We start from the raw sequence: 71050 nt of genomic DNA, 5'->3' as shown, positions 1-71050 counted from the left end.
GGGCCCCCGTCCAGCCAGGCCAACCTGCTGCGCCTCCCCCACAGCCAGAGCCCGCTTCGCCAGGCCTCCTCTTCCTCCTCCACCTCCTCCTCCTCCTCCGCCCTCAGCGTGGGACAGCTGGTCAGCAGTGAGTAACCATGGCAACACTACACACCTACACACACACACACACACACACACACACATACACACATGCACAGACACACTCACACATAGCACAAAAAAAACACACACAAATGTATGTGTTCAAGCAGGTACATACTCACATTTTTCACAGGCGTCTACACACATGCCTGCGCATTCCCTCACACATGTGCAGCAGCAGCAGCAGCAGGCAGGCAGGCACGCACTAGGCACTCCCGCTCCCGCGCTCCCACTCTCGCTCCGCACACGCAGGGAGATTCCACGGAGGCATCCTCTCCCCCCCAGGTGTCGCGGAGGTTTTTTCCCAGACTCGCTCGAGCCTCCGAGCCCCAGTGGGGGCAGAGCGGCGCAGGACGGAGCCCCTGCCGACCCCCCTGCCGACCCCCCTGCCGACCCCCCTGCCGACCCCCCTGCCGACCCCCCTCTCATCCAGAGAGAGTCCAGGCTCACAGCGTGGAGCTCAACAACAAACAACAAAACACGCGCGAGCGCTGATCTGTAGCCAAGAGCAGCTTATCTTATGCTCAGTCCATAATTTAGAGACTACTAGAGTGTCGTTAAAATGATGATTTTTACATCATTGAAAGCAGGAAGTCCAACATTGAAATCCGTATTTCTCCCATCTCCAGGCAAACTCAGGGAATGATGCACGACCATTCAAAAACATGACTGGTTTTCTAAAGATACAAAGCTTAATGCTAATCGGTGAAGTGTCCCTTTAACACAACACAAGTGATTTGACTAATTATCTGGTTGAGTTGTACAGTACTAGTTAGCTTCAGCTGGTTTAGTGAATGGTTGGAGTAAATGTGTGGCAGGACTTTTACCTTCTGAAGCCGGACTTTTGCACCTCAAGGAATAAATAGCGTAATAAATAGTGGGGCTATGTATGTGTATCTATGTATGTACAAAAGACGGCTATGTACCGTAGTAATTTCCTGTGTGTTAGCCGCATTGTGTATAAGCTGCAGGACAGTGTTTTATGCCAGTTAAAAGAAAAAAAAACATATTAAAACCATATTAACTGCCCCCATATATTAACCTCATAGGTCACATTTTTTTTTCAAAATCAATGTATAAGCTGCGGCTAATAGTTGGAAATGACGGTAACTGTAAATCCAACAGTGCTCTCCTACAGCATAGGTCTGGCTGCCCTTGGCTCTTGTGTTATTGGTGGATGTTTAAAACTATATGTTTTCATCCCCCAGACCAAAGTTTTTAGTCCACCTGACTAGTCTGATATGTCGTGCCCTCGTCATTGCCGCCCTATTCATACACTCTTGCGGTATATGCTGTAGTGGAGAAACACTATTAGGCCTGGCCTCACTCCCTAAACATCAGACTTGTGACGGGAAATGATCGAGCCGTTCCAGCAAGCGTGTATAAATCATTCAGCGGGCCTCTGTCCGTGCACTGCCACTGCCTTTAAAAGTGTTTCAGTTAGATAAATTCTCATTTGTCTCAGGCAGTCGCCCTGAACTCATTTCAAAGGCATCAGTGATGGAGTTTTGAATTCAATAAAAAGGAGGCTGCCATTGATCAACCTGTTGTGGACAGAACCAATGGACCATTTTGCTATTGTTGTGTTTTGTTGTCGTTGTTGGTCTTGTTATTTGTGTGTGTGTGTGTATGTGTGTGTGTGTGTGTGTGTGTGTGTGTGTGTGTGTGTGTGTGTGTGTGTGTGTGTGTCTGTGTCTGTGTGTGTTTGTGTGCGTCTCTATGTGTATGTCTTTCAGCCTAACAGAGAAGCTACATCAGAAGCGTAACTGAAGCATTCCGTTTGCGTTGTGTCTGCTGCAATTAGCTTCCACTATAATCAACAGAAGTAGCTACACCACATGTGATATCGGCTCGTACTGAAAAAAAAAAAATAGACTAGTTTTCTAAAATGTTTTTTGTGCGTCGTGAATGTAGCAAGCTCAGAGCCACTCTAGTTCAAGGAATCATGGACATAATGATTGAAATAGTATACCGGTACTGTATATAATTTCTAAAGATATATTTTACAGGCAGAGAGAGAAAACATGTATACTCTTAATAGGTCTTGAGTAATTAGTCTACATACTCATTAACCTCAGTTACTGACAGCAACGACAACGAGTCAACTTTTAATATGAACTTTGGGGATCAAACAATTCCTCATTATTAATATTATGGGCCAGAGATGCTTCTGTTGTTCCTTAAAGCATGATTATGATTATGCCCCCAGAGTTTGTAGCGACAGTAGTCGATAAACTCGAGAAACAGAGATCTGTGTTTTCCTTTTACCACTAGCAGTGGTCCGTGCTCATAGGTCCTCAACTGGGTTGCACTGTCCTCTGATTCTCAGCTGCAGCGAGAAGCTCCTCTTCTCCAGACAACATTAGAGGTGATTTGGGAGAGACTCCGCGTTTGAGGATCGCCGTGGCTGATGGGGAGCGACAAGATGCCGGTTCAATAGATTTTACCTTAAATACGCCCGGAGGATTTCTTTAATAATTCATCGATAATGACCCACATGAATTATTCAAAGGCGCCTACGCCAAACTTTACCTTAGTAAGCAGGCTGCCATGCTCCCTGACATTGATGTACAGTGCAAAATCACATTTTATTAGCTGGGAGAGACTTCCGAATGGGGCTATTTAAAAGGAGTCCAGTGGGCTGGAGGCTGCGAAACAGTTTAGCGGTTGAAGCGAGGCTTTTACAAACAAGCATGGCCATTGATGTGAATCGCATTTGTGGCACAAAAATGTTTTCTGACCTTCCTCTGTTTTTTTTTTTCCTTCCGACATAAAGAGAGAGGACTCGGATGGCAAACATTCATCTGTGTCCTCTCAGGAATGTTTAATATATATTTGATGCAAGAGGCTTTCTTTAAAGCCCTCTGAGAAATTCTTTCTTCACACACCTTCTCTGCTTTTATCCCCCCCCCCCCCCCCCCCTCTGTTAGCACTCTATAGCTCCATTATGTGAGGAGCCGCAGGATGTAATTTCCAATTTGTTGTGTTTGCTCTAAGTCACAATAATGTGAAAGGAAATCACATTGATGTAGCAAATAGTTTGGACAGAGTTCAGATGAAATGATGACCCTGTTCAGCAAACAGTCCTGTTCTATGGCTGTGATCATATTAATTAGAGATGCATAATGTCTAATGACAGCAATGGCCATAGCAAGTAAACAAGATGCAAACAAAGCTTAATCAATTGCAGGTACAATGATTTGCAAATTGCTATTTGATATTTTATATCATGATTTTTTTTTAGTGCAAAACGTTTCAACTGAAATCTAGTCTCATGAATAGAAATATGGTCATTGCAATTCTTAAAGAGGAACTATGCAGGATTGGCGATTTCATCTCTGGTTTCGGTTTCGTTCGTTTTATGCTCGTTTTATGCTTGCATTTTCTCTGCAGAGCTTCCCCGACAGCTTTAGCGTGTATATTTATACATGTATAGGCTATATTTAAATATATAAATTGCAAGCGTGGTTCTTCGTCTCAGACTTCCAGATGTAAACAAAGAGTGATCGTCTCCTGCAGAAAGTTGCATAGGGTCTCTTTAAAGGAGTCCCAGTATTTTTGGAGGGCAGATGGAGAGAAGATGATTAATTTTTTTTTTTTTTCTTTCCTGTTGTCTCCAGACCCCCAGACTGCTCCCAGCGAGGTGGACGGCGTCAACCTGGAGGAGATCCGTGAATTTGCCAAAGCGTTCAAGATCCGCCGCTTGTCTCTTGGGCTGACACAAACTCAGGTGGGCCAGGCCCTCAGCGCCACAGAGGGACCTGCCTACAGTCAGTCTGCCATCTGCAGGTACGGAGGTCTAACTGCTGCCCTAACCCAGCCTGTGAAACTCAAATGACATTGGGTTTCTGGGGGGATAAAAAAACCAAAAAAAAAACAGGGATGGATGAGAGTAGTGGACAGTGATAGAATGAGAACAAATGATGGAAGCTGAGTTTGAAGAGGGCTCTGCAGTAGATTTGTGTTGTAAGAACAGGTTTGTAGGTGTATGATTGGAAGGCTGATGGTGACAAGACAATTAGCCTACAATATACAATTAGCCTTTCGAATACAAAGATGAAGTAGAAACTGCTATAGTGGCAAGCCTGTAGTGTAGGAGTTTTATAAGACTGTAGGTTACCCTAGATTGTGAAAATAACACTAGTGTGTGGAGCCGAGTGACTCAGCTAAGTAGGTTTTAAATGTCTCATCGTCACCTCGGAAGCTGCAATCAAACTAATTTCAGAAATAATTAGATGTTATCCTGCTCCCGCAGCTCGAGTTGGTCACACAAATTAAAGCCATGGTGACAAAATGAGGCGAAATGATAGACTGCTGGCCAAAGTTCACTCCCTCGTTGTACTCTCCGCAGGAAGAGAAGACAGTAGCAAGCATGACAATATGCGCTCTCTCTCTCATAAGTGCTCTTGAATGTCTCATATCCATAAACGACATCCATATTTCAACATAGATAATTAAGGTGTTTAAGAGTGATGAATAATATATTTCCGCTCAGAGACATCACATTTTGTTACGGATAGGATCGCTGCGTCGTCTCCTGCCGATCCTCTCATCGTTATTCAAGACGATTCGGTTACTTATGCAAAATACATTAGCCAGAGTATTACAAGAAGCACTTAAAGCATTTAATAATTACTTAGGTCCACTGCAGTGAGCTGGAGGGAACTTGACAGGAGTAGACTTTTAATAAAAATGTCGTGTTCCACGATGCTGTAACGACGTGCATTTAGCGGTAAACTGCCGCATAATGCACCGGGATTAGATGAAATATTCAGGTACATCATTTTGGCATGTGAAAACACACTGTTCGGTTTTTTTCCCTGTCAAGCTTTCACCTCGAACGTCCCCAGCTTTCACTCAATACATTAGACACATTTTCAGCTCCCCTCAAGCGTGCAGAATCACTCAGGTCACCATTACTAAATCAGGTGGGGAAAGGCCTCATGCTTAACAGGGACATTCAGCAGAAAACATTTTTTTTAGAAATGAAAATACTCAGTTGAAATGTGGCGAGGCTATTTATTCCATCAGATAGCATTTGCATGGGGGGAATTGGGGGGAGAGTGGGGTGTGGGATAAGGTCACAGAATCTCTCCCTGACTGAGATGCCGGTAGAAAATGATCAAAAAAATTCTAAGTGACAGACATGCCTGTAGATATACTAACTGGCTAGGTCTACCAGGCTGCAACACCCCCCCCCCCCCACCCCCCCAAAAAAAAACAAAGGCCACATAAATAAAATCAGGCCCATCTTGGACACCTACCAGAGAACCATAACAGGCCCCCTGTCCCCTCAGACAGCTGATGCTTTAATTCTAATGCCACTCTCCTGGAGAGAGTCCCAGAGAACTCTTCGTCTCCGCTGCTCTGATGACCTTCCCTGTTTATGTGATGCACGGGCGCCACACTCTAAAAATTTCATCACATCAACATCAAACCGCCGATAAAACCTGAGCCCGCACGCAGCCGCCACGAGGGGGGAGGGGGACAGGAATGCCTTATGAGGCAGGTCCCTTCAAGCTAATGTTTGAAAGTCTTCAAAATCCGTCATCAAATATTTACCGGCATGCATAATTCAAATATTTATAACATACATTAAAAGCCATTAGCTTCTAAAATAAACAGGTGATGTGCTCACACAACTCCCCCCCTCCCCTCCCCTCCCCTTGCATTTTATCTGTGCCACAAAGGAGAGCCTTCTTTCCATTTGTTCATTTGTATGACATTGAACATGACAGTTTGCCTCTGTAGTCCTTTCTCTTTTTTAACTTTAAAGGCAGACTTCACATGCTTTCCTTGGGTTAACATCAACATAGACATGAAAGTTTAGGGGAGAGAGAGGAGTGCGCCGCTGCCTCCGAACAGCAGAGCTCTGGGGGTTGTAGTCTTTGCTCAGTGAAACCGACAGTGACAGATGTCTCCATCTTGTCTGATCTCATTGCTCACTTTGTAAAAGCTTTATTGGCTCGTCTTGGCAATCACAAAGGGATGTCGTCAAAGCCATCAGACAGAGGGCTCTTAAAGCGAATGCACATGCTGCGACGCACCACTGTCTGTTGAGTCCTCCTGTTGGGTCGCCTTCTGTTTTCTGTTTGGCCGCAAAACAGTTGCACTATGCATACAGCAAAGACTGTAATTAGTTCATTGGCTACATTTCTGTGGCCAGCGGCCATCGGCAGATACAGGGGTTCAGATAAACAAAACACGAACAAAGCAGTTTGACTTACGATTTATACACTATGCATGCACACTAAAGACTGACTAAGTCGTGATATCAAGTATTTGTTTGATAACAAGTTGATACTGCAAATAATACTGTTATTGTCAGTCCAATTCAATTCCAGAAGAAAGAGGCTGAGGAGAAAAAGGGTGAAATTGTTTTATTAGATCCCGTCCTTCATCCATTCAACATGTTGAATTGGCCGTGAACTAGTCGACAGAGGTCCATCGATGTTGGCGAAGCTGTGCCACACTGATTCGAGCTACACATCGCTCATCGACTGGCCAGGCGTCATGAGACGTTGTCATACGTTATGTGACATTATCAGACGTTATGAGACGTTATCAGACGTCCGAGCGTCGGGGCTGTGTCTGTGGTCCCTATTGGAGTCGCAGGCTTAACTCAAGAGGATTGCTTACTGTTGAGAGTTGAAAGTTAATGCAGTGTGTGTTCATGTCTTCAAAGAAGGCAACACACTGATGCATGAAAGTCAGATGTTTCAAACAGTCACAAAGCTTTTTTCTATTAAGAATGTGTGTAATATATGTAAGCACGTTACAAGTGGAGTTGGAAAATTTGACATTTTTATTGTGCAGGCAAACACATACTCTCTATACAGCAATAGAGCTGTGCATATCTTATCTACAAGAAAGAATTCACGTTGACATATGGAGTGGAGTACTTGTTCTCCATGTTTGACAACTGTGGAGCTGCCTTGGCTGGTCTCATTTCTCAGCCGTTCCTGCTTAGCATGCATGAGTTGGGCGCCTGTGCCCGTGAAGTTGTCATCGCTCGTGTAATTTTGGGGGGGTGCGAGTCGTTTAGTCGCGTTTAATCCTTGTGTGAATTTACAACATTAATCCACACTAAAACACTGGCTCCCTCATTAATGATTCAGGCCTCGTGACGGGAGTCTGCCGCGTATAATTTGCACAACAAATTAAGCAGAAAGTGGCTGCTTAAGATCCCTCGTATATATATTTAATCACATCAGGCTTTTTTTTCCCCAGCCATCAAAGCGCCGAACTCCGCATCCTCGAGTAACGCGCCCCCCCCCCCCCCCCCTCATTTCTCCCCTTAACCTTCTTCATGCATTCTGTTCCCTCGTTCTACGCCGCTCTCTCTTTCCCTCCCTCCCTCTCTTTCTATTCATTTGTGACCTTAATGCAATAATGAGAATGCCTCTTTAGTTTCATTAAAGAATAGCCCGACCAAAGGAAGAATGTGCATCGAGAATTCCCTGAGTCCTCCAGGAGTCCTGAATGTGCAGTGCTGTCCACGATTTTAGGCTGCACTTAGCAAATATTTATGCATGGGCTAAAAAGAGGTTCCTCTTAAGGACTGAACACTGGAGAGGAACGAAAGAGGAGAGAGTGAGAGAGCAAGAGAGAGAGTGAGAGAGAGAGAGAATCTAAATGTATGTATTTTTCCCCCTGGGCATGTTCTAATACTCTGAGTTCTGTGAGCCAGCACGCAGAGGGGAGAGACAGAGAGTCGTTTAGTAAGTGCATTTGGTTCTCATTGAGCCATGAAACATCCTGTCTCTTTACCCACTTCTTATGGCAGTAATGCATGCCCCTGAGGAGCTCTCTCTCTCTCTCTCACTCTCACTTTCTCTCCCTCTCTCTCTCTCACTTTCTCTCTCTCTCACACACACACACACACACACACACTCTTTCTCTCTTGGTCTCTCTTATGGTTTTAAAAGTGTACAGAACATGTTTAGTGCCGTAGAGATCTGCACACTGGCCGGTAGAAACACTCTGACATGTGCAAGCAGGAGTAGCTCAAGTGAGGAAGACTGAGCCGCCCGTCTAGCAGCAGAAAGATAAATAAATAAGCATCACTCGTCAGATGCCAGAATTTGCTTTGTAGCACCCCCCCCCCCCCCCCCATTCTGCCACCCCCTTCTCTGTTTTTAACAAGCTATCAGTGTAGACTGTGTTTCGTGTCCTTTGAGTTCTTTAGAGAGTGATATAGAGAGAGAGAGAGAGAGTATGTGAAAGAGAGAGTGGGAGAGAGAAAGAGAGAGAGAGAGAGAGGATGTCGACAGAAAGACTCTGCCCCAGGTTGAAGGCCTCTCTTCTCTTCACATGCCAGGTTAGATTCCATCATAGGTGTCCAGGCCTGTGCTGGTCAGTGTGGGTCTGGCTTGCCACACTGGACGAGCAGGGAACCGGACAGGAGCAGCTCTTGTGCTCCAAGCCCATCAAGTCCTCTCCCTCCCCTCGCCAGACTCCAGCTTCTCTTCAGGCTCTCGGCACTGACTGCTTGACAGGTCCGGTGAACTCGAGATGGAGAATGAGGGAACCTCGAAGGAGTAGACTTGGAACCGATAGAGCTAGAGAGAGAATCCCACTGAAGATACTCGACCCCTATTTGTCTCTCACCTGCACGTTATACACAACACCATGCTGTCAGTAGTCAGGAGTGGACAGTCCGGTAGCTGTACCTGAGTCCTCCCAGGGTGAAAAGTTTGTCTTGTAAGTCTTAAAAGTCAGAGGTTATTTAATTGTTTTTTTACCCACTAGCTCTACCCAAAACCTGTGCAAAGTTGTTTTGGATATTTATGAAATGCTGCCTTATCACAAAGCTGGGATTGATCCGTAATGAATGATCATAATTAAATTAGCCAGAGAACATCACAAAGCATTCCCGCATGTGGCAGTTTGTGAACTGATCAACTTACTGTACATTGAAAAACAAGTACACTGTGGTTAAAAAGTCCCCCACCACAGAAATGCATTAAAAAAGAAATGTGTTCTTTTAATATAATTGTTTAATTCACATATCTAAAGACTGCCGAACTTGCTAACTGAAAATACTGACAATTAAATAGACCTGTGATTTTAACTAAGCATGTCACCATCGCCCTCAACACACTCTGCGCCCAGACTACAGTAATTCTCAAAAGTACACAAAGCGAATTAGACAACCTGTGAGCCCTCTGTCAAGCTTTCAACTGTAAGAATATTCAGACTTAGGGTTTAGAGTTAGGTGAAAATGTATTAGCATTAAACATTCACTAAGTGTTTGTGTGTGTGTGTGTCTGTGTCTGTGTGTGTGTGTATGTGTGTGCTTTCACTGAATTATTAAGGAAGCACGTGTAAATAAATGATAGTTTGATATTTCTAAGTGCATGCTGGACTGATTTGGCTGTATGCATTACAGGACAATTTCACCTCAAATGTTTCAAAACTAAAAAATGTTTACTTTTTCGTCGTAAGAACCACCGTCTAGTTTTTATTACCACAAAAAGCCAGCAGAGTTGGATTAGGCTGTACAGTATGTGATCGTGCTTTAGTCAGTAGCTGGCAAGTAAAACATTGTTTGCATGTTTGAGATGCACAGGAATGCATGTTGAGGGGGTGCTGCTTATCTACCGAGGCAGATTCACTCCACTGTGTTCAATGATCATATCATTCTTTTGACACTTCCTCACTTGCCTCATAAATTCATTAAATCATGGGACCTTTTCAGAGACTGATTTGAGATCATACAAAGGAAGAAGCAGTCTCAAGAGAGAAAGATAGAAAGAAAGAAAGAAAGAAAGAAAGAAAGAAAGAAATTGCTTAATTCAAACTTAAAGAAATACAGTTTATGGATTTTTTAAATAATATGACAAACATTTGCAATAAACATTTGTATTAAATTGCAATTGTGTTTTGTAAACAACAAGCTATGACTTTGGGGTGAAATTATTCTGTAATTTGTATATCTAGGGATGGTTGGCAAGGATGGATGTGACTTTGACATCGTAATGTCATTATAATATTTATATTAAGTATGCATATTGAATTGCTTCTACTGTGCTACCAGCAGTCAGAATTATTATTACTAGTTAGCTACTTGATTGTTTTCTTGGTCCATTATATCTTAGCTTAGGATGGGGTGCCCTTGACTGCAAACAAGGGGCAGAGAGACCAAATCACCAGCGGAACAAACAACGTCATTGTAATCAGTCAGTTGAACAACAACAACAATAAAAGCATACCAGTAGATGGGGTTGAACTAATCATTGCTTAGACAGCTATGCAAACATTTAGTCATGATCACTCCCAGCATGTGAACTGGATTGTGAATTCTCATTCGCCTTTTCTCTATTAAAAAGTGAAACTCTCTGCCCCTTTGACAGCTGGACCGGGAAGCCCCACCAGGTAACAGAGACGGGCAGGATGGCTCTGGCTGAGGCAGGGCACCGGAGTAAGATTCTTCTCTCTCAATTCTCCCCTAGACACACCATCCTGAGAGGCCACTTTTACCTACCACAGGAAGCCCAAGAGAACACTATAGCTAGCGGTTTGACAGGCAAACTGAACCCTGGCCTTTTATATCCTGCCAGGTTTGAGAAGTTGGACATCACTCCAAAAAGCGCCCAGAAGATTAAGCCCGTTCTGGAGCGCTGGATGGCCGAGGCCGAGGCCCGGCACCGCTCCGGCATGCAGAACCTGACCGAGTTTATCGGCAGCGAGCCGTCAAAAAAGCGCAAGCGGCGGACCTCGTTCACCCCTCAGGCCCTGGAGATCCTCAACAGCCACTTCGAGAAAAACACACACCCGTCCGGGCAGGAGATGACGGAGATCGCTGAGAAACTGAACTATGACCGCGAGGTGGTCCGCGTCTGGTTCTGCAACAAGCGGCAGGCGCTGAAGAACACAATAAAGCGTCTGAAGCAGCCCGAGATGGGCCCCATGGATGCGCCCATGGATCCGCTGGGAGATTCCTTGGAGGAGAACCCCTAATTGAACACACCAAAACAGGACGGGCAATTGCCATAAAAACACCAAACCTGCTCACCACAAAAGGGACAACCCACCCCACAAACAGCTGAACTCTGGGGACTAAAACAAAGGACAAATGCCCCCCTCCCCCCCTCCCTTATCCCCATCCCCCCCAGATGTTAGCCTACTTTTGGTTCCATCTGAATGGACTGTCAACAAAGATGGCAGAACAGAAGTACATATTGTCAGTGTAGCCACTACAGTTATATAAAAGGACCTTAGCGAAAAACCAAAAAAACTATCTTGTATCTGCAGCAATGTTCAGTGTTCGTGAGAGGGCAAGAGATTGATGACATTTGAGATATGAGGGAGACTTAAGTGCTGAGGTCACCTTGGAGTCATGGACGACAACAACAACAAAACTAACTACTTACCAAAGTCTGTTGCATCTGGATACAGAGATTTTTTTCTAGTGTAAATGTGTTATAAATTTTTACCTTTGTATGCCGTCAAAAAAAAATCTAAGATATATGTGTGGGGTCGGGTAAAAACATTTTATCTTTGTCTCACTTTACCACTTGGGTTTGTATGTAAATATCTATGATAATCTGTCTTCAAGTCAAAATCACAAAAAAAAACCAAGAAAAAAAAAAAAAACAATCTTAATTGTCTTTGAATTCTTTTTTAGTCTTGAAAATTAATTTCTGCTCTCCGACATTATAAGCGTGTTCTCTTATTTTTCCTCCAAAGCTCTTGTACTGTCATGCCAATTTTTGCAGGTATTTACTGTTTGGTTGTTATGTTATGTGTGATGATTTGCAGGCCTGAGGTGGTCCACACTGCACAGATAGATTGCCAATAGACATGCTGAGGGGCACTTCAACTCTCCACTTACAGTACTGCAGCTGTTTAAAACAGACATTTTATTGCCAAAGCCTGATAGCCAAAGAACACTATTTTGCTGCCCAAGAAAAAGGATGTTGAGGAGTGTTACCTTGGCCAAATCATCAGGGTGACCTTTTTCCTTTTCTTTTTTTTTCTTTCATTTTATGTGCTGCTCTTTCAAGAGCTGGTGTGGTCCTAGCTTTCATTAATACAGACAGACTTTGAGCTTCACAGCAAATCTAGTTTACTGCTCATCTTATGACAGTTTATTTAGCTTCCTGTCATTTTTCCCCGGTATACTGTCTCTCAAAGTAGAAGGGGGTGCACTTGAGATAAGAAAATGATCATCATAGTTTACAAAAAAATATTGGGCACGGCACAATTTCCAAAAGAATATTAACGTAAAAAGAGAGCAAATTCAATCAGACAGTAACTACTTGGAACATCTGATAATTGTTTGGGCAGCAACATCTACAGAATTGTAGTTGCTGTGTAATTTTTGTATTAATTTTAAGTCATAGACAGAAGATCTTAACTGTACAAAAAAACCATAGCTTAACTGTAGTATGTCATCCTATACTGCCATACCTATATTGTCAATATTGCCTTTTGACAAAAAATAACACCAAATAAATCGTGTTGGTCACTCCATCATGAGTTTTCAAGCTAATTTACAAAAGGTGTGTTGTATTATATGTCCCTGTTTTAGTTGAAACACAGTCAACTTTACTGTAAATGTATTTATTTAGTTATTTATTTGTTTATTTATTTTTGTGTTAACTTATTTTGTTTGTCATACTTCAATGTTGGTCAATGGTCAAGAACAGGGTATATGTAAGATTGTGTGCTCATTTGAAACACTACTGATTTTTTTTTGTGTGTGTGTGAAACGTGTGAAAGATCCACAAAAGGTCTATTGATCTCACTGTATAGACAGATTTTGCTGTCGTCCCATCTCTGAGTCCAGGGCAGTCTGTCCTTTTGCCCCTTATCTGGTTGCTGTTGTGCAAATCGCATGAAATAAAGAGGTGATCATCTACATTGTGGTGATTCTGCTATAGTAGTTCACATCTGAGAGGTATAATGACGAATCTGTCTGCTAAATAACTATAACCATAACCATATAACCATAAGGACAAATCTGGAACAAAGGTTATAGAGATAGTTCTACAACAGCCATAGTGCAACACATTTACCATCCACTGTATGGACCCCCTTGTAATTACAGTTTTTTTGTTGTTGTTGTTTATTATTTGTGTTATTTATTTACAATTTTGTGAAGATCACTGACTGGATTAACAAATTAGCATTTTATTTCTCACTGATTGAAGTCAATGTTCAAAAAGGGATCACATTTTCAGGAATTAGCAAAGTGGTTAGTCCCACTACCAGTGTAGCCTAACTACCTAATGTACTGACATACAGTACATCCAAAACCCTTTCTTTCACATCATTGTTTCTTAATTTCCTCAACAACCTTGCGTACAATGTCTCCTATCTCATTTCTTTCACCTGTTTTACAACCTTCATACAGAACCACAGAGTAATGCAGGATACCCACATTTGTATGGGCAGGTACAAAGGCTTAGCATAATAAGCTTGAACCAAAAAAAATAGAGTAAAAGACAAAAGGAAAAAAAAAAGACAAAGACTTTAGTTCTGCCTTTGCTCATGTTTTCAATGCTGGACCAAAGCTCAATAGTTATATGCACATTGTACAGAGAAATGGCAATTGTTGCTGACAATCTTGAATTATGAAACTGTTGAAGAAAATGTTTGAAAGGTATATCATGAAAGCATTACCTCAGCACTGTCCGAGTACATAGCCAGAATCGCTGTGGGAACACCCCTTTTTGGATGAACTAGAAAAGAAGAAAACTAAAAGCTACACTCCTGTATATGTTTGTAAGTAGTCTTCACTTGTCACTTGGGGATTTTTGTTTTCTCTGTAAAGAAAAAAAAACATCTTTGCCACAGTTTTCTTCTGAGGATGTTGTTACCAGGGTCACATGTTCAAGATGTTTAAGACATTGTTGTTCCATGTATTTATTTAGTTTATTATTGTTTAATTTTCTTTTTTGCTACTGTATGTGAATCACACTGTTTTTGTCAATTAGGATTGCCCTTTTGGGAACCACAATAGATTTGCGATCTGAAACTATTATTAAAGGAAAAATATTGAAGAAAAAAATAATCAAAAATAAAATAAAATCTGAAAAAAAAATGTTTTATTTCTTAAGAAATTCTCACAGATTCACACATGAACCAGTTAGAAAAGTGAACATTGTTACTACTCAAAACCTCGAAACCAAAGCTGATGAACCTGTAAAGGTTGCTTTAAATTTTATAGACTGAAAACTGTATGTAATCTATAGAGCAATATCTGTTTGGTCAGTTGAGCTGCACTTTGTGTATTTCTAAACAGCTTCAAGTCTGTCACGTTTATTTGTACCATAATTAATAATAAACAGTTGTTTGACATGAAAGGATTTGCTTATGGGATTTCTTACTGCTTACTCCTTATTTTTACAGTGCAAATGTGAACAGAATTGACATCTTCCTGTTAATGAATAAAAATGTATGGATCATTAACATGTAATCCTAATTGCATGTGTCATTAAGATAATGTACCTTTTTGCATGCCTAGTTGAACATACGGAGAAAGGTGATGTGTTAAGATGAGCATATGTGTGAATGTGGGTCTGAGGACATTTTTGAGGATGTGTGTGTGTGTGTGTGTGAGAGAGAGAGAGAGAGAGAGAGAGAGAGAGAGAGAGAGAGAGAGAGAGTATGTTACTGCATGCAGCCTCAACAATGTTACCATATCTTCTGAAACTAGCAAATAACCTCAGGTACAATAAAAGCTTTCTTCATTTAATATGCAATGCAGTACTTTTAAAAAATGCTTGCTTGCTTTTCCAATTTTTTTTTTACATACAAAAGTAAACAATGTTTTAAAAGGGATTTCGCAAGTACAGCCCATTACCAAATACATTACACAAACATTGTTTCCAATATGACATGGTCACAGCATTTCTTCTCTCTATTACTATGACGGCACAGCAGTACAAAAACACCTTTGAAGAAACATGATCGTCTTCTTAACACTCCGTCTCTATAAATGTGTTTTTGTCATGCCACCTCTGCACCTCAATTTCCCCCGTCACCTGCTTCATTTGTCCTTAGCAGTAATACTCTCAATTTTCCTTTTTATTCCGTCAATGTATTTCATTTCAACGCTAGCAGTAACTGTGAGTGAAAAGAAATCCTACAAAGGCCTCCGTCTGTCTGCAAGAGTCTTTTTAAACGCAGAGGTCACGCCTAAAAGCGCACTAACGTCCTTCAATCCTCGGAGGGGTCAGCGAGCGATTCAGTCTTTAAGGTCCACATGGGTCAGCTGTGAGAAATCTCAGTTTGGGTTGTTTCCTATAAATATTTCATGTCTTTTTTCCCCCCCTTCACCATAACAGATAACAATAATGAGACAAGTCAAAAAGAGAGGGAGAAGAAAGGAGGAGACAACAGGGGGAGGAGGAGAGGGAGGGTGGGCGACGCATTCTCTCGGCTGAGAAGCCTTTTGAAACTAAACTCCAAAAGTTTGAGGCTGCTTTCTTGTCCACAAAGCCTTTGAAAAACTGACTGGCTGGCGAATGAGTAGTAAATAAATAAAAAATAATCATAGAAAAAGCCCACACAACATAAATTATTAACATTAGGCTGAGAGAGCTGATGTTGAAGATGTTTGAGTCTCTTTTTTTTCTTTCATTTTTTAGGGGGCTTTTCTTATCGCTTTAGCGGAGCAGATGTATTTTTCAAGTGGTGAGGTAGTGCAAGGGGTATTTGATATTCTTTTGTTTAGTCTCTCTACTCAATTTCATCATATTTCATTCTATTAGTTCAGTAATTGTGCCAAGGCTTGCTATTCCAACTTTTATATTTTATATTTGGAAACTGCTGAATTGTTGTAAAAGTGTAACTAATAAATAAGAATCTGTCCACATAACACAACACTATAAATGTTGGGGTTAGGCTTTCTTAACTCTCTCTCTCTCTCTGTCTCTTTCTCTAATCAGTAATGCTACAAATGCATTGACAACAAATAATGTACAATAACAGCTCAAATAACAGCTCAAAAAAAAAAAAAAAAATGTGTCCGTTACAGCCCACTAGCCTCTGTTTATTTGGTCTTGGTCTGCAGGTGTGAGAGGAGGCTGGACTTATGTCCCTATTTGCTGATGTGCTGGACTGGTGCTCAGACGTCTGATCAGTCTCACCTAAAGGGGGGTGCCCCTGATGAGGGGACATTAACACTTCAGATTTCGGTCGCTCACTACAACTGACACACACAGCGCTTCCTTGGACCTGTCTGTCTCACACATAGCCTATATATTTGGGTTTAATTTCAAGTGTAAGTGTTGTGTATAATTTCACGAAACAATCCAAACATTTACAATAAATTGTAACTGAAGGACACCTAGTGTTCACCTGTGGACCTGCTGGGCCAAAATTAAGTGATCAACACATAAAAGATAACTTAAAAATACATGTATTGCTGTATCTTTCTCATCGAGGTCAGTAATATGGAGGAGGTTTGATGGACCATTGACTAAATTCCTGGATTTATAACCATATATCACCATGCAACATTTCTGCTAAAGAAGCCAACTGGCCTCTGTTTAAACACATCACATTTCATTTAAACTCCTATGAGATACACCAACAGTGGAAGACAGGAGGAAAGAGAGAGAGAGAGAGAGAGAGAACATAATAACATGTCAACAGTCCAATGGATTATGTTTCAATATCAGTCGGGACACTGTTAGTGTGTGTGTGTGTGTGTGTGTGTGTGTGTGTGTGTGTGTGTGTGTGTGTGTGTGTGTGTGTGTGTGTGTGTGTGTGTGTGTGTGTGTGTGTGTGTGAGAGAGAGTGTGTGTGAGCTGAAAGTGTGTGAGTATGTGGATGTGTTGGATGCAGATGGTTTTAAATTTGCTCTCTTTGTTTTTCTATCGGGCATGAAGCATTCTCCCGCCTTATCTCCCTGGCAATGGACGCGTGCAGGGCTGATGTTCTCACAAAATGAAATGTCGCCGCATCTCTCACCCACCATCTCTCCTACTCATGCCCCTCAAGGTTGAGATGTTTTTTCTCTCTCTCTTTCTTTCCCTCTCTCTCTCTTTCTCTCTCTCTCTCTCTCTCACACACACACACACACACACACACACTTTCTCAGATATACACAAAAATAAACATTCTCACAATACATACACAAACTGCTGTTTGCGGACCACATACGCACACACGCATGCACGCACGCACACACACACACACACACACACACCCACACTCACACACACACACACACATACACACTCACCCACCCACACACACACACAAACAAACACACACACACACACACACACACACACACAAATGCTCATACAAATGCACTTACATCAAAAGGCCTTCAGCCACTTCAAGCATCACCTGCCTTTGCAACTCTGCACACCTTCATGCCTTCAAATAGGCTATTACCAATTCTCACATAGCTCAGTGTCTGTGCATACCATCCCCAACCCATTTTCTCTCTCTCACCCTCTCTCTCTCTCTCTCTCTCTCTCACACTCTCTCTCTCACACCCCTTCCTTCCGTCTCTGTATTTGTCCCCATTATTAGCCTTCATGCCTTTGGAGGTGGAGGGAAAATAGCACTTGCTTTTGATGATATGCTGCTGTATAGTGGACTGCACAGCAGATCGGATTGTTCCCAGTCCATTTAGCTTCTTGTCCACCCAATTCTAACAGCTCCCTGTCTCTCCCTAAGATGACTCAGCGCTTCAGATGACCAGGGCAGGCCTGCCAGAACCTGTCCAAACTCAGCCACTCAGACTACTGCAGTAGTTCGTCCAAAGACATTTGATTAACCTCTGAGTAAGCCAATTTTGTCCAACCTAAAGTTAACCTCCATAAAACCCCAACACTGATCTGTTTTTGGATGAAAACTCTAAGTCTAACTAGAGCTAATTTATCAAATAGGCAGAAGTTTGCTAATTGAAAACCATGGGAAAGACCTTAACCACAAACATGGATGAGTCTGCTTAATGCTTATGCCACACATAGCTTTAGTTCATGCATGAGAACTTTGCTTGTTGATAGACTGTGCACTAATTTATGGCTCAGGGACAAAAGTTCACCTTCGGCACAATATCATAATGCTGGGAGAACCATACATACTTACTTAGGTTTGTTTATTTAACTAAATCGATGTGTGTTAAAATAACACTAAAGCACTTTTCTTCTGTCAAATGCATGAATGATGTTAACAGACAAGGAAGAGAATGTTGCATGAGATTCTGAAAGTATGATGTATTGTGTCTCATTCCATCAAACTACAGATCCGCTACCCGATCTGGTAAACTTACATGGTGCGGTTATAGCCAATAGAAGGCCGCGAAGCAAATGCAGAAGTGCCATTCACCCTGTTACGAGTTGATTAACCACTGAAATGATTTTGGAAACATTATTTTAAGGTACAAAAAATGCTATAGTGTTGCTTTAAGTAAACAAATGTAATATATGGCAGAGAGTGTATAGTTGTTATTATTATTAGAATTATTGTTTCACTTTTATGTCTTCTATGTCTTCTATGTCTACTTTTATGTCCTCTTATACGTTAATTACACAGTTTATTTATTTTTCTTTAACCCCTTACGTGTACATGTAATTGAGCTTTGGCAATAATGTTGATGAAACTTTCATGCCAATAAAGCTTTATTGAATTGAATTGAATTGAGAGAGATACGGCCAAAAAAAAGCCAAAAAAGAGACGGCCAAAAAAAGACAGCCAAGGGTTGAAGTTTACAAGACAGTAAGAGATCGAGACGCAGATGGACTGAGCAGGAAGTAGAGATGGCTCAAGTGAGATAGGGAGGGAGGCTCGGATGGGTCTTCCTGCCGTCCTATTAGTGGCCAACCGCCGCATGGACACTCATGCCTTCCTCTCTGGCCTGTGTGATGAGCACGGCAACAGAACACACATCTCAGGTGGAGAAAAGGGTTGAAGGGGAGAGTGGGGATGGAAGAGAGAGAGAGAGAGAAGAGGAGAGAAAGGAGAGGAGATGGAGAGGGCAAGATGGGGAGAGTGTGGATGGAAGAGAGAAGGAGATGGGGAAAACAGAGAGAGAGAGAGAGAAGAGGAGAGAAAGGAGAGGAGATGGAGAGGGCAAGATGGGGAGAGTGCGGATGGAAGAGAGAAGGAGATGGGGAAAACAGACAGACAGAGAGAGAGAAAGAGAGAGAGAGACAGAAGACAGGAAAGAGGAGAGAAAGGAGAAGAGACGGAGAGGCCAAGATGGGGATCACTCTGAGACTGGGAAAATGTCAATAGGCTCATAATGATACCTGATGGGTGCCCGGTACACACTTTCCACTCTTGTGCTCTCCTCTCCCTCTTCCACTCCCTCCGTTCCCTCCGTTCCCTTTCCCCTCTCAGACTAACCTGCCCGAGTTGCACTACACTTGAAAACATAATTAGAGGCAAAAAGTGGACATGAAGCTCTCTCGCTCTTTCTCCACCTCGCTCGCTCTTGTTTCTCAACCCCACTCCCACCCCAGCTCAACACACACACACACACACAGAGTATGGACACACGCAGACACACACACACACACACACACACACACACACACACACACACACGTGAATACACACACCACCCCCTTTTCACAGTAACCAAAGCTCTTTGTTTTATGTGTTTCTCCCTCAAGACCCTAACACTCCCTCCACCCTCATCCACTCTTGCTCTTCTTAAGGGGGAGGGAGAAGAAGGGAAGAGAGTGTAAGAGAGAGAGAGAGAGAGAGACAGAGAGAAAGAGAGAGATGAGTGAGAGAGCTCCTTCTGTGAGTCGCCAAGGTGCTCCCTAGTCCATTGTGCTGCAGGCTGTCAGGTTAAATTAGGGACTACAGGCTCCGTGAGTGTAAAAAAATCAATACTTGATGGAAGATTGCTCCCCGGAAAATCTGTTTTGATTCTAGGATTAATTCTTGACCAAAGGCTCCGGCGAAATGACATGCCATTAGAGCCGAAAATGAACACATTCAGCAGTGGAAATTGGATGGAAATGTGTCAGGTGATTGCCCCGGCTGCTTGTTTTGCTCTCACTGCACAAGGAAAAGGACTGAAGGAAGGAGAGGTGTGGCAGAGAGAGAGAGAAGGAGAGAGAGAGAGGGTAGTCAAGGAAGAGAGGGAGAGAGGGGAGACAGAGAGAGAAGAGCAAAAGGAGAAACAGGGCCCACGGACTTACTCCATTTCCACATGGCCTTCTGGGTATTCTCAGGGCTATTGTTGTCCGGCTACTGCAAATGCATTCCGCCTAGGTGAAATGCATTTGTCCGCCAGACCTTTCTAGGCTCTCTTGTGTTTCACCTTAAAGCGCAGCACGAAGAATGGAACATCTTAAAAACAAAAGCAAAGGGCCTTTTCTGCTCGTCTCCACGGTGAGGATGAGGGGAAAGAGGGGATGCAATATTAATGAACAGAGTAATATGTTTGTCATCACAAATAACACATTTTCATTTAAATGGACGGGGGAAAAGCAGATAGTGACCGAGGGGCTCCACTTGTCATTAAACAACAATGCGCCTTCAAGTCAAAGTTGTGCTAAAACCTTTTCATTATAGATAGGTCTTGCAAATAGACCGCTGACCTTTGAGAGTCTCAACAAATCTGGCTGAAGTGAGATGCACTGCAATGAACTGTAAGCAAATCATTGTGATAGCAGCAATACAACAGACCTAGCATGCCTGCAAGTAACATCACATCACCACAGACAGCAAATGCTATCCTTTCTTTTAAAAGACGATCATGCCAAAATACATCTGTCTTAAGACAGTTTTGTCTGGACATCTGGTATAGTCTTACGATCGTAAGACAAGTTAAATTCAACAGAACCTTAATATCGTTCCTCTAAGTAATCTCTAGGGAATCACATGCTATTTCTGAAAATTGGGGTTAAAGTTTAATGTTTGATAAAGTGATTGAAAGTAATATTAAGAACACCTAATGGCATTAGAGAAGTAAAGCAACTCTTCCTGTTTATTAAGCCGAAATTAAAAAGTGAAAATTAAAATAAATAAAAAATAAGTAAAATTACAAAGTCTAAATGTGATGCATGTTTCATAGATCTATGAAGTTCATCCAGAGACAGACAAGATCATTAGACATGGTTAGGCAAGGCGTTTTCTCTTCAGTTTTACAGAGCTAGGCCTAGGCCTACTGTATTGAATGTGTTGAATTCAGAACAAGGCTACTTAAATAATTAAATAATAATTGTCTTATTGTATAAGCTATATTTATGTTAAATCGCCTCCATTAATTTATGCCTCCATTCCTTCCTTACATTTAATGACAAAATATGAAACAAGGTGAACCTCTTAAAAATAGACCTAACAAACAATAGAGTCCACAATATATATAATCTCAAAATATAATCTCTAACCCTAGGGCAGGCATATGCATGCTACAACCAAATTTGCTGGGTCAGAGAAGAAACAGGTCAAAACACACCTATCTCCAGGTAAGGCAAAGATGTTGTCGAAGAAACTGTATGCCTATGTTTAGGCCACGTTTGATTGTAGATTAACTGTTAGGTACATGGTGACATCTGCTGGTGGTTTCAAAAATGTATTTGACGGTTTACTTGCAAACACTCCCAAACAGAAGGTGGCAGTAAGTATATTACTTCTCAAGATAAATAATGGCCTGTAACTCACGAGAAAGAAGCAAATGTCGTATTCTGATGACGCGGTCCCTCTGTGTGATGGTGTGATCAGCATGGTGAATAGCTCACCAACCTGCTACGGTCTCTTGTTGGTTGTGGCTACTACCACAGATTTCTTCTCCCTGTACTAAGCGTAACATGAACATTTCCAGTTTATTGCATGGCAGAAATTATTTTCAATAATGTCGTGGGTCAAATCGTTGGCCTCTGGAAATGAAGAGATTTTCGACGAAGATACAGACGATATTAGCCTACAGAATAAGGAATGGAAACAAAACATGGAAAAACGAGCCAAGGTAATTAGCCGTGGTTGCCATGTCAAAGAAGTAGCCAGCTGTGGTATGCTAGCTATTCGAGCGGATGATTTTCAGGTTATTCTTGTAATTGCATGGATGTAGGTACCAAACCTGGCTGTTGTTGTATAACAATGGTATTTCTGTAGGATGGCTACCGAGATGGTGTTGACGCAGGGAAAGAAGCATCTCTTCAGCTTGGTTTTAACGATGGATACAGGGAGGGAGCGATCCGAATGAAGGCCATTGGGCAACTCAAAGGAATTGTAAGGTAATGTTGAATGGCTGATTTTATGTTCTCCCTACCCTGATTGACAACCGTGGTTTACTGTGTTGAGGGCCATTCATGGCAATTCACCCAATTTACCTTAAGCTTTAAAGCCTGTGTATGTGGACTTTTTTTTTATTTTTGGTTTCAGGAACTATTTAAATAAATTCCTGCTAGCTTTTTGAAAACGTGTGTTTTTGGAGGAGAAATATATGAAGTCAATAAGGCTGTCATGAGATCAGATCAATCCTCTTACCTATTTATTTGCCATCTAACGTTACCTAGCCTGAAACTGGCCGGTGTGTTGCCCTCTGTGGCCGATTGTTTTCACCCCTCACAGTAAGATCTGAGCTCAGTGGCATCTGACTCACTGGGCACTGTGGCACTGGGCATTGGTGAACAAGTCTGTGCTAGCTAGCCATAACTCATGTCTCCCTCCCTCCCTCCTTCCCTTTTGTTCCTGACTGCACGCCCGTTGTTTGTGCCTGCCTCACCCACCCAGTGCTCTGCAGTGTTGGAGTGAGCGGCAGGCTGTAAAAAGCTCTGCCTCGGCCTCCGTATCCAGCCTGATACAGGATGTAGTGCGACACGAGGAGGCCGTCCTGGAGGCCATGAGGAGGGCGCACGAGAGGCCCGTGCCCAGTGTTGGGGAGGTTTCAGAGGCCGTGGAGGACCTTGAGATGGCCGTGGATCAGGAGCCGGCACAGGCCCAAACAGTGGGCTGTGGCAAGGGAGACTGCTGCCAGAAAGAATCACACTGCCATAAGGAGCAGTCTGCAGCATGCTCCTCCACTGCCATCGCGAGCTGGACGGAGTTGATCACGAGGTGTGCGATGGTGGCAACAGAGCTGGAACTGTCCGAGGAATTTGTTGGTCAGATACAACAGCTGAAGACATATGAGCTCTGACTCAGACTGTGCCTTTTTTTTTTTTAAGCTTTACTTTTTGAATTATATTGAATTGTTCTGTTTGTCTATTGGAGTGGTCCTTTGTCTGGCATCATTCCATTGCCTCAAACTGAAAAAAAAACCCGAACAAGCACTAAAATGGTTGAGGGGGATGTGGAATTGAAATGATATGACTGGAAGGAGTAGACTGGCCTCCTGAAAAGAAAATAACCAGCATTGTTATCTTTTGTACCTTTGTGTATGGAACATACTCAGATCTGTGGCATTTAAAGTGAGCGTGGAGCTCATTTATGTGAGTTCAATGTGACATTCTGACATCTGACAATCACAGTTTCTGTGCTGATTCACCATGAATGAGAGACTGTGTTTTGTAGAATAATGCTGAAGTAGGTCGTAAATATCGGCCTGGCTGATATATTGGTAAATAATATTAATAAAAAATAGACTAATACACATCTGTTTGAAATAAAACATTTACTTTGTGTTTGTTGTATCTGTCTCCACCATGAAAGACAGACACAGAAAGTTGTAATAGTCTCAACAACATTGCAATTCAACATAGCAAAAGCTGGACAATGAGGTAGGCCTACTCCAAGACAACTGAGCAACTGAGATATACAGTGCCTATAGAAAGTCATCATACCCTTTCGAAATAGTTACTTTTTTTTGTCTTACAGCCTGAAATCAAAACCCATTTAAAAAAAAATCTTTTCCAGTTTTACTAACAAATTTAGCTGTACAACATCAAAATAATGAAAAAAAAGTAAACAGTTCTGAAAATTAATAAAAAATGAAAAACTAGAATAACAGGGTTGGAAAAGTCATCATACCCCTGACTTAATACTTTGTAAAGCTTCCTTTTGCTTTCATTACAGCCATCAATCTGTTTGGATATGTCTCTATTATAGCTTTGCACACCTAGATAGGGGAATATTTGCCCAATTTTCCGTACAGAAATGTTACAATTTAGTCAAATTCTGTAGGGAATGGCGATGGACTGCTCTCTTCAAGTCAATCCACATATTTTTTATAGGATTTAAGTCAGGGCTCTGACTTTGCCACTCAAGGATACTCACCATCCTATCCTTAAGCCACTGCTTTGTTCTTTTGGCAGTATGTTTAGGATTATTGTCGTGTTGGAAGGCGAATTACCTCCCCATCCTCAGCTGTCTAGGAGAGGGACGCAGGTTTTCCTTAAGAATGTGGGTGTACTTGGCAGCATCCATTTTCCCTTCTATCCTGACCAATTGCCCAGTTCCCGCTGAAAAGAAACATGGCTATGGCTATGGCTATGGCTATGGCTATGGTTATTTAGCAGACGCCTTTGTCCAAAGCGACATACAAATAAATAACAATACAAATTAAATTAACAGTGAACAATTACAAACTAGGGAGAATAGTAATATTATCAGTAAAACAATAATTTTAAGCACTAACCTAATGAGAAATAAAACAGTGAAATGAGAATAGCAATCAAATAAGTCACTCAGTTAATTATATATAATAATAATAACTAAAGTATGGTATGGCTAAATTTAAGGACAATAGCAAAATAAATTTCAAATTCTATCAATAGACAAATTATAACAAAACAATACTATTATACAAACCATAACACATCACAAACTCAAAGGACTAAGTGCATATTAAATAAATATGCCTTAAGCATCCCCACAACATAATGTTGCCCCCACCATGCTTCACACTAGGTATGGTGTGTTTTGGGTGGTGTACTGTGTTGGTTTTCGCCAAACATTGCGCTTGGAGTTCAGTGCAAAAACACATCTGGAATATTCTGCTACCATGTGGAAAAAGCTTATATGGTCAGATGAGACTAAGATCGAACTTTTTGGAGACTAAGATTGAAGTTTTTGGACTGAGCTCCAGACGCTAACCAAACACAATATACACACCCAAACACACCCAAAACACACCATACCTACTTTGAAGCATGGTGGGGGCAACATTATGTTTTGGGGATGTTTCTCTTCAGCGGGGACTGGGCAATTGGTCAGGATAGAAGGGAAAATGGATGCTGCCAAGTACACCAAAATTCTTGAGGAAATCCTGCGTCCCTCTCCTAAACAGCTGAGGATGGGGAGGTCATTCGCCTTCCAACATGACAAAAATCCTAAACATACTGCCAAAAGAACAAAGCAGTGGCTTAAGGATAGGATGGTGAATATCCTTGAGTGGCAAAGTCAGAGCCCTGACTTAAATCCTATAGAAAATATGTGGATTGACTTGAAGAGAGCAGTCCATCGCCATTCCCTACAGAATTTGACTAAATTTTAACAATTCTGCACGGAAAAAGGGCAAATATTCCCCTGTCTAGGTGTGCAAAGCTATAATAGAGACATATCCAAACAGATTGATGGCTGTAATGAAAGCAAAAGGAAGCTTGACAAAGTAGGCTATTAAGTCTGGGGTATGATGACTTTTCCAACCCTGTTATTCTAGTTTTTATTTTTTTATTAATTTTCAGAACTGTTGACTTTGTTTTCATTATTTTGATGTTGTACAGCTGCATTTGTAAATAAAACTGGAAAAGATTTTTTTTTTAACATGGGTTTTGATTTCAGGCTGTAAGACAAAAAAAGTAACTATTTCAAAAGGGTATGATAACTTTCTATAGGCACTGTAGGTCTTATTAAGCAGTATCTTTACCAAAAAAATCCATGGTAACAAATTACACAATAAATCTTTCATGACCTTAGAATCCTTTGACTGTTTTCCAAGCTTCTTAAAATGGATTCGCAATCTCTTGGTTGTTGGACGAAGCAAGGAAGAATAGCATGCAGTTCTGTCAGAGAATCTCCAGAGACCGACAGTCTACCTAAAGAAGTGGTTCTCAAAGTGGGGTCTGTGACCCATAGCAAAGGGGTCTGCAGAATAATTTGCTTAAATTTATAAAATTGAGGTTTATCATTTTAAAAAGATGATGCCCTTTTCACCCATAAAACAAGCACAAAAAACCCATAGTGGACCTGGCTACAATTTCAGAGAATACAGATGGCTAACTGTTGCGGTTGGGGGTCCTAGACCTAGACATGTTTCCGTTTGTGAACCCTGCAGCAACATTGTGTCAAAGGCTCAAAGCGCAGTTCAGCCTCTAGTTGTCGGAAAGTGAAACTGCTGTGACTTGAAATCTACGAAACTTCCTGGTGGCAAACGCGGTTCGTCATATATCAAACAAGAACCAGGGGAGCTTCGGGAGCGGGTAGGAAATTAAACGAAATCCATATGACTACATTTTTTTGGTTGCATTTGTGCTTACATTGGTTAGAAACTGGATTACGATACTCTTGAATCCTTCTAACACACCCTAACTCGACTGACGCCCACTCTCTCACGAGGCGATTGTTAATCTTCACAATGTTGCAGTGGTGGTAATAACACTCGCATTGAGCTATTATTTTATGGATTTCTGATTGTTTAATTGCCAACCTTATGGAGCATCAATATTTCATATATCGTATAGCAAAAGGCATTTCTACGATTTTGATAGTAGGCTAGTAGTCTACAACAGGCTACTGTACGTAAACGTATGATTTCATTCCGCTCACGTCCGTTCAACTGCATGCCTGGTACTAGCACGCCTGGCTGGTTTACATATTATTTTGGTGTCTGCTCTTGGCCACTCACTACACTCACTGGAATGTGTATTTGAAATGCTTTAGGGTTAGAGTAGGCTATGTTTTTCACAAGAATTCTGACTGCCTGGTAGTAGTAGTAGACCAAGTCAATGTAGCCTACGTATCTAACTTGTTTCTGTCTGTTTGTGTGCACGGCGCTGGCTAGTTGCACCAGAGACACTTTGGTTGCACTTGTTCAGAGAAACAACCCTATCGTAGGCCTATAAATTGCGTAGCCTACACCTTATGCGGCCATTTAATGTAGGCTAATCCAGATAAATCTCACCACTGTCTTCTATACTATACTTGTATGACACCTCTTGTTACAATCTGGAGTAGGGTGACTAGACGTCCCCGGTTTCAGGGGACAGTCCCCGTTTTTGGTCGCCTGTCCCCAGGAAAACACCTACAGAAAAACTATGTCCCCGTTTTTTGAAGATAATACTTGTATGTATTTCAATCAGATTGATAGTCAAACTGAAATGTCCCCGTTTTTTACCCCCACATTTCTGGGATTATGTCCCCGGCCCGTTTTGGTCTCGACATCTGGTCACCTTATTCTGGAGGAACCTGGCCCTCCCTTCTGATAACAGTAGCCTAGGCAATAAATAACTTGATCATGAGCTTTCTGCGTGTTCGGCCTAATGCAAAAGTACCATTTCCTCTCGTATACACTGTTACATTATAAGCCTGTTATTGAAAGTTGGCATTAGACTCCATCCAGTCTTTCCTGAGGGACAGAATAAAGATGTTAACATGTGTGCAAATTCAGTATTCTCATCATATCCCATTTTTTTGTGTTTCCATATTTACACAGAACAGACGGTCCACATCGTGGATGCCAGTAAGGGCTTCGTCCCTTGCCTGAGGACCTGGACTGACACCTCAGCCAGGTCCCAGTAACCAACATGGGGAATGCATTTAGTTGCTGTTGTCCTGCTAATCCCTGTGAGCGGCAGGATGAGGGCCAGCGGCTGCTATGTGATACCGTCCAGAGCCCGCAGACCTCCAGTAAAAATTTGGACGGGGTTCCAGGGAGTACAGACTGTACCACTGCAGAAAGGTAAGACAATGGGCACTCCTCTGGGTTCACGTTTCTAAATTTATGTCAATTTGTAAAAAAAAAAAAAAAAAAAGTACTTCTCATACAGATAAAACTACTTCCCATGCAGATAAAACAGAAGAGTTAGATTTCACACCAGAACTTACTCAAATAATTCTGTTTATCTCACCGTAATCTTCTTTGCAGCTCTGAGACACCTTCACCTACAGATGACCGGGCGACCGACCAGTTGAAAGCAGGTAATTCACTGGAGCCCGCTCAACCTGAGGTGGTCTCAGATGATGCAAATGTGCAGGTTAGGGCAGATGCCTTGCCCACACAGGTGACGCCTGAAGCATCAGCCGATGCTACCAGTGTACCTGTGACTACAGCGTCTGCTGTGGACAGAAGTATACTACCAGACCCGGAGGAGGCAGCTACAGGAGTGGTGTCACAAGTGCTGGCAGATGCCACTACGATTGTCAAAGTGTCTGGAGAGGAGGATGTCCCAGCATCCACTGCACCACAAACCCAGGATGTATCCACTGGAAGGGTTGAAACCCAGGACGCTTTCCCTGAGAAGGTGGAGAGCCAGGCTGTGTCCATGGAGAAGATGGAGGTGCCTGTCGCCATGACCGAGAGCTCCTCTGTTTCCGTAGAGAAGCTGGAAAGTGAGGAGGACGCTTCAGCTGTGAGCAATAGTCAGGCGGATCCCACGCTGATCAAGGCTGTTTCTGCTGAGAAGCTAGAGAGCAAGTGCGCTTCCACCGTGAGCGATAGCCAGGCTGCTCTCATTGGAATCGAAAGCCAGGCTGATTCTACTCCGATCACGCCCCAGGCTGTTCCCATTGAGAAACTAGAGAGCCAGGACACTGCTGCCGTGATCGAGAACCATGCCGTTGCTCCTGTGATCGAAAGCCCAGCCGCTGCTGCCGTGATCAAGAACCATGCCGTTGCTCCTGTGATCGAAAGCCCAGCCGCTGCCACCGTCATTGACACCGTCACTGACACCAAGACTGCTGCCACAGAGGATCTAGAGAATCCTACTTCTGCTATCGTGATTGATAGCCAGCCCACTTCCACCATTACTGATAGCCAGGCTGTTTCACCTGAGGTTGTGCCTGAGGCCCCTGACTGCTCTGTTAAAGTAGATGCTCAGGATGTTTTAACCGAGATAAATGGAACTACACCGCCAAAAACCCCAGAGAAGAATGAAGTACTTGCTGAACTTGAACAGGGTGCTGTTGTGCACTTAAATGGTTCCCTTACAGAGGGTGTGTCTGTCGAGGAAATCGCTGATGTCGTTATTGTACCTGAAGAGCACCCTTCCACCATTGAGCCAGACATAAAGAAAGCAAGCCTGTTGATTGCCAGTTCCTCAGCTGAAGAAGATTTGACTGTGGCTGCCAAGGAGTTGTCTCCTTCCTCTGACACTCATGTCCAGTTTGGACTCTCTGTAGCCCAGGACTGTGAACAAGATGTGCCCCTGCACAGTAGTGAGGATGAACAGCCACTCTCCCCTGCCGTGCTCAACGCAGATGCTAAGCTTGCTGAGTCGATCCCACAGCACAGCAGCGATGTTGGTCCTGTGATCAGTATGGAGGAATCATGCTCTGAGAGAGGTCATGAACTCAACTCCGCTACCACTGACACTTCTGAAAGGTAAGTCCGTCAGTGCAGTTTGATTGGCTCAGTCCCATAATTGGACTTCTGTTACGTCTAATGAATGGCGTTTAGTTCAGACAGGCAGCAATTGTTGTAGACCAATGATAGAAGGCCACACAAAGAATTGTTGTGTGAGCTGTAGGATCAACATTTTCCAGATAAAATGAATGCTCTGTCCTTCTGTCGTTATTATGTAAATCAGTGATTGAGATTTTTTTTTTTGCCACCTCTAGTCCTGTAACCGTCAGTGTGCAAGATGACCAGGACAAAAAGAGGACTGACAAGGATCTGAGTGTCACAGAGGAGCCCTGCAATGGTGAAGACTTGGACAACACCCTCCCCTCAGTTACGACTGAAAAAGATGTACACACTGAGATTAGGTTAGTACCTGCTGCCACCAACAGATGGCACTAAAAGACAGGTGGAATTTTGCGATGTGTTTTAATTCCAAAGATGTTTTCTATCTGAGACATGCAGACACAACACTTCGGTTGCCAGTTTCACACCATCTGTGTAAAATTCCATTCACAAGGTACTAATCAGAACAAATGGCTTAGGTTGGTTAATCTATTTTCCGAATTGTATGTAAAGATGTATTTTTGTAGTACAAAAACAGAATTATGTGTGTAAATAATAGTATCTGCCCCCGGTGTCTAAATATCCAAATAATAGGCATTCAGACATGCAGATGAGGCTCTATATTATAGTAACTCATTAGGGTATATTATGATCTGACCAAAATACTTTCACATTGTACGTCATGATTTTACTGGGGCCGTCCAGCACACCTGTCTCAGTTGTTTTCCATAAATGATGCACAATAATCAAAGCAAAAAAGTTTGAATATAAAAAACATATTTTTGTGTACCTGTATTTGTGTATAGGGACCCCGCTGCAGACTCTGATGCCCAAGATGTGGTTGGCCTGACCACCTTGTCTTCACTGGACGATCTGTCGGAGGAAAAAGAGGCAGTGACATCCTCGGTGTCCAAGCAGGAAGAGCTAGAAATGGAGGCAGAGACTGTTGCCGCCGAATCGGCAGTTGGGGGGCTGGTGGCCGGTAGTCTAGATGAGAGACCTGGAAGTGCTGGCATGAGTCTGGAGTCGGACGGCAATGCTGTGAACTGGTATGTTAATTGCACAGCCATTTACATGAATAAGAGGACGTCAGTTTAATCTAAACGCACTGCTTGTCCCCAGTGTCGGTGTGTTTGCAGCCCATTGGCTGGCGTGAGACGTCAGGGTCCTTAATTAACAACTAGTCACATCTAGAACCAGACCAACTTGCTCGGTCTCTTTTTCGGCCCCCACACACATAATGTTCTCTCGCTCACAACATGCATGCACACACACACACGCACGCACACACCTAGTCCCTATCTCATACACTTCCCTCACTAGACATCAGTTATTCTCCACTCTCACTCTGTCCTCCTGATGGCATTCCGCTCATTCATTCCATTCTTAACCAGATCCCACATCCCCCTCGGCATTTTGTTTTCTGATATAAATAAATGTATTTCTGGAAATGTCATTTGATGTGCGTTTTTTTCCGGCCCACACAAACCTGGGTCGTAACAATGATGAAGGACTTAGTGTGCCAGTCTGTATTTAATTTTACTCCACCTTCCTCCTTACAGTGAAGAAGATCTCTATCGTGGTGAGGAGGAGATTGAGGAAGAACTGGACAAGCAAAAATCGCTGGAAATGACCAGTAAATAACTTTAAATGACTGCTTTGATTATATGTTGTCTCTTCATTTATATTGCCTGTAACTCTTGATCATCCTTTCAACACAGTTCCATTACCGGAAGACCAATGCAGCCTTGAGCCGCCCATGGCCATTTTGATGTACAGTGAGAGGGAGTGGAAAGGGCAAACCACCAAAAGTGCTGTCATCAGAAAGGTTCGTTTGCATCTTCGCATTACATTTAGCATTGTACAGTGTGTCTAAGAAAAGACCCCTAAGGGTTTGCCTGCCTCGAGCGTTATGTTAGTATACGTAATGTCAGGCTTTAGCTTGAATCCTGTCAGAAGAGTTGCCTATTAGACTGCAGTGAAACTAGTGCAGACCTGGGGTGGATGCAGAATATATTCCTGTAACAGAACTAATTGAAGTGTTTTTATACCTGTTAGCTCCTTGTCTGCCACCTTCACTCATATATGTCATTATCCAGGGCTACGCTGCGCTCTCCGAGAGTTTCGGATGCCTCCGGCGGGTGAGAGGAGACAACTACTGTGCCCTGCGAGCCTCCCTGTACCAAGCACTGATGGGCACCACCCTGCTTCCTGACTGGCTGCAGCAGGAGAGCTTCTCATTGGTACGGCCGTCTCCTCCACTCCTGGGGGGTACTGACTGACTATATACATAGTTGGGTGTGTTACCGCAGACCTATTTTGAATGGACGGCAGTGTCTCTCAGGAAATTCACATATGTTTTATTTTTGAATGGTTGTTTCATTCTGTGTAATTGGAGATGTTAGCCAAATGGCAAAATACTGTGTTGAGAAAATGTGATTCACTGTTGACCATATTCGGGTATGTTTAAGTTGTAAGTAGGCACTACACATCACACTGTATCGGGGGTTTGGTTTGGAGGTTTTTTTTGGCTCAGTTTACCTTAATTGAACAGCTTTGGAGTCATTGGATGGTTATGTCTTTTTTGGGGTTGAATGGTGGCCGTCTCGCTTCTACCCTTGCAACTTTGGGCCGGTGGGCCCGACAAAAAGTCTCGCAGCCTCGCAATCATGCTCATGAGAAGGCAGACTGACCGATTGAGGAATGTTGTAAAATATACAGGCTAAAGCTGTAAGGGAATCTGCAGAGAAACCTGCCAGCGTAAAACAAGAAAACAGCAAAGAAATGGATAAGCCTGCATAGTTTCTCTTTAATAAGCCAAAACATTCACACAATATCTATTTTTGACCTCACCTCAGGTCTGGACAATGATTATAATGAGATTTTTGCTTTAATTTTGCCTTTTTTCCAGATGGCGGAAGAGCTCGAGTCTAAACATGGTCTGATTAACGGATGGGTGTTTCCTGACGTATGTAAGCCGATGAATGGGATTGAAAATGATGTGGATCTGATGAAACATTACCTGGGCCTTCTTCAGAAATGGGTACTCTCATTTGTGTTGTGGATTGGATCTTGAGTTGTTGACATGCTATGTTGACTGATATGGAAAAAATAACATGTCATACCTTAGGGATGCTGAGTTTCTGAGTGCTTATATACTGTATATATATATGTGTGTGTGTGTGTGTGTGTCCAGTGGCGTGCGGTGGCAGATTCCTCTGGGCTCGAGGACCGCAGGCGTGTGTGTGATGAGCTGTTCCAGGGCGGAGAGGACGAGTTTGGCCTCATGGAGGCGCTCAAGCTGCTGATGTTGGCCCGCGCCGTGGAGTTGCACACCTCCATGCAAAAGGGTGATGATGTGCCAATCTTCTGCTGGCTGCTGTTCGCCCGCGACACCTCCTCTTGTCCGCGCACGTTCTTGGCCAACCACCTGAGCCAGGTGGGCTTCAGTGGGGGTTTGGAGCAGGTGAGACCGTTTCTGTTACTGTTGTTTCAGTTAACATGTATGCTACTTCTTAGAAGTCCTGTGTCTGTGTTAAATCACCAATCCTTTATCAATCCATTATGTGCAAACATACATACTACACAGATTGTGATCATTTTAAACTCATATCATATCAGGAATAGGCCACCATGTCCATAGAGAACATGAAGAACATTAGAACCAGTCTGATCACCTAGGCACCCACCCACTCTTTGTCCCTTTGTTTTATCAGGTCAATGCATTGCTACATTCACCCATCGTGTCACAATATGTCTATCTAGATTAATTCCACTTTATGAATCTAATGAACCTACCGAAGTACGCAATGCCAGAATGATTGCATAAGCATTAATCGCTCGTTTGAAGTGATGGAGGTTCACCCACTCCCTTACCACACAATTACCTCACCTCATGCCCAGCAGCGGAAGGGCTGTTAGCCAACTAATAGTTTAACCCACTGCACTACTACTCAGCTATAAATCATTTACATTAAGAGTCTTTTAATCAGATTGACACGAATTACATTGTTTCTAGACTCTCCCTAATTCATATGATTTAGCATGTGGTACAAAACCATTAAACCAGACCATACTTGACGTAGAGTTACTGTAATGGAATGACGCTATGTGGTTTTAACTGATTCTTGTTGGTGTACCCACCCATACTGTATGTTTGTGATAGGTGATTTCAACGCAGATTGGAAGAAAACAAGTTTGTTGACATTACTGGCATCACCTTGCGTTGGCCTCTACAAAGGCACCCTTTCACTGCCAGATGGGAAAGTGATCAAGTTGTGTTGATATAACCGAACCAACTCTTCTGTATTATCTTTGTGCGTTACAGGTGGAGATGTTTCTCTTGGGTTATGCTCTGCGTCACACCATCAAGGCCTATCGCCTGTACATGGCTGAGACGGAAGAGTTCATCACACATTACCCTGACGACCATGTTCAAGACTGGCCCTGTCTTTGCCTGGTAACGGAGGATGACCGTCATTACAACGTGGCAGTTGGCGAGTCTGCCTGTCCTCAGGACGCTCTCTCTGGAGGACCGCAGTGATTGGCCGTTCAGCTCTTTTTTTTTTCTGCCACTTGATTGTTGACCGAAGAGACCAGGGTTCGAGCGCGGCCAACTCAGGATACTACTTTTCAGCTTACTTAAATATACTATTTTCCTCTGCATCACATTTGCTACTGTACTGTGGAATCTTTTCTCTGGAAGTCTTCCTTTGGAAGCTACAAAGGCCTTTTGTTGACAGTCTACAGTAACTTCATACCTCATGCAGATGGACTTGACGGGGAAAAAAAAAAAAAAAAAGACAACAGCTGCAAAGAAAAGCACTCCTTTAAGCACAATAAGGGAAGGATGCTTGAAGAACTGTAACTTATGAGTTGTATACACTATATTTTTTCAAAGGTTGTAATTTATACGGGTCAGGAAAGGAGATGTTGAGAGACGGCAGTCCTGACCAACCAAAAACTCAAATCAAGTGGCTCTCATCTTGGTGTATTGCCCTTACAGACAAACTGTAATGATCCTAACCCATGAAGAAAATGACCAACTCAGCCTGGCCAACATGCGTTATCATGGTTTGTGGTCACCATTTGTGCATTCCTCAACCATGCCTGATGTTTCTCTCACTCAGAGCAAAAGGATTGTTTATTGTCTGAAGGCATGTTTTTTTATTATTATTATTATTATTATTATTATGAATTGGAACTCATTGGAGATCTGAAAAGCCAAGTTATTTAATAAAAAAAAAAAAACGTGCCAATATTTCTGCAAGTGAAATTATATCGACCCAAGCTTTGAAGGTTTTTTTTTTTTTTACCTGATGTATTACAAGGGTTCACAAGTTATTTAAGGATCTCCTGTAATATTTTCTTGTACTACTGATTGTAATAGACTAACAACAAATGCTGTATTTTTCTACGTGACTCAGTTGAGTTTTAGGTTAAAATAATTGTCAGTGAATCTTTAGCTGGTTAATATTAATCTAACACTGGTGCTTAACTAAAAGGGATAAAAAAAAAGAGAAAGTTGAAGAGAAAATGTCTGAAACAGGTGCAATTTTAATATCTCCAGAGTCTGTAATAAAAGACACATTTTATCAATACATCCAGAGTTTGGCGATATGTTGAACTTCATGATTGACCATGTATGTGATGGACCCCCTGTTTTAAAGAAACAAGATTCTAATACTTGATGCATAGTACATAATAACATGTAGATAAGTCTGGTTAAAAAATACTTTTCACATATGATCATGCCTGATAAGGTCAAAGCTGGCAATATTGACTGCCATTTGTTAACATAAAAATCATTCCTTGTAAAAAATATCACTATATTTAATATTGCATCTGCCATAGTATAAATGCATAAGATGATTAATACCCTTTCTCAGATCTCCAATGTTCAACATATGAAGATTTAGTATGGGAAAGTGAGGATTGCGATCCCTTTGGTTGAAGTCGGATTACCCAGTACAGGCTGAACAGGTGCATCACATTGGTTTATGCAGTCGGCTGCAACAGAAACTTTGCGTACAACCCAACCACAAAAAACCTGACAGACATGTCAATACCCCTGGTCCTGGGGCATACTCAAGTTTAATGTATATATATAATTTTTACATCTATTTAAAACATAGACATGGAAAACTTTAAAATTCAGTGTTCTACAATGATACAAATAAAAATAAAAAACAACTGGCATTTCAAGAAAAGTCAATTTAAGAAGTAAAACTGAAACCCCAATTCCCAAGGCTTTAAGAGGAGTCTTTTGACTAGATAATGCACTTCAGTAAAATGAAGTATTCCATCATGGCTATTGTTCTCTTCACAGAGAAGCACCCTGCTCTGCTCAAAGGTCAACAAACAGCTGTGTCTCAGCCAAAGACCAAACTTCCAGTGTTCTCCTGTTTCAAACATGTCTCGTTGCATTCCGAGGGATACAACCTCTGCCCTTGTAGCTCTCTTGGCCTTCTCGCAGCTTATTACAGTTAGTCGGTGACGAGAAGCAAAGGTAAGCCAACCCAAAAAGAGAGAAAAACAAAGAAAGGACACCGGTCATGTCACTTTCCTACGTACTGGCACATTGCAATATGCATACTGCCAAAGTCTAGTTAGTTTGGAACACTGTTGCTGCTTGATTAATACCTGTATACGTGCTTAATGGCTATTAGCTTACAGCTGTTGGTGTGACAGATGGTGATAAGTGGATGCAGTCTCCACCAAGTCTGATTGGTTGATCCCCAGTAGCTGTGTGGGTTCTCACCAATAGCTACCCCCCGATAGGATATTGTGCGCACACGTCTGAATGGGGGTCACACACATCGAGAATCGTCAGAAGTGTTAGTGTAGACCCCAAATGTCCTACCCACAACCCCCCCCCCCCCTCCCACCTCCTCAACCCAACACAATCGCCAAGCTCTCAACACAAGCTTTCGGAGTCCTTTTTCGCCCTCAGAGTCCCCTCCCAAGAAAAGTGCAACCTGTGGCTCAATCACATCAGAGCAAAGACTTCAAGGCATGTTTGTTCTACCGTCTCTGCTCTCCCAAACTTTGTTTTTGTCTTCTCATTGGTCCTCGCCTTCTCCCAGCTCCTGAATGTTGTCTAACTGGGTTGTGGGGTTGACCTCCCTCATTGGGGAGGAGTTTTCCCCCTCGGCAACCAGCTCGTTGTTTTTGTTGTTGCTCTTCTGCGTTCAGCGTTTATCGAGAAGGCAAGAGAAACAAAACAAAAAACAAAGCATTAGCTACAGCTTGAAAGAATTTTCGCTACCTCCTTAAAACTAGTTGCATCACTTCAGTTCTGAGGTTCGGTTCTCTCCGTCTCTCTTTTTTTCTCTCTAAACCTTTTATGTAGATTCTCCATTAACTCACAAAAGATGTCATTTCACCCTGCAGGACAGACCAACTACATCTGAAAGAATAATAAAATAAAAAGAGCTTTTCCGAACCCGTTTTCTGTAGACAAAACAGGTGGCAATAGCGACCATGGACGCCTCTCCCACAAATCCGGCCAGCAGAGAGGCCACACCCAGAGTTCCTCCATGGACTCTGCAAAACAACCCGCCAATCACAAACATCTTACCTGGGGGGTATTCTAAATACGTGGTTTAGTGACAAACTTGGGTAAATTAATTAAGTGTACAGGTACTGTAAGTGGTAAACCTCCTAATACAAGAGCTGTAAAGGCTTTGTTCTAAGCCTAAGAAAACAATGGGATCTTGTTGTAGGAGGTTTACCGCTTACTCCATTTCCTGTCACTTGAGGTGCTCATCAAGGTGGCATTAGAAACACAATAGAAACAATCCTGCCTCTATGACTGTGGGTCTTTCCCCTTACAGAAATGTCAGGTTTCTGACGAACAGTTGCCGCAAATTTGCAGCAAGGTCATATTTTAACATACAAATTTGGTTTCAACAGTTGTTAGGTTAACAACAGTTGAGGCTAACTTTTTGGCAATGTTAAACAAATTTGCAGCAATGTCATATGCAAATTGGGTCGGTCACCAGAAATTCACTACAAGTTTGTCATTAATGGCTAAATGTAATGGCAAATCACCGGTTAACATATTTGCCATTACATTTGATGAACAGCCTTCTGTAGTAGCCGAGTTGATTGGAAATAGAGGTACATTTTCCAGAAGTGTTTTCAAGGAATTCTGTTCTAAAGACAATATCCAGTCACATGGTCATACTGTATACAGTTCAATAGTCGCAAGTGTTTTTCTTAACAACATGATGTGCCTACATATGGGAAGTAAATTTGCATTCAGGGGGTCCCCCACGCCTACTACCCATGTTTCCCCATTCAAAAAATAAAAGGTTTACTTCCTCATAATAGTCTATATCAAAAGCGGGTGTTGACTTCGAGTGAATGACGCTACAGTATTTTCCGCATCTTTTTAATTCCAAACTTCCAATTACGTTCATCTTGAATTACTTACACCTGGCTTGTGCTAGTCGCTGCTACTAATCCTGGATTGGCGTTTAGTGAAACATGTTGAGCTAGGATGAGCTAGCTAGGTCAAGCCATGCTTGATCACTCATCTTGGATATGGATAAACAACCTTCCCCATAACATGAATGAAACACTATCACATCGCCCCTTTAAAATGGCATGGATGAGCATGTCCTCCTCATTTCATGTCAGGGCAATCATCTACATTTCTTTTAAACAGTTTAAGCTTATTTGAATGGAGCCCAGAGGCAATGTAGCACACACGCCATGAGTGAAGGAAATCTGTGTCAGTCAAGAGCCCTAGGGGATGTGTAACATGTTCATCATTGTGTCTATTTGGTTAGATGATTATAGCAGTGGTTGAAAGTCCATTAGCAGCATATTGCCTCTTTAAACCTCCAGGCCTCCAGCCCTTTATGGTTTTAATGTTAAAAGAGGGGCATAGACACCCACTCTATGGTTTGGTTATGCGCATAACAAGTATTTCTGTGGGCGCAAAGACCATAATGTTAGTCTACCCTAAATATGCCAAGTAATGTAAAGATGTTTGAGGTTTCAACATTACGAGCACACACACAGCACTGCAGATTGCAGTGGTTTGTGTGTGCATAAATATATACCGTGTGCTTCACCTCACTGCAGTAGCTATTTATCATTGCTTTAAGAGAGAACTCAAGACCATAAACAAATACATGAAGTCCTTTTGGTGCTAACCACACAGTGTGTGGTCATATGTGACCTATACTCTTGCATTCGGACAAAGTTCCTCCTACCCGACCTCAGACATGCGAGTGAATCATAGCCGGTCTCAATATTACCTCATTGCCGGTGCTGCGCTTTATTTAAGCAGTCATGCATCTCGTCACTTAGTCACTTCATGGGTCAAAGTTCAATCTGCTGACTGACTGACACACTGGGGGCCTCTCAACATGCCTCCTCGATCCTCGATGCTCGATCCTCGAGGGGCGTTCCCACTGATCTATAACTAACACTGGATAGACTATCCCATTGTTTCCCCCACATCATTCTTTATGTAGATCAGTGAGGATCGAGGCCCGAGGAGCGAGGGAGGACATATAAACGCTGCATGAGAGGCACCTACTACCTCTGTTTCAGCTACTGTAAGCCCCTCCTATGTGTTAGGGTCTCCCTGCAAGAAACACACTCACTCACACACACACACACACACACACACACACACACACACACTCACCCCATATAAGGGAGTACCACCAGGCCGATGATCAGGACTCCGATGCGAAGCACAGAGCTGGGTGTCAGGACAAACGTTTTCTTCAGTGTCATAAGCCAACCTGTCAAGCAAGCACGGACACACACTGTGGCACAAACACACACACACACACACACACACAAACACACGGAGCATTAAATAAATGCTTTCATCATTCCAAATACTACATGTATGCGTCACAAATACCATAACATCCAGTCTGAAACATGCATCAATGCCATTTACCTGGCACAGGGAAAAAGGAGAAGATCCTCAGAGGTGTAACGCAGAGTTGGGCAAACGACGCATCGACTCCAATGATGTTCACCAAGATGCTCTCTGATACTCCAGGACTCCAGAACAATAGGAAACACATCTGGATAACACAGAGCAAGATCCATCCATCATGCAATTCTGTCTGTTCCACTGATTGAGTTGTTTTCAATGACAACCCCACCTGGTTCTAACATGCAAGAAATGGTGATGTAATGGAAGCATATCTGGATCGGTTTAGTCTACGTCAGTGTTTATCACACACACCACTACCACCTTAACTAAAATGACCACTTATGAGCACTTATTCAAAGTGTGTGTGAGTCTGTGCAAGAGAAACAGAAACCACTTGAGCTACACAGTTAACGTTGGTCGGCTGTAGAAAACAATATTTAATACAACAAAGTGGATTCCTACAACCGTCCATAAAAACAGAGCATTGAGATTGGATAATCCACTATATAGTACTGGGGATTGTATCTAGTCAGCTTTAACCTGCTCAAAAACGATAGTAGCCTAATTGTTCTTTCTCTTCAGGAACGATCTTATCTCCAGATCAGTGGTTGATGCTACCCACCATACACAAAAGCAGATGTGTTCTCTAACATTGAAACATTCAAATTAAGTCTAATAATAAAAAAAAAACATGTAAATATTTTCCCAATTTGCCTACTTGTGTATGATGGTTTCATGAGGAAAGCTTTGCCATGCAATGGCCTATAGCTGCACCCGTGGAAATGCTGCTGTTTTGGAAAGTATCTCATGCAAGCCTCTACTATGATGAGTAATGCAATTAAACCATTGGAATTGCATTGGCAATTTTACATTAAGCAGTCTTCAGATGTGCCGATTTCACTTAAGCTTTTTTGAGAACATTTCACAATTACAGGAAATTTGGATGAATTAATTTGACAGATAGTTAGCAGCTGGCACAGACATATGAACACAAAACAATTACTCGGTAAACTCCATTAGTTTAGCGAAAATAATGCTTATTTTGTCAACACTGACTAATCATGTTGACCATCAACACCGTAAGAAGATAGGAGGTTGTATCAATACATACCTCTATAAATTAGTATATATAAAATATACACATAGGGTCTAATTAGTCATAGTAAAATGTTTTTCTTTTCAATTCTGCTTGTGTTTTGTCGGATATCTCAAAAAAGACTGTTGCTGTTGATGCTTCGATACTGTGGGGAACATTTTGAGTTTACAAAAAAAGAAAGAAAAGCCATAAGCTAGGGCCAACAAATGTGGTCCAACTTCAAACTGTTCATTGCTTCCCACAAAAATACAAAGGTCTCATTTCACAACCCATCACTTCGCATCACCACAAAATCACCAAACAATTGTCTCTGCATTCCACTGTCTAAAACAGAGCCTTTGCATGCATGCACGCGTTTGCATGTATGTGTGGGTGTGTGCACGTGTGTGTGTGTGCGTGTGTGTATTACTGGATGCAATCTAGTCTCAACTGCTCTAGGGCAACTTTGTATGTTTGTGTACCTGCGTGCACACTTGAGCTTGCCTTCTCCAGCTAATGTTTGTGTTTTTACAGGTGTGTTAGGGACATGTTACAACAAAGCCAAACAATGTTACAACAATCCAGGACTGGACCCAACCTTTCTCTTTCGCTCTCTCTCTCTCTCTCTCTCTCTCTCTTTAACTCACTCTCTCACTCCCTCTCACACACACTCTCTTTCTCACTCACCTCACTCTCTCTTTCTCACTCTCTCCCTCTCCCCCTCACACTCCCTCACTACCTCTCTCTCTCGGCCTGTCTCTCTGTGTGGCTGGACTGAGCGTGCTCAGAACAGCCCTGCAGGATGGTGATTGGCAACAGGCCCCGCCCTCTTGTTTACCAATGCCGTGCAGCCACATCTGGCAACCTGGGATCCTGAATCCCCTCCCACTGCCCCAGGCCCCAGACACCAACATCCTGTTTTTAAAGCGTGAAAAACTGTTTCGACAAACACAATTACAGCAGAAGTGCTCTTCAGAGCCCCAGAATGCACTCAAGGTTGCCATTGTTGTTGTTGTTGTTTTCGTCGTTGATGTTGTCGCCGCCATTTGGTTTCTATCTTCTACCTCTTTGCCTCATTTCATCGCATCGGTGAAGTCAAAAACAAGCGCAGAGCCCAAAAGAATGCTGGGAACTGGGCAGGCCTGGTGGTTTTTAGCTAATGAATCATGATCTGTCAGGGGGTTACCCAGACTCATCTTCACTTCAATTGGGAAGACAGTCAGGCTGGCTTTGACAATACTCTGCGTAATGCAACCACAGGTGCATAAACAAGTGGAGGGACCAAAACAAAACACAAATTGCAATTTGCCTGCCAAAAAACAGCCGCTTTTCCTGGTGAATTCTTGTTTTATGAGGAAAACTCTGTGAAACAACTCATGGGAGGAGAAGAAAGGATCAATTTTACGTACATACTGTATACACTTAAGTGACAACCCCAGGGTACGTTTGCCTTAAGTATAGTTACGGTGACGATCCCACACGGTGAGGTATGAAATGTGGTGGGGCAGAGATGCCTTCAAAAACATTACATCTTCTTTATGTCCTGTCGTCAAACTCTAAAAAGGCACCAGAAATGTGACCTGCATTTTTTTCCCCCAACACACAAAACAGGTGCGTCATGCAGACAGCTCGGCAAGCTTGGAAAAAACGCTGTTCGGCAAGTTCTTGTTTTGAAGTGTGAATCACTTCACTTCCAGTGAAGTAGATACGCAAAACTCCACTGAATTGGTGTATCATAATCTCACACTAGCCTCTCTATGCACGTCAAATCTTATTAATAACACACAATATAACCCGACCCACAGTGATCTTGAACTTGAAGTCTGAAGGACAAGCGTTTGCTATTTTACCAGCCCCACCCATCGCTGCCAGTGCCTGCCCAAAGCTACACGGTGTGTGCCACCCTATGACAGGACAATCCAGAGGCATGTGCTCACCCAAGCTGAAGGATGTCAAACGTGCACCCACATGTAGGCTAATACCTTTAAGAAACGGGGGGAAACAAAACAGCTCTGGCAAGTTATATAAGCCTCAGGACCAACTCAACCAACACCCTCTCCATCCCTACAGAGCTACGGCTGCTGCTGCTGCTGCTGCATCACTGCTCAGTGGGTTACAGAGACTGCTCTTACGCTCCACTATGGACAAAGCTTAAAGGGGAACTACGCAGGGTTCTTTTTTTGTGCTTAATTTGCCTTAAAGGGATATTCCACCATTTGGGGAGTTACACTTATTTTCCACCTCCCCTTGAGTTAAACAATTGATTTTCAATTGATTCATCCAGCCATTCTCCGAGTCTGGCGATACCACTTTCAGCTCCAGCCTAGCTTAGATCATTGAATCAGATTAGACCATTAGCATCTCACCTGCTAGCATCACCTTTAAAAGTGATCTATCTATCTATCTATCTATCTATCAATTGAAAATCAACTGTTTAAGTTGTCATTGGAATGGTTATGTCTTTTTTCGGGTTGAATGGTGGCCATCTTGCTTCCACCTAGCGCCTGTGAGCGGACAAACCACCCTTGCAACTTTGGGCCGGCGGGCCGGTACACTGACAAACAGAAAGTCTCGCAGCCTCGCGATCATGCTCATGAAAAGGCAAAGGAGGAGTGTTGTAAAACATACATGCTAAAGCTGTAGGGGAAGCTCTGCAGAGAAACCTGCAAGCGTAAAATGAGAAAACAGCGAAGAAATCGCCAAACCAAAGCTTCTCTTTAAAGGGATATTCCGCCATTTGTGGAATTACGCTCATTTTCCACCTTCCCTCGAGCAAAACAATCGATATTTACCTTGTTCCCGTTCATCCAGCCATTCTGTGAGTCTGGCGATACAACTTTTAGCTTCAGCCTAGCATAGATCATTGAATCGGATTAGACCATTAGCTTCTCGCCTGCTAGCTTCATGTTTAAAAGTGACTAATATTTCTGGTAATTTTCCCATTTAAAACGTGTGTCCTCTCAAGTTAGAAAGTGCAATAAGACCAACTGAAAATGAACCCTGCCGTTTTTCTAGGCTGATTTGACATGGAACTACATTCTCATCTGGCGTAATAATCAAGGCAACTTGCAGCTACTGGCACTACTACTGCTTGATGTCTATGGGGACTATTTTCAGATGCTGCGTACGATATCACTGCGCCTATGGTATGTTTGCAAGTTGCCTTGATTATTACGCCAGATGAGAGTGTAGTTCCATGTCAAATCAGCCTAGAAAAACGCCAGGTTTCATTTTCAGTTGGTCTTATTGCACTTTCTAACTTGAGAGGAGACACGTTTTAAATGGGAAAATTATCAGAAATCTTAGTCACTTTTAAACATGAAGCTAGCAGGCGAGAAGCTAATGGTCTAATCCGATTCAGTGATCTATGCTAGGCTGAAGCTAAAAGTTGTATCGCCAGACTCACAGAATGGCTGGATGAACGGGAACAAGGTAAATATCGATTGTTTTGCTCGAGGGGAGGTGGAAAATGAGCGTATTTCCAAAAATGGCGGAATATCCCTTTAAGGCAGACACCAGTGTAACACAACATCCAGACTGAAGTCATTCTGCATGGCTTTAAGCAGAAATGCTCGCCATCGTTTTCTTGCATATCTGCAGAGGCTTTCACCCAAGGATGCTTACAGTGCAGTAATCGTGGCTAACTGGAATGATAGGGGCTGACGTACTGAACACAGCCTGTTCTAGGAGTTCAAATTCAAATGCACAGCAGGAATGCTATGTGTGCATGAGGTACTTCATATTCAGAGAGAGAGAGAGAGAGAGAGAGAGAGACACTGGAGACTGGTTTGCCTGGTTCATATCAGCACAAACTGAACTGTAGACAAGCGCTCTGCTCCAGTGACAGCCGGTACTCAGGTTCCCCTGTGCTTCGCAAAAAAAAAAAAACAACCTGACACCCAATGTCACTTGTGACATAATGAGTCACCGGCTGGCACGTCAAGCATGTTCCGCTTGGCAGCCAGGGCGCCGAGTGACAGCATATGCCTCACATCTCCCGGGTCTCTGCTGTGGAACTTTCCAGGAAAACCCACCTAAAGAGGCCTTTTGTACACGAGATCTGACCTGTGCATATACGGTGTAGCAAGCAAATTCCAACTTCCCCTTACAGAGCTCCCTATAGCGTGGCTCTGGTCTTATTAGCAACAATTACATGGTGAGTAGAGTGGATGTTTTTGTTTATCTAAGAGATCACAGATACAGGGAGAGGATCCAACTGAAGTGACAATGGGCCAGTTATTGTACATTTACTGGTGAACAGAGCTTACCGTGACTGAAATCAGGAAACAGCAGAGGATGAATCTCTTGATGTGTGATTTGGTGACTGACACGCCGCCGCTCCGCCTGTTGGTGGGATTGTTCTGTCGGGAAGAAATAAAACAGCCATTCTGTGAGAAGGAGAACTTGATTAAGAGAAATATAGCTAAAAAATCACTGCCTAAATTATACACACACACACACCAACTAAAGTGTTTTTTTTTCTTATCTTTCAATAACATCACGGTGGTTTTGAGGAGAATTGCACAATGATAAACATCTGGTCATCTCCTAGAGCGCTGGGATGCCTAGGAGAAAATGTGGCTAAGAAAAATCCCAAGTTTACCTCCACAGCTTAATTACATGGTGAATGAGAATTGATGACAAACAGAATGACTAACCATCCTGTGGTAGAAACGACCGTGCAGTGGAAATTTACCAAGATGGTTATCATTCTTTCCTGTCTTGAGTTTGAGCTGAAATGACTTATGGGTACCCACTCCTTGAGTCAAAGGCAGCCGTCAGTGATTAATCCCGCAATTTTAACGATTTGACCACAACCATCGATTTCGTAGTTTCATGACGAACGTTGATTTCGAAAGCCTCACTTGGGACCAACGCCAGTCGGATCACGCGGCTTATCTGGAACCCAGTTTTTCATTACATTCCAAGGACAGATCAAGGACACGGTGGCTCACCTTGTCAAAAGCAGGGTAGACAGCCCGAAGTTCAGTAAGCCATCCGTAAGGCATGTGGCCCACTGGGTAGGTGGCGGTGAGGACAGCAACAGCCTGACAACACACACACACACACACACACACACACACACACACACACAGACACACAGACACACAGACACACAGACACACAGACACACAGACACACAGACACACACACACACAGACACACAGACACACAGACACACAGACAAACACACAGACAAACACTTCATATTCCCATGAATTCAAGTCAATATATAAATGAAACACCAACCATCAACTGTCACTGAAGGCCGTTTTCCACCAAAAGCGAACCTGGTGTTGAACTGGTGCCGTTCGAAAGTCTTTGAACCGTGGTGCTATCTAGTGAACCAGCCCGCATTTACACCAGTTCTGAACCGATTCAAGGATGAGTCATCAACAATGGGTGTTGCATGCAAAAGCAAAAGTTAATGAGATGCATAAACAGGAGAATGATATGATCAGCTGTCCCATAAAAACGGCAGAAACTAGCTATTTAAAATGCTAGTCAACGTCTGCAGTGCAATGCTAGTTGAATCGCTTTGTTTACTCATAGCAACAGTTGATATGGACGGAAAACTCATGCTTTTAGCCTTCTCCCCTGTGAAAGGCACAATGACACGCCCACTCCGGTTCGCAGGAAAAAACAAGTATTTTTTGGTTTGACTTCCGAACCACGGTGCCACGTTCCGAACCAGCTTTTGTTTGGTGGAAACGCGACGAACGGTTCAAATGTTGGTTCGCAAACGGGAACGGAGCCGGTTCTCTGTTGGTGGAAAAGGGCTATGTGAGACTCCACATCAGAAAGTGATAACAGCAATAGCAGACCTGAGTAGACTCCTCGCTTCCCTTGAGGTCGCGCGACACAAAGAGGTTAACAACCGGCCTGCTGATCCTCTGTGTGGCCAAGATGAGGGCCAGCGGCCACCAGAAATTCAGCATGGTCCTAATGGGAACATCCCCCTGGAGAGAGCCAGCAGGCACAGATACACACTCAATTACCACTCAGGTTCATTCTTGTCCTCTGTGCAACGAAACATAACAATAGACCTAACGAAAGCTCTGTAATCTAAGGGAAAGCAAAAGACAGTCTTAACAACTGGCACTCTCGAATCTGCGATTTCATTCTCCAGCATGTCAAAGACCACGAGGCCGGAACCAAGAATTACCAAGAACCATAAAATTATCACCAGTCTACACAAAAACATAGACATAGACTGCGTTTACATGCACTTTAGTATCCCGGTTATGAGGCTTATCCCGATTTTTATATATTTATATATATATATATCATATTCAGGATATGGTGTTTACATGAACACAGAGAAACCCGGTTATTAATATACCTGTATACATGATGAATAATAGCATTCCGGTTACCAACAATAAAGTTCTATTAGCACTCCGTATCCCGGTTTCTAATGCAATACACATGGAACAGTATCCCGGTTTCTCTCGGAGTACGCCACCTAGCATAACCCGAATACTCGGTACCGGGATAAGGGCTTATCCGGGGTTCTGAAATCGGGATATGATGTTTACATGTGCAAATACAAAATCCGGATACTTTAAATCCCGATCATAACCGGGAAACTAAAGTGCATGTAAACACAGCCATTAGTTCTTTAAAGCAGAAGATTCTGGTATTGTACCCCAACGTCGATGCTACTGGAGTCAGGAGTGTTTTCGTGGACGTTGCAATAGTAGCCCATTCCCACGACGGTGAATCGTACCAGTCCACCCATGTAGAGCGATAGGATGGGGATGAGGAGGGGCTCAACGCACTCCAAGTTACTTTGGAGCAGGATGGCGACAAATACAATCTAACCAAAGAGAAGACATCGAGAAGAGGAGTTAGTAGTACCACCACCCACATATAAACACAATTTTGCCCAACTGTGTTGGTGGAGAGGTTGAGTTGGGCAACACAAATGATATAATTTACAAAGACACAGTTTACCTGTGTAACAACATCTGATATGGAGGCTGATCCAACCAGAAGGCTATGCTTATGCTTGAGGAGAATACCAGCGTGGATCCATGCCTTTAAGATAAAGAAAAGTTTCACACACAATAACCTAGGATTTAGTCCATAAAATATCTAATAACAAGGATTCTATCCACCTAACTTAAAAAAAAATCAAACAAACAAAAAAAAAAAAATTCACGTCTGTGGGATAATTGCATTACATTACATTTAGCAGACACTTTGTCCTAAGTGACTTACATGTCAACAAGAGACTACATTGTCCCCGGAGCAACTTGGGGTTAACGGTCATTGAACCAACAACTTTCAGGCTACTGCATACTAGCCCAGCTCCTTAACCACAACCTTAACCTTTCAATCAATGCTGTTAACATCATATAGTTTCAATCAGTTATGCTCACAGAATTTTAATATGAGGATCTTCCGTTTCTTGCAAAGGTTTTGACATTGACATACGGAGCTATGCTTTAAGGCTAAAGCAGGATCCAGGTAACTCACCATGGCATCCAGAACTGGGAACAGCGACAGATAGAGGAAGGCTCGCCTTGTCTTGTTGCCCACGGATTCATCCACATGGTGTAGCTTATTTATTATGTAGTACCCAAGGTCTGTATAAGCTAGATTGAGAGTAGTCGAGGGGGAAAAAAATACACATACAGTAAACGGTTAAATACAGTTAAAATGTGTACAGTAAAATTGGGTTCTTCCACAGGAAACAAAAAGGATCTAAAAATAGCACAGACTTATTTCAAATTAGTCACAAGTCAGTAAACATTTCCACCACAATGGCCATCCGAACCACAGTAAAATGGGTTAACATCTGGTTTACGTTACTCATAAAACAGAAATTCACAGAGAATTGTCTTGTTGTTTGCGGTTCACACTACTTGCTCTGTTCCAAAGGGCAATTGGGACTCTGAGCCCAGGCTGTGCATTCAGGAAGGGTCTTTGCGTGGGTTTGCTGACATAAGAACAGTTTGACTTGCTGCCTTCCAAGTAAAGAAAAGTCAGATACCCAGTGTCTGGACCAATGCACCCACTCTGTGAAGAGGTCATGAATAAATTTCTCCTACACTCACTTGTTCCTGTCTCCTGGTCTATTTCGAACCAACTAGAGCCCTCACTCTGGTGTCACCATTTCCGTTTCAAAACACCCACAGATGCTATAGGGGGAAAAAGAAAAACCTCAAACAGGTCATTACACTCACTCACACACCTACCAATGAGGATGTGCAAAACAAAAGCGATGGTGCCCGCAACGCCCATGCAGAGCAAAGCCTTGAGACGGTCTCGTTTGCTGTTGGTCAACACCAACCCCACATTCTTGAAGTCACTCATTGGCCCGGTGAAGAACTTCATGAGGGAGTACGCCAGTCCATAGCTGGCCAGCATCTCCACTCGATCCTCCTTTACTGTGGCAATGCCTCTGTTCAGAGCCTGTGGGGACAAGCACAGATGCCATTGGAGTGCAGAAGCTAAGCAGAAAACACTTCCTGTGGTATCTTTTTAATAATGAATGGTAAATGAAGACTATACAATGGGATTCTATTTCTAAACATCTACAGAATCTGGATTTGAGGTTAGTTGACCTTGGAAGAATGATGATCTCACTAAGAAGCTCATCATTTTCTCTCCTTTAAGATTCCTAAAGTTCTTAAGCTCTTCCTGCCTGTCTGCTTCAAGATACCCTTAACATTCAGCAGGTAAACTGTCTGTTTCTGAACACGGCTTCTCAGATCAATGCTGATGGATTGATTAAAATGTTTACCACAGGAACTGGATTTTGGTTTCATCCCAGCACTAATTCATACAGTTCTGTTAAATAAAATGCTGCCAACACTAAAAACTGTTGTAGTCCCATCAAGTCTCTGCTAATATTGTGTCTGTCATCAACTTGAATGGCATCATTATGCCATTGGTGTCACCTCATGTCACATGCAAACGAAAGATATCACAGTGGGACAGATGCGAGGTCATCTGGGAGTCTATGGGAATGAGTCCAATATAGATCTCCGACACTCAAGGAACAAACAATGCGTGACCAGTTATATCCTTCAAAACACCACCTCAAAACTATACGATATGAAACTATACAATATGTGATGTTCGACGCGGTACGGTTCAAGACAAATCACTATAAGGCCACTTGCTGACTCATATTTTTTATTGAGTCACTAGAAGTATGAATGCACAACCTCACTTCCTGGTTTTGCCATGGGTGACTGCAAGTACAGTATATGACTTCCATTTCTCATCGGATTTACTTTACAACCAAACACAGCTGCAGGAGCACAATGAGCAAGGGGAGGCCTATTTTTAAACCCTCTGCCGGCTGTTACGCAAGATTAATCCCTGGTCTCCCTACACTTCGCGCAGCCGTTTAATTGGACCGCTTACCCTTCACTGGACCGGCAGACAAGACTACCAGCAAAAGACAATGAATGTCAGGCTGGGCCGGAGGTCAGTGAACTCTGCTATACACTATGCCGCTGCTCAGGTTTCCTCTCTGCCTAATAAAGTCACTTCTGGCCCAGGTGGGACAAGCATTTCATTTCTTGAAGTAAAAGGCACTGAAAGGTAGACTTATCAGATGTCACTTTAGGCACACACTACAGAATACTGTTGTGATTGTTTGCTCATAACAAGGAGAAACGCTGAAATTCGGCTGGCAGGACTCGAGTCCCACTCAATGGAAACTGGTGGTTAAAGACATCAAACAAAACAACAGAACCCAAAGAAAAACTAAGCCTATGAACAAACGGTCACTGACTGGTGTATATTTTCCCTCACTTGAATGGATAAGTATGTTCCAAAATCAAAACATGCTTAAAACACCATTACCCTGTAGTTTAAAGGGCCCACTCCCCTTCCTTCGTGCAAAACCCACCAACAAATATTGACATTTGTTGCAACATAAGCAACAGTAGTAAGGGAATCAGGGTATACCGTCGCTCAACATCTGAAATGACCGAGGGAACCCCACGAAATGCTAAATAAACGTCTCCCCTATTCGCCTGACTAAATTTAAATGTGCCGTCAATAGAGTTAAGAGCTGTTATTTATAGTGCTGTCTGTGGCAGGACCCAGGGAAAAATTAGCACTGGAGCCGTGTTGCTATACCTCAGGTACACACACACACAGTCAGAGTACCAGGACACACAGCCCCCCTCAACATGAAGTAAATAAGAACTTGACATGGTTAACATTAAAAGACAATATGTGAAAATGTATCAGCCAGTCAAAATCTATGACATACTGACTCATTTCATGTCCGTGTTATGATCAGCACAAGTCAACATTCCATCTTTAAGCAGTACAAACATTGACGAATAACCAGACCTGAAAAATTAAGCACAGCTACATCTAAATCCACCTGTTTGCCAGAATGATAGGCATTTAACCCCAAGGCAGCAGTGCACTGTGCCCCAAGGAGCATATTAAAAAAAGAAAAAAAAGAAAGAAAGAAAAAAGAAGTTGTCTTGGATCCACGATTATACAGCAGCAGATGGATGGGTAATTAGGACAATAAAAGTCTATTGAACCATTTAAGCTAAATAAACAGTCCTAAGATGTGAGACGAACCTATGCGCAGGGTGACTGGATGGTTGATGATGTGACAGGGTTGTGAAGTAGGCTACAGAGCAGAAGTAACCTAGAGTCTAATTCATATTTTAGGATTTTTCATAACTACCAAGTAGCTTACTTTTCAGTTAGTCTGATTTTAACACGTGAAAACAAGACCTTTCTATGTCGGCCCCTACAATATCTATTTTTTGCAAGGTTTGTTTTGATAATCTTAACCTGCATGTGACCATAGCTCACCATCCTATTAGTCTGCAAGTTTTCCAAAGCTTGTTTTGGAAGGATATCAAATAATTGCGTGTGTGTGTATATAGGCCTATATAATTTTTTTTTATTATTATTACTATTATTATTATTTATTTATTTATTTTGTTTTTAAACCTTTATGGTAAGATAGGCTAATATTTCCTATTTCCTTAGAATTATATCTGAGGTGAGGGTTTTTTTCGCTTGTTATGATAAGATTAGTTCATTTTGATGCACTCAAGCATCAGCTATGCATTTTCTAAACAGATACATAGTCAACAAAGATAAAGGTAGAATCTACCAAGTGTGTCAACTTACCTGTTCCCCAAGGTCGATGGCTATGTTGGTGATAGCCAAAGGCACCAAAAAACGGATGAGAGGCCAGTAGGACTTGAGCGATTGGAAGTCTACCATGATCTCACCTGAGTGATGATTTGCAATGCATCGGCTTGCGCTTGTCGGTGCGCCGAATGGTTATTAGTGTCGATTTTGGTCTTCACTTTTAGAATAACTAAAGGCCAATAACAAGAGATATTCTTACCGACTTCCGACAGGACGAAACAATTAGCCTACCTCGGATTCATAAGTTGATTAGCCTACCTAGTAAACTTTTCTAGTCAACAACGCACATCATAGCCTACATGAAATCACATTAGGCTACTCGAATCAACACCCGATAGTAGACCGTTTTCCTAAAGTTTCTGCTGAGAACTCTGCCATTGCTTTCAATTACCGAGATGTTAAGTGGTATGAGCAGAAATCAACTCTAAACATGAAGGACACTGCACAACGCCAAGGACTGGTCTGAGGACAGCTTCCACAGCATCTGAATGTTTCATGTGTCCGATGACATTTATCCCTCCTCACGCACACGTGGGGCCACACTACACCAACCCTCTCCTACGTCATAGCCTAGGCTACTGTCCTCGTGCAGACAATTAAAGGGCTTTGAACTTTGAGTTTGGAGTTTTACTTTATGACCTTCACACATATACGGTAGGCTATATAAAGAGATAAAACAGGAATGTATCATAAAGTAAAACGCATGCATTTATTTACTAAGCAACACTTTCTTCAGTGTTTGGTGCCATCTAGTGGTGCTTTTCAGAGCATTCAGACGCTTGCCTTCAGGGGCAAGTTCAAAGTCAAAACGTTTTGCACCGTTCCGCTATAGTTTCCTGATTGAACGCCATGTTTGGTCGCAGCAGTGGTGTGCAATGATGGGCATCAGACTTTTTAAGTAGCCTACTAGTTTACTGTCATTTGGTGGGTGTGTCAGACGAGCTGTTCTATCACCAACAATAGGCCTATAGGCTATACTCAAATCGCTGTATCATTGTTGTTATTATTAACAAGCCTAATAAACCTAATCATAATTTCACCTCTCAGGTGGAATAGCCCCAAACTACAATAGCCTGTCACTCCTGTCACTGTAGCCTAATCACAAATTGTTAATAAATGCTATAGGCCCAACTAAACGTAAATTAACAAACTGAATATAGCCTACCATCGTCAGTTAATCTCTTATTTCATAGTCAAATTACAATCGAGAAATCAAAGACATTGTGTCGTGTGAGGTCTGTCAATTGCACGTTTCTCGTGGCCCTTATACATGAGACTTGAGAGCCATGTTCAGCAAGGACGTGTCTGAGGCGGTGATTACCCATTGCGTCATAAGCTCGGACCACATAGACATACAATATATATATTTACGTATATATCTATGTCGGACCACCACCGTGTGAGGATCACGCACACACAAGCTGCCTAGTCACTGCATGGCTCATCTCTTCCATATAGCCTACATTAGTCAGTCAGAAACTTCTATGAGGAGATGACAGATCACCAACAAGCATGCACTCACCAACAAAAGCATACAAAGACAGACAGACAGACAGACAGACAGACAGACAGACAGACACACACACACACACACACACACACACCACGTGCATACATAATCGCGAGGCGATTGATGGAGTGACCAACAAGCAAAACCCAATCAATATGCAACATTATCGTAAATTAACTTTCCTGTCAGGTGTCATCAAAGATGCATTTAAAACAAATTGTGAACATTCTCTGTCAGCAGAGGTGGGACAAAGTCACTGTTTGGCAAGTCACAAGTATAGCCCAAGTCTCAAGTCTCTTAACGCGGAAGTCAGGTCAAGTCCCAAGTCAAGACAGAGATGTCTCAAGCAAGTCCAAGTCAAGTCTTTGGCCATGTCGAGGAAAATTAGAAGTTAATACTGTTTTTCGAATTTGCCAAATGGCAATTCTGTGTCTGAACAGTCATGTTACACCTTTTGTAGATTGAAGAGTGAGGTAAGTACACATGTGAGGTGTGTGTGAGTTAGGGAGTGAGTGTGGATAACTATATTTGAGTGAAGTGAACAGCTTTTTCAGTGTCATCATAATGTGTCCATTCATATTAAGAATGAATTTGTCAATTAAAAAAACATATTTAATGTTGGTAAATTAGGCAATGGCAAACTAGAATACAGTAGGCCTACATACAGCAAAAATTAGCAGGGATAGAAGTAACAGACTGGGTAAATCCAGCCCGATCTGGCAATTGGAATAGTATCTGTTTATCAAATTAAATCAAATCAGGCTTATTGGCCATGTATACTTCCGTATACAAGGAATTTGGTCTCTGCATTTATCCGTGAATTAGTGAACACACACAGCACACAGTGAACACACAGTGAGGTGAAGCACTGACCACACTAACCCCGGCTGCCTTCATACAGCAGCGGCACTCGGGGAGTAGTGAGGGGTTGCCTTGCTCAAGGGCACTTCAGCCGTGGATTGGTTGGGAATCGAACAGGCAACCCTCCGGTTACAAATTCGAAGCCCTATGCAGTAGGCCACGGCTGCACACACCTGTCGCTCATCAGCAAATCATGGTAGTCACTGCAAGCGAACTTGTGTTTGAGAATTGTTGTCGACCAAAGGAGCAGAGCCTTCCTTTTATCATTTGGGCTGTAATTTTTCCTATAAGGTTAGTCTATAGCAGATGTTCTGCATTTTCTGTCCAATAACTCTGTGTTTTGAATGGCATGACATTGTTTCTGTCATAACACACACACACACACACACACACACTGGGAAGCCTTGGAAAATGTGATTGGCAGGTCCCATGTCAGTAAATGTTTTCATACAGGTAGCGTGTGATACATGGATAATTCCCTGCATGTGTCTTAACATCTACGTCAAGAATTTTGCAGAGACAAATGATTAAATGTACCAAATGAGTCCTTAATTGCATAAAGGAACAACATGTATAGGGAAAGATGAAGTAGATCGGCAAAATAATGTTGTCCATTCCTTATGCAAGAACCTTTTTATTGAATTTCCCTCACGGGATCAAAAAAAGTATATATATAATATTTTAAATGTTTTCCCTTTGATGCATTTAGAGTAGCAGAGATGAAGAGAGAGCGCACATGAAGATGCCCATAGACCTCTGAAGTTTGCCTATAAAAAAAGCCACCATCTTTGCCCAAATAAGGAGATCCGGTATCTTGAGATATTTCGTATGGGAAAATAACATGATTTTCAAGTATCGCACCTGCTCTCTCGGGGATGAAGAAATTGGAAATGCATACGTTTTGAACTACAGTACAACGTTTTGTCCTCTGCCTTCGAGTGGATACTGTGATCTAGGTGAAGGCAGCACTCTTTGATCTTTGCTACCCCAGAGCTATCAATGCAACTTGCCATAGTTAGCTTCAATTAACACCTGGATCTCCTTATATGGGCAAAGCTTTGGATCCTTTTTGTCAGCGAACTTCAGAGGTCTATTGGGCAGTGATGGCATGGTACAGTATGCAAACCATGCCATGCAAAGAGGAAATAAGGACTTATCCAGTTTAAAAGAGTCATGCATAGCCATTGGTTTACTGTTACAATCATATTGAGGTCATAGGCCTATTACATAAAAATACAACTTGCTAAACAAGGGCATTAGATAGAATACCACTCAAAGGGAAATAGCAGGAGTCACTATGGAACACCAATACTTATTTTTAAAAGAAAACACATAAGCATATATTTGTGGGACATTTGGTCCCCCCAATGTTGCTTTCAATCAATGAGACTGTTAGCACCATTTCAATCAACAACACACACTCCTAGAACAAAAAGACCTCTGAAGTTCGCCTTAAGCCTATACCTTACACTGCAGACTTTGACAAGATTTGGGAAAGGTTCTTGAAATATAGTATTTTGAGTAAAGCTTGAATGAGGGGCATTGCAATTTTTCCTATATGGGAAAAAAACATTTTTTGTTGTTGTTGTTGTTTTTTTAATTATCGCACCTGTCAAACTCTCGCGGGGAGGAAGAAGTCTGAAATGCACGTTTAGCTCAACATACTTTTGTTCTCTGCCCTCGAGTGGCTCTTCTGATATTAAGATGGAAAACTAGCAACTTCAATTAACACCCGGATCTCCTTATATGGGCAAAGATGGCAGCTTTGGTTCTTTTTTGTAGGCGAATTTCAGAGGTCTACTGTATGCGCCGAGGGGCCTACAGTATGGGTCAGTCTGAGCCACTTTATTTCCCATGTGATACAATCGAAGAAAACCCTTCACATGGTCCTCTCAAAAATCCTTGATTTTTGCTCCGTTTCAACTCACTCTGGTGAAATTTCACTACTTTAGATTCTGATAGCAACATTCTGGACACTGTCCCCTATAGCAAAATCCTGGATAACATCTTCCCAAGATCTTAATTGAAGCTAACTGCCAATGGCAAGTTGCATTGTAGCTCTGGGGTAGCAAAGATCAAAGTGTGCCACTGCCATCTTCACCTACCGAAGATCACAGTATTCACTCGAAGGCAGAGGACAAAACTTAGTAGTGCAAAAGGTCTGCATTTCCAATTTCTTCGTTTAAGGTGCGAAAATTGAAAATCCCCATGTTATTTTCCCATATAAAAAATCTCAAGATACCGGAGCTTATTTGAGCAAAGATGGTAGCTTTTTTGTAGGCGAACTTCAGAGGTCTATTGCTGCAGGAGGACAGGAGAGGCTGTTGATTGGCAGTTGGGCCCTATCTTCCACCCTGCACATTGAAGTCTTGTTCACGGTCTTACACCCAATGCAGTGACAATCTTTTTTTGCCAAGCGCTTGAGTTTAGTTTCACAAATTGTCAAATGCAGATTGCGCAACCATGGGTTTGTCAATGAAAAAGATAGGTGTGGTCAGGTGCATGATCAAAAGATAACTATTTTAATGCCAATAGAGATGATGACATTGCTGAACAGTGCATGTAATGGAACAAGCCCTGAGCAACAAGTCCCAGGGAACAACTCAAGTATCGACTGGTCTGCTGGAATGAATGTCCTCAGTCATTATAATAATATTGGGGTACTGCAGTGGTTCAGAGAGAGAGAGAGAGAGAGAGAGAGAGAGCAGCAAGCCATTTCACTCTCACAAACAAAGTCGGTCTTCTACTGCATTAGCTCAGATCTGTCAAGTGTTTCGTCGGCTATTGGCTCTGGCTTTGCCTTCTCAAGTAATGTCCAAGTCACCTTCCTGATCTTGGACCAAATATTTGCTCTTTCTCAGCATAGTTAATTAATACTTAATTTTGGAACTTTAACTGATTAATTTTGATCAAACTAAGGGGGGGGGGGGGGGGGGGACATAGGCTACTAATTATGTGAAGCAGGCCTAGCAGGTGCATCAACCAGGTCAACAATGTCTCTAAATACATGTCTCTGAACACAAGAAAACAAAACAAAACAAAAAAAGAAATATTTCAGTCACAAGTTGTGGAAAACAGGGTGATTTTCATCCTTTCAAACGAATATTGACCTTAAAATAACCTCAAACACATTCAAGGTCGGCAACACCACCCTATGGGCTGGACCAAACAGTAGATGGCGCAATATCCCTATTATTGCAGTTTTGTCTGACCGTGGAGGCGAAATGGTAGACGACTGCTTGAAGCATGATTACGTCCGGCTTTAGAACTCTTTAACAGGTGGCTATTCTAGTCATTGGCCTGGGGTTTCAATGAATGAATAAACGAGTGAAAACGTGTGTTTGGGTTAATAGCCTACTGATATTAATTTTGTAATTGTATTGGCCTGACCGGCTCACTGTGCGTGAGGCTATGCGTTTTTGTAAAGACGAACATCGTGCATTGATTGTGAGTTTTTTTAAAAAGTAGATCTAGTGTGCATTGTGAATTTGCATATCATTTGTGTCATAGTGTGCATTGTGAATTTGCATGAGTAGTGTGTGCAATACTTTTACAATTGTGAAATGTTTCCCCTTTTTGAAACGAGTCGTGTTAAGCACAACTGTGTTCTCCAGGCTACATCACCAATTATCATGAGCAAAATCATCTATAAAGTTCCAGCAGTTCCTCACTTTTTCTTAAGCTGGACCGCTGCCCGATGATTAATTAGATGAAAGATGGTGCATCGTGTCTACTCCAAGTGTTCCACCCAGGTAGGCTACTTGCAAAAGTGTAGGCTACTGCAGCCTTCTACCTGTCACACCCACCATGCACCTCAGTGTTGATCACAGATGTAGGCTACAAGACAGCATCAAACGGGAGCATGAGAAAATACCACCCACTCCAACAGTGCTGCTGTTTATATGTTACTGATACAAATTGTTACATTCGATGGGTCTTGCAAATGGGTTCCCACGGTATGGTCTGCAGCAATTCGGGGTGCAACTCAGGGTTGCATCCGTGGTTATCACACATATTTAGACAAAATAATGACTATAGAGATTGAATATGTTCATTAACATGACAGACTACAGGTAACGCTCGACTGGAGGTAATTAATCCAAGTACACAAATCAGATGTAGCCAAGATGGAACGCATACAGTAGCCTATTGAACTTGACTTGGAGAAGGGAATGGTTATATTTGCATTTCATTATTCTATTAAATAAAGCTTGCTGATATGTTTTAAGTACTACGTTCCAATGCAATTATAACTGAATATTGTGTTGTAAAACGGCATTAATTTGAGAGCTTTTGAGAGGACTAACATGCAAGCTGCTGCATAACAATACTTGTACATTTGTGCATACCGGTTTACGCTGATCACACAGTAAACGCATGCCCATCGAATGGCACCCCTCTTTTACCTGATGAACACGTCGTGTGTGTCGTGAGTAAAAATTCTACAACCCCTCCTCCTGAAATGGTCTTGGTCGTATGTGCATCCGCTATATTCCATAGGAAATAGTCCCGTCATAGCCCACTGACACACCGCCAGAACGCTTTGGCGGGAAAATACAGGGGCGGAGTAATACAACAACACACTGGACTTATTCATGCGCCAAATGACAGTCTACACTTCATTTCGAGTAGCAAGCCTGGGGTGCGAACATTCTGTGGACTCAGCTGCTGCTTGCTTCGAAAAAGTCGCAGAGATTTTTGTTGCCACCTATGCTGGCAGGAACTATTTCTCTCTGGATATTACTTACTGAAAGTGCGTATTTTTGGCAGCATTACCATTTTCAACGCAAACGGAACATTTTCCCTTATTGCCTCCGTTGAACACACGGTAAGGATTTTGGTTTGATACGCTTTCGTCTATCAGTAGCGCAACGAAATCCAAACAAAATAGCATGCTTTTTAACCGAGAATTAGCATACTCGTGAAATGTTTAAGTTTCTAAAAGACGTTAATGTTACGCTTGTTAAATATCCTATTTTTATTCGGCCCATTGCATGCATTTCCCCAAACATGCTTCGTTTAAATGTCCATTAGCAACACGAGACACCGGCTGTTGTAGCTGTAGTTCGTTTGCTTTTGCTGTCAGCTGCTCTCCTGCTTGCAAGTCTGTTTTGTGGACGACTGCTCTAGCAATAGACGACTTCCATTGTATGTGACACTTAAATAAAGATTTAGATGATTATCGATCTCCATGGTCATGAACCAACAGTGAAAGCCTGGAGATAGTAACGGTAATTGGAAATATTGCGCATGTAGGGTTTTCCTTACAAACTCCACAGATACACTCCGCAGAGACACGGGGTAACGTTAACTTAACGTTACTTTTATGCAAATAGATGGTGATGCTGTTGCAACTGGCCGACGTCAATTTAATGTGTTTTTTGTATCTTCTAGGTCGCCAACATGCCGCTGAATTCAAGTTTGGCGAGTAAAAACTACGACTACGAATATGACATGGTTCAGCCGTACTTCTATTTTGAAAACGACGATGAGGATTTCTATCACCAGCAACAAGGACAGCTCCAACCGCCCGCTCCAAGTGAGGACATTTGGAAGAAATTCGAACTGCTGCCCACTCCGCCTCTGTCACCAAGCCGACGACCCTCACTCTCCAATCTCTACCCCTCAACAGCAGACCAGCTAGAGATGGTGTCAGAGTTTCTAGGGGACGACGTTGTCAACCAGAGTTTTATCTGCGACGCAGACAGCTCCAAGTCTATCATTATCCAGGACTGCATGTGGAGCGGCTTTTCCGCTGCAGCCAAGTTGGAGAAAGTGGTATCTGAAAGACTTGCATCGCTCCAGGCTGCTCGGAGAGAATCTTCATCAACCGACAGCACGGATAGCAGCCGGTTGAATGCGAACTATTTGCAAGACCTCAACACTTCTGCTTCGGAATGCATCGATCCTTCGGTGGTCTTTCCTTATCCCTTGGCCGAAAATCCCAAACCCAGCAAGGTGACACAGTTGACTATTTTGTCAATGGAAACTCCTCCCAACAGCGGTAGTAGCAGCGGTAGTGATTCAGGTACGTTTCTGTTCTTTTGAATTTGCTCATATTTTACATTTTAGTATTTTTTTTGTTGAAAGCATGTTTCCCTTAAATGGCATCGAAATGGTATCAAAATAATTCACATTGACCGTGCATATCTTGATTGACGGTCCCTCTTTGAGGGGGGTTCAAAAATGGTTTCCAGTTGACATTAGAATCTATGCACTGTGCAAGATAATCTCTCCATTGAGAAACGGGGGTGATATCAGTCACGGGTGCCCTTGATGTCAAGGGTGGAAAGCGTGAAAATTTGCACTAGATGATCCGTAGCCTACCAGTGGTAGTTGCATAAGCAACTCCCCCGCCCCTTCGCCCCCCTCCCCATCCCGATCCACTGCTATATTCCAGCCTCTAGACAGGCATGAACTGTAGGCTAGACTGTAACACTGCGGTGTTCAAACATCAGCTGACGAAGAAAGGGGGCGGGGACTGGAATGCAGAGATTTTTTTTTCTTCCCCTAACAGAAGTGTAAAGAGGCACTCAGTTTAACTCTTCCATTTCCTTTCCCAGCCTCTTTTTTCTTTTTCTTTTTTTTTTTTTGCATTTGTGTTTGTCATTGTTGATTCTATTCACAGTATTGAAAACTTATATTTATTCATTTTTGCCCTTGCAGAGGATGAGGACGAGGACGATGATGAGGAGGAAGATGACGATGATGATGATGAGGAAGATGATGAGGAAGAGGAGGAGATTGATGTAGTGACCGTGGAGAGGAGGCAAGGTGTGAGGCGGAGCGACTCTGACCCCTCAAACTTGCGCCAGCACAGCCCCCTGGTGCTCAAGCGGTGCCATGTCTCCACCCATCAGCACAACTACGCTGCCCCGCCCTCCACCCGTCACGAGCAGCCCGCCGTCAAGCGCTTGCGCCTGGAGCCCGTCGCCGCCAGCAACAGCAGCAGCAGCCGTCCCGGGAGGCAGTCGGGTGGCAGCCGCAAGTGCTCGAGTCCACGGACGTCAGACTCTGAGGACAACGACAAGCGCAGGACTCACAACGTGCTGGAGCGCCAGCGGCGCAACGAACTCAAGATGAGCTTTTTCGCTCTGCGGGACGAGATCCCTGAGGTAGCCAACAACGAGAAGGCCGCCAAGGTGGTGATCCTGAAGAAGGCCACAGAATGCATCTTCAGCATGCAGTCAGATGAGCAGAGGCTCCTGTCACTTAAGGAACAGCTGAGGAGGAAAAGTGAACAGTTGAGACTAAGGCTGGAACAGCTACGGAACTCTCATGTATGAAGTCTGACCTGAGGAAATATCAAAACAAAAGACATTTAAATGTTCTGCTTTTTTTATGCAAGACTGTTGCTCTGTATAGTTGTCGTTGCATGCAAATGCAATTTTTTTTAATCTTGTCTAATTTACATGTTCAACTGCCACACAGTTTTAAAAGTGGCAAAATTTAATAATTTGTATTTAAGTCTTTATTTTTATTAATAAAATATAAAAAAAATAAGGCTGCTAATTGTGTAGACCTTGAAATAAATACTCAGTTTTGTATTTTTTTTTGTATATAACGAATTTAATATTTCATAAGAAGTGTATTTTTTTTGGTCTTGATCGTGTGAGTGTTCAAATTTTGTTTCACTGTTATTTACATGTTCAAAAATCAAATACATTTCTCTTACAACTGATTCCTGTTGCCTGATTCTTGTATTACTTCCGATGAGTTACAATCCAACAACTCCATGAAAACATAGTGGCCTTGGATGATCTGAACCCCACATAGGCTCTACAAAGGAACACGATGCTTGAAGATGCACTGACAGTGACAGCAGTTATACTGAAAGTGTCCGCTGCATACCAGATTTGAGTGCAGCAAAATTAAAAAAAAACCTTGACATCATGCAGCCTAACTTTAGCTGGTACGTCAGGCTAGGTAAAATTCAACATGGTCCCCGCTGTACACTGCAGGAGACGTAAGGTATGATTCAAATGAACTTAAGTTGCTGTAGTTTAACATCTAACTAGTTCAATATCATCTTCCAGACAGCTAGTAGCATGTCTCAAGAACAGCATTAAGTGTCTAGTCTCAGTCATTGTCTATATACAGTCAGTGGTCCCAGTGAGGTCGGCCTACATGTTTAAACATCTCTTCTCTATCTCTAATTAGAATGAGTTAGAGAGCAATTTGGCAGACCAGATAAATCTCGGCTGTACACACTCATATACCCTGCCTTGTAAGATGCACAAGAGTGCGTCCACTTTGAAAGTGAACCAACCGGTGCCCTGGGGTCTATCTAATCTCCTAAAGTCTGGTGCAGGTTTATTTACATTATACCCCCTGCTACGTGTATCATCATCTTGTTAATGGAAGATGAATTACCATGTCTAGTGTGTGGACTACATCTGCCAACCACACCCTCCGCACCCACACTGTAGACATACGACACCATAGATTAATATGTCAGTAATGATGTTTCTGACGGGGTTTCTACCCTCCTAATATTTCATAAAAAAAAGTCCGTTTATCTTATTATAGTATGAGGGTGGAGGAACAACGTGAAGAATGCACCGATTTCATTTTCAACCACACTGCCGTGGTAAATCACTGCTAGTGCAACCACCTCCCCTTTGCAATGTCGCTCCTCGATTTTCATCAAAATGAGCAGCACATTCGGCAAACCCACCAAACTAGTCACTATTACTGCCATTATACAGGTATTCTGTACTCAAACGCAAACACCAATACTCTAGACCTTGCGTCTTCATTTTGTACGCGTATGTATCCATTTCTGTGGCACTGTTTTCTCCAGCTACCTCGCAATGGAAGCGCTGCAAACCCCGTGACGTCACGACTGTATCTGACTGTATGCAGAATGTTCCGCCGAGCGCGTGCTCTGAGCACATGGAAAAGGGGGTCGAGATTTAGCGGCTATGTGAAGTGCAACCAGAAAGCAATACCTGTACACCTCAAAGGAATATAATTTTACCACCACGCAAAACAAAGAAAAATGGGTAAGGACTTTATTTATTTCCCTGTCCCATTATGCGTTATCTATTCATGCTGTTTGATGTCATGAACATTAGCTTATGGAAATACTCTTAATGTTACCCAGGTAGAATTCGTTGATGGTAACTGAATAAGGGTCATACGTTTGATTGTTCAAAGAGGCTTTGAATGCGTTGTTAATGCGTGTTTAATGTCAAGTGATTAGATGCAGTAAAACAACAATTGTTTATGAGCTAAGCTAACAAGCTACATTGCTGAAATGATATCTTGATGTAGCCTACTTGCAGAACATCCTTTATCCACCTTCATATGTATCTATTGAACAAAGACATCCAATATGTTTATTCTTATTACTTTTGATCAATTGTTTTGAAGTTCTAATGTAGACATTTGAGCAAGTGATATGATTGATATTGAGATCTTGAGCTTGTGCATCTTTTATAAACATATTGATTCCATGAGGCAGTGCCATTATCTTGCTAGTCAAACCATTTGCATTCAAATGGCAATGCACATTACATAAGTTACATTTATAGTTATACTCATTGCTCACCTCTCCCATCTAATAGCCTAAATTGATTGTTTTATACAGGCCTAATGCATAATAGTTGTCATAATAGCTGTAGATTTCCTTCAACTCCTCATGTTACAGAAACAGGTCTAACAAAGAGGTTGGAACATCCATATTGTTAACACTTGACCATGTGCTCTCTGCACTAGAAACAATCTGTGCTCTATTTTGGGAAGCCGACAGATTTTTGAGCTTGTCATGATTTGTTTGCATGTGCAAACTATATTATTGATCTTGTAGTAGCCCATTATTATGTAATATAATGTGCAGCGGTCTATTCAAGCTACATCAGTGCTGAGTTTGAGTCTGTGCAGAAGTACAGATTGAACTGTTCACCTAATACCCTCCTCAGTCTGTATATGTGTCACTATGAGAAAATATCTTACTTCTGTTTTGACTATTTATTGCAAGGTTTAATGCAACATCGATTTTTTTTGCAACTCGTGGGGTTCTTGTTCTGTTGTGAACAGCCTCTTGTCTGTCTCATCATGTCATAATAATAAGGCTCTTATCGCTGTGCATAAACGCATAAGACTTGTCGACTGATCCGAGAGAACTCCCATGATTTTTTATCCTCCGCAACAGCTGGATAACACGTTTTGCCATCAAACGCTAACGTCCATTCTGATGTGATAGGTCCTCAAACAGCGAGCAGACTTCTGGAGAGCAGAGAGTAGTTGACCGATGTTGATGCCGCTTCCCCATCTGTGTGTACTGGGATATGTCTCCGCGCCTGCATTTAGGGAGTCAGGGAATAGGACCCCCCCCCCCCCCCCCCACACACACACACCAAAAAAGGTTAGATGTAGGGTCATGTTTCAGGAGGGAGTCACATCAACAAGGCAATCAGACATGTTTGTCAATTGCCACCTCAACATTTTCAAGGGGCAAAAATACACCAAAAGGTATCTGATGAGATTGCTGATATCAGTTTTACATCTATGATGAAACAGATTTGAACGTATGTGCTCCTCCTTTAACTTTTCAGAATTTAACTTTCCAAATCCAACCACCAAACTGTCTTTAGAACTCTGCAGACTTTTCATAATGTCCGTCTTTGTAAAAACCCAGTCTCTGAGACAAGCAAAGTTGGCTGGTAGAGAAGCGGTGGCCAGCAGACTGCAGACTCTAGCGTAGGCGGTTGAAAGGACATTCAGGGCAGAGTAAATGCAACTGCACAGTGCTTCTCAGTCTCCCAGTTTCAGCCTCTCAGTCTCCAGCTGAAACCTGAATAAATCAGAGCTGTTAGCTTAGTGCCATGCCAAGTCACGGCGCAGGCACACAAACACACACATACAAACACACACACACACACACACATACTGTATACACACATACACTGTGCACACACATATATACTGCGCACACATGGCCCATTTCGATCTGCTCAGACACATGTGAACAACAGGCCGGCTGTTTCTTGTTCTTTGGATGGCGCTGTGCAGGTTACGTAATCCGCCTGTTTTTGGAGCGGAGATTCATGCTGAGCAAAACCTAGTGGCAGATGTATCCACATAGACACGACAGAACCCTGTCTGGTGCCGCCCTCTCTACACACATGCATACCCGCGCGCACGCTCACACACACACACACACACACACACACATATGCAACACCCTGCTGGCCTGGTTTTACCTCCAGCCTTCCCCTCATTTCCTGCTGACATCATGCTCCTACCTGCAAGTTATGTGCAGCTACAACTCAACCACAATGTTTTGCCCTGCATTGCACACATGATGTTTTCAGAGTCTTGTGCAACTTTCTCTTTTTATTTCTCTGTTTTGATCCCCCCCCACAACATCTACACAATCCCATTTTCTCCACATTTTGCATCCCTGTCATTCCTTCACATTCCCCCTTCTTAGTTTTCTTCTTCTTTTTTTCTTATCCCCAATGTACTTTTTTCTCTTTTTTTTCTCTCACTCTTTCGCATTCCCCGCACTCCCCTCCCTCGATCCATCGCTTTTCCATCAGACGGCGTCTGTGTTTTCTTTGGCCTGCGCCGGCCCGACGGTGTGTCCGGCTGCCAAGTGCCCTCCTGCACAATGTAGCTCGGTCTGTGAGCTGGAGCCAGAGAGGCGCAGCCTGCGCTTAGGAAAATAGAGTTGTGGAAAAAGCCAAGAGGCTGCCCTGATTTAAGCACTTAAAGAGTCAAACTTTCAGTGGATCAGTGGCCAAGCGCTCCCCCTGGATGGCCTCATGGTCACAGGCGGAGAAATCGGAGCCTCCTTCAGCTTGTGCTGCTGCTGTGTCGTCAAAGGCCTACACACACACACACACGCACACACATACACACATACACACAGACACACACACACAGACACAGACACACACACACACACACACACACACACACACACACAGGCACACACCTCCTCTCTTGAACAGCTGTTCAGCAAATAACTTGCTGTTTTTTTACACTCTCACTTAGAGGGAAGGATGATGTTCAGTGAGCCAGAGAGAAGCAAAACAAAAAGTTCTGCTTTTTCTTTTTTTTACGTCCATCCGTAGCATCATGACTGTTTCTCTTACGTAATTTCTTTGGAAAAGCCCACAAATGTGGGCCCATCACTGTTCCCCGCTATTAAAACACAGCTGAGAGAAGCTAAACTGTTAGCGCAAGTTTTATTTACAAAACCCAATAATTCAGTCTTGGGAAAATACTGCTGTCACACGGAATACTGTCAGGAAGAGTAATATACTCCCCCACACCCCCACCCTCCTCTGAAAAAAAGCAGTGTCCGCATTGTCCTTTGTATTGTTTCAATATGTGTTGTTGCATTATTCATGAAGAGCATATGCTCGGTAAAATCAGTGGCTCTGATTCCTAATTTCAGAGTTACGTCTCCAGTGACATACGTACTGACATCAGCAAACTACAGGACTAGGGCTGCACAGTTGCCACATTATCCAGACCCAGTCATTTGTGTGCTTGATCCATTCCAAGTTCTATGGATAAAAATAGGCTACTTCATGAAGCAGTATTTGTAATATAGAAATAACACTTACCAAAAAAATGTGCAATGAATTTGAATCTTGTCATCGTATACACTGGTTGTTACAAAATGAATTACAAATAGACAGGAGGTTATTCCCAAGCAAAAGTAAACATAAAGTGTATGTTTACTAATGTAATTGTACTATGAAATAGTTGTACTAAAGTAGTATTAGAATATGAGCATGTAATAGCTATCCAGAACACTTAGTCCTCAGATTTTGATAAAATTAGGTGGAAAGATTTCTTCAAATGTGTAGAGAAAAGGTTTAAAGTGACATTAGAAGACTAACTTATGTATTGCAAAGGTCTGAAGAAAATACAGGAAGTGAGAGTGCAGGGTAGGATTGTGTCAATCAAATCTTAACACGGAAGGGTGGGTGATGTTTGGAGTCAAATGAGCTGTCAGAAAAACTTGTAACTTACAGAGCCATATGTTTTCACTTATTATTTACATCATTTAAGTCTAACATGCTTCACAACAGCTATAATGTTGTTTACGTCTTTCGTTGTATTTTTGCTATAGTAGGAGACTTCATTTGTAATACAATTTTTCTTTTCTTGGTCTGCTTTTTCATATTGCACGGCATAAATCCAATGCTATGTGTCATGTCTCGGTTGTAACCAAAAAAGGCAAGCCCATTTTGTTGTGTCTCGCCCCTCAGAGAGACTCAACAGAGGAGCTCTGGCGCTCATAAAGCATGTCCACCAACAAATTACAGCAGCAGGCCTTCAACTCCGCCGCCCTAACAATGCTTTCAAAGGAACGAGGATTCTGAGAGTCGGAAGATATTTTATCTCCTCCATGCACTCGAGGTCCCCACACTCCCCAACTCGAATTCCGAGCAAGTCTGGAATGTGGTGGAAGGATTTAAACAAAAACACCAGTCTTTAGCCGAGAGAGAGAGAGAGAGAGAGAGAGAGAGAGAGAGAGAGAGAGAGAGAGTGTGTGTGTGTGTGTGTGTCAGTCGGGTGGGTGGGTAGTTTCCAGGCTTTCCCTGTTTACACTGTTGTATCAGGGCCTGTTATTAGTTAGAGTTTTTAATGCTCCCTCAGCCCCAAATGAGAGGGTGTTGTGGGGGGCAGGGGGATGGGGAGATCTCAGGATGACTGATAAATGCAGACTGCCGTGCCGGGCAGTCACAGGCACGTCGGGGGTATTATGTAACAGCTCACTACCACTCCCCCACCCCCCACCCCCCTAATTACTGCCAAGTCTGGCCAAAGGCACATTGCTCTGCAGTTTCAGATGGGAGGAGAGGCTGCTTTTCAGTCTTTACGAAAAGGGAAGTGAGGGATATGCCAGAAAGTGATACCTAAGAGGTTCTGTTTTTGTTGTCAGTGAAAAGGTTGGTGCTAGTGACTTGCGAAGGGATGAGGGGGAGAGTTGAGAACAAGTAGATCTGACTGATTGATCTGACGAAATTACCTAGGGCTCCAGATTTCCTTTTTACATGGGATGTGCTGGTGTCATTTAGGTACTCCCAAAAGCTTTCACAACACCGCAATAACAGGTCAGGGGGTCAGTGTCCGAGCTACCAGAGGCACAGAGTAGGGTGGGGCTTCACAGAACAAGTGTGTTTCGAGGACTCTGGGGACACAAGAAATGTATGTGAATTTCTTTTCACTAATAATGACAGAAGAAAGAGACACAGCAAGAGAAAGAATTCTACAGAGATCTCTATTATTAGGCTACTGTGACTTGTTATGTGTGGCACTGTGGCATATCCATCCACGCTGGACCAAACCCAGTCCCTCCTCTATGCTTGCTGATGTCCTGGCAGAAACGACGCCACATCTGTTTGCTGCTTGCTGCCCATCTCACTGTCACCAAAGATCCTTAATTACTGACAAGATAGAGCAACATAATGCATCTCTATGGAAGAAAAATTCAAACAGTTCCTGTCTGCTTAAAGAGGCGTGTCGCAAAGACGTCATAGTGGGATATCGATCTCTGTCAGATTGGCAAGCAGTTCTGTTCGAATGTTAACAGGTCTGCTTAAAGGGGGATTTAGCCCCCCTCCCCTTTGCGAAGACAGAACGCGGAAATGATCGAACGTTTGCGCCTCTCGCTCCGCTTTAACCCTCTCTGCTGTCACTTGCACAAGCTGGCTCTCCCACAGCACCATGTTAGCCAGTGTCCTCCTCCTCCTCATCTGCTCTTCTTTATTATAGTTATCTCTTCCTGACTGTCTCTTGCTGCTTCAGCTGCCACAGTATTGAAACCTGGTGTTGATGTGTGCAACGTAATTGGGTGTCTCTAATCACTGGTCAAGTTCCCTACGTGTGTTTTTTAAAAGTTTTCTTCTCTGGCCTAGGCTGTTTTTGTGGTGAAGCAGGCACACTCAACTCCCAAAAGCACCACGATTTCGGGTGTGAGTAGAAAGGACTAACAAAATAATGTGAAAAACCGCACTCCCAACATATTCTATTGGACCGTGTCCGCTAACACAAACGCATTAGTGGACATGACGAATGAAACATGAATAGATAGATTTGTTAACGTTTTAGTGTGGGAGTGTCAGAGTAGGGCGGATAACATCCTGTAAACAATGGTTATCTGGTCAGTGCATCTTACCCTTCTGTGACCTTCTGTGTTAGTGTCTTAACCTTCTACTTCAAAGGTTAAACTGATTGAAATAGTTATCTCTTGTGTGAAATTTTGCTCTCTTCAACGATAAGAGGAAGGATATCAGCAAAATACAGTGAGAATTCAATCCAAACACATAATCCATTGATTGTCTCCCTTTGGTCAGAATATCTGATTTCTGCTCTCGGTGATCCTGTAAAACCACAGGGCCACTTAAATGGCGTCTACGTTTTTTGTTAATGAGCAAATCAGGTGACTATCCCTTTCCATGTGTGTCATGTCATGCCATGTCACTGGATTTAGCATGCAGCTGCTGCAGAGATTCCGTCCTCTGCCAGCACATTTAGCAGAAGAGGGGCCATGATGGGTGTTGGGCTTGTGAAAATAAGGGGATGGCGTTGGTGCACCGAACAGCTGATACGCCCTGACAGACCCCTGACAAATGGTGCAGTAACAGCAATGCCTTATGTAAATTCAGACACAGTTGATTGACTGTCCAGGCTGATTTAATGTTCTTTTTTTCCCTTCTTTTTCATTGCACTGTGTTAATAAAATTAGAGGCCCTAATGGTATTCTATGGCTATGGCTGTAGAGTATTATGTGCATTCTTCAAGCTTGGTGTTGTTTCCCGTCATCCTCTCGGGTAGGGTTGTATGGAAACATGGTATTTACAATCAGATGGAAGAGATTTCTTTTTTTTTTTTTCTAACAATACAACTGGCTCATAGGGCTATAAGCAGCTCAAATCCACACACTTCCTCATAACACCCAATAAAAGTCTAAAGGGATCAAACATTTTTTTATCTCTAGAGGCTTGACTGTGGGTGAGGGGAGGGGCGGGCGAGGGAGGGGGGAGGGAGGGGGGGTTATGACGGAGAGGGGTGGCATGTGGTAGTCTGAGCGTGCTGGGTGTCTGTGTTGCTAAGGGCATAGGAGGGGCAGGCTCACAGCATGCCGGGCAGGCGAAGGCATGGTTGCGTGCTGGCATCACTGATCCCTGCGCTGGCGTGCTGTGTTCACTGGCTTAGCTCTAAAGCTTCACTCACATCCAAGACCGAGAAGCTGCTTTTTTGATTGTTGTTGATGTTCACTGGGTCATGGAGAGAATTAAATATGTGTGTGGTGGTGGTGGTGGTTGTGATGGGAGGGGCGGGGCGGTGCAGGGAGATGGGGGTGGGGTTAGGGGCGACCCAAGAAGGGCTTGAAGCGCACTGCCAGCAGTCGGGGGGGAAACAGATATGACAGAGCAAGTCTAGGAGGGTGAATGGGCCGTCAAACATGCGTCGGGACAGCTGGACCTCTTACTCTGCGGTGTCACTCTCCCATGCAGAGAGAGGGACGGTGGGCCAGCCAGCTGAATGACTCACTGAGGAGTCATCGCAACAAGAGGAGAGAGTCGGCAGCTGCCAGGCTCTTTAAAATGAAAGAGGAAAGGAAGAAGAAGAAGAAAGAAAAGAGAGACGAGGTGAGAAGGAGAAGGCGACGAGAAGAAGAGGGGCATGGCGACCTGAATGGGATGACTCTCCCGCTGTCCCATTTTCCAGGTTTGGCTTGCGAGTGAGTCATCGCTACTACAAACGGCGTGTTTGTTTTCCAGCCAGTTCACCTTCTGCCAGGAAAAAAAAAAAAAAAAAGACTCACTGGCTGATTCATGCGAGCTGTACAACTGACCCACATACATGTAATGCCACTGTGAGCAGAAATAAACAAGGGGCAGGGCGATGTTTAACAGGAAACAATCCCTTGGG

At 42.8% G+C, this 71050-nt stretch overlaps 5 protein-coding genes across 6 annotated transcripts in view; 4 read left to right on the top strand and 1 right to left on the bottom strand.

Moving 5' to 3' along the window:
- pou6f2 (POU class 6 homeobox 2) overlaps window positions 1–11106 on the top strand; it is a 97452-nt gene extending 86346 nt beyond the window's left edge. Inside the window, exons 11-14 of the mRNA XM_062521895.1 lie at window positions 1–131; window positions 732–754; window positions 3765–3933; window positions 10599–11106. The exon at window positions 1–131 is cut by the window's left edge and continues 18 nt beyond it. Coding sequence (XP_062377879.1) covers window positions 1–131; window positions 732–754; window positions 3765–3933; window positions 10599–11106 — 831 coding nt within the window. The remainder of the gene's footprint in view (window positions 132–731; window positions 755–3764; window positions 3934–10598) is intronic.
- A 10661-nt stretch (window positions 11107–21767) lies between these two features.
- On the top strand, window positions 21768–23946 carry otulina (OTU deubiquitinase with linear linkage specificity a). The gene is made up of 3 exons (XM_062520690.1): window positions 21768–22042; window positions 22189–22310; window positions 22810–23946. Exons 1-3 carry the CDS (start codon window positions 21929–21931, stop codon window positions 23213–23215), a joined length of 642 nt encoding a protein of 213 aa, XP_062376674.1. The 5' UTR covers window positions 21768–21928; the 3' UTR covers window positions 23216–23946.
- A 2389-nt stretch (window positions 23947–26335) lies between these two features.
- On the top strand, window positions 26336–35235 carry LOC134065691 (uncharacterized). 2 transcript variants are annotated; one of them, XM_062520686.1, is made up of 11 exons: window positions 26336–26435; window positions 27668–27913; window positions 28100–29554; window positions 29791–29937; window positions 30442–30684; window positions 31198–31271; window positions 31357–31463; window positions 31735–31878; window positions 32547–32678; window positions 32832–33101; window positions 33963–35235. In XM_062520686.1, the coding sequence occupies exons 2-11, from the start codon at window positions 27759–27761 to the stop codon at window positions 34176–34178; spliced, it is 2943 nt and encodes a 980-aa protein (XP_062376670.1). In that variant the 5' UTR covers window positions 26336–26435; window positions 27668–27758; the 3' UTR covers window positions 34179–35235. The 2 variants fall into 2 exon arrangements, with proteins under 2 accessions (XP_062376670.1, XP_062376672.1); XM_062520688.1 differs by having other exon boundaries at window positions 26343–26435; window positions 27673–27913.
- A 1276-nt stretch (window positions 35236–36511) lies between these two features.
- On the bottom strand, window positions 36512–52245 carry ankha (ANKH inorganic pyrophosphate transport regulator a). Its single transcript, XM_062520689.1, has 12 exons — window positions 51751–52245; window positions 48825–49041; window positions 48103–48221; window positions 47578–47661; window positions 47270–47440; window positions 46446–46580; window positions 45576–45668; window positions 44889–44981; window positions 39564–39693; window positions 39300–39423; window positions 37081–37180; window positions 36512–36819 (listed from the first exon to the last, which is right to left on the bottom strand). The coding sequence occupies exons 1-12, from the start codon at window positions 51844–51846 to the stop codon at window positions 36697–36699; spliced, it is 1485 nt and encodes a 494-aa protein (XP_062376673.1). The 5' UTR covers window positions 51847–52245; the 3' UTR covers window positions 36512–36696.
- A 6510-nt stretch (window positions 52246–58755) lies between these two features.
- myca (MYC proto-oncogene, bHLH transcription factor a) lies at window positions 58756–61826 on the top strand. Its single transcript, XM_062521244.1, has 3 exons — window positions 58756–58973; window positions 59540–60173; window positions 60812–61826. Exons 2-3 carry the CDS (start codon window positions 59549–59551, stop codon window positions 61429–61431), a joined length of 1245 nt encoding a protein of 414 aa, XP_062377228.1. The 5' UTR covers window positions 58756–58973; window positions 59540–59548; the 3' UTR covers window positions 61432–61826.
- The last annotated feature ends 9224 nt before the right edge of the window (window positions 61827–71050 follow it).

Source organism: Sardina pilchardus, chromosome 19 (genome assembly GCF_963854185.1).
Source record: "Sardina pilchardus chromosome 19, fSarPil1.1, whole genome shotgun sequence".
In the NCBI taxonomy this organism is placed as follows: Eukaryota; Metazoa; Chordata; class Actinopteri; order Clupeiformes; family Clupeidae; genus Sardina; species Sardina pilchardus.
This window is presented reverse-complemented; position numbering and strand designations above follow the sequence as displayed.

What these genes read in the sequence shown, in the direction of transcription:
- otulina (XM_062520690.1), top strand. Translation starts at nt 21,929, where the DNA reads ATGTCGTGGGTCAAATCGTTGGCCTCTGGAAATGAAGAGATTTTCGAC. An exon ending in ACATGGAAAAACGAGCCAAG is followed by an intron (nt 22,043 to 22,188) that starts GTAATTAGCCGT and finishes GTATTTCTGTAG; the next exon opens with GATGGCTACCGAGATGGTGT. An exon ending in CAACTCAAAGGAATTGTAAG is followed by an intron (nt 22,311 to 22,809) that starts GTAATGTTGAAT and finishes TCACCCACCCAG; the next exon opens with TGCTCTGCAGTGTTGGAGTG.
- myca (XM_062521244.1), top strand. Translation starts at nt 59,549, where the DNA reads ATGCCGCTGAATTCAAGTTTGGCGAGTAAAAACTACGACTACGAATAT. An exon ending in TAGCAGCGGTAGTGATTCAG is followed by an intron (nt 60,174 to 60,811) that starts GTACGTTTCTGT and finishes TTGCCCTTGCAG; the next exon opens with AGGATGAGGACGAGGACGAT.
- ankha (XM_062520689.1), bottom strand. Translation starts at nt 51,846, where the DNA reads ATGGTAGACTTCCAATCGCTCAAGTCCTACTGGCCTCTCATCCGTTTT. An exon ending in TCCCAGTTCTGGATGCCATG is followed by an intron (nt 47,662 to 48,102) that starts GTGAGTTACCTG and finishes TTTATCTTAAAG; the next exon opens with GCATGGATCCACGCTGGTAT. An exon ending in TCTACCCTGCTTTTGACAAG is followed by an intron (nt 44,982 to 45,575) that starts GTGAGCCACCGT and finishes TCTTCCCGACAG; the next exon opens with AACAATCCCACCAACAGGCG.
- LOC134065691 (XM_062520686.1), top strand. Translation starts at nt 27,759, where the DNA reads ATGGGGAATGCATTTAGTTGCTGTTGTCCTGCTAATCCCTGTGAGCGG. An exon ending in AGCAGGAGAGCTTCTCATTG is followed by an intron (nt 31,879 to 32,546) that starts GTACGGCCGTCT and finishes CCTTTTTTCCAG; the next exon opens with ATGGCGGAAGAGCTCGAGTC. An exon ending in TGGGCCTTCTTCAGAAATGG is followed by an intron (nt 32,679 to 32,831) that starts GTACTCTCATTT and finishes GTGTGTGTCCAG; the next exon opens with TGGCGTGCGGTGGCAGATTC.